This window comes from Diceros bicornis, chromosome 9 (genome assembly GCF_020826845.1).
Source record: "Diceros bicornis minor isolate mBicDic1 chromosome 9, mDicBic1.mat.cur, whole genome shotgun sequence".
Taxonomy (NCBI): Eukaryota; Metazoa; Chordata; class Mammalia; order Perissodactyla; family Rhinocerotidae; genus Diceros; species Diceros bicornis.
The window spans coordinates 82,900,574-82,972,662 of NC_080748.1; the positions used below are offsets into that span (position 1 = coordinate 82,900,574).

General features: G+C 38.3%; 1 protein-coding gene across 1 annotated transcript; it reads left to right on the forward strand.

The window, feature by feature from the left end:
* Positions 1–8,534: 8,534 nt before the first annotated feature.
* Positions 8,535–40,517, forward strand: TNFSF13B (TNF superfamily member 13b). The gene is made up of 6 exons (XM_058547711.1): positions 8,535–9,055; positions 9,157–9,244; positions 24,463–24,519; positions 35,750–35,862; positions 35,950–36,100; positions 38,756–40,517. The coding sequence occupies exons 1-6, from the start codon at positions 8,705–8,707 to the stop codon at positions 38,866–38,868; spliced, it is 873 nt and encodes a 290-aa protein (XP_058403694.1). The 5' UTR covers positions 8,535–8,704; the 3' UTR covers positions 38,869–40,517.
* Positions 40,518–72,089: the final 31,572 nt, after the last annotated feature.

The window sequence follows — 72,089 nt, forward strand, 5'->3', positions numbered from 1 at the left end:
TTATAACAGTGATGATTTATTATTTTTGTGATTCTGTGGGTTTTCCACGAGCTTCTTCTGCTGGTCCCACCTCAGATCACTCTTGTGGCTGCACACCTCTGGCAGCCATGTGGGGCTGGAAATTTCAAGATGGCCTCACTCACACATTTGGCAGTAGATGCTGGCTCTTGGCTGGAACACTCTGGTGCTTCTCTGTGTGTCTTCCCACCCCCAGTAGGCTATACTGACTTTTTTACATACTGGTCTCAGGGAAGCAATCCAAGAGAGCGAAAGCTAAAACTGCGTCATATCTAACGTAGTCTACTGGTCAAAGCAATTCACAAGGTCAGCTCAGATTCAGGGGTAAGAAAATAGAGAAATCTTTTGCTAGGAAGAGCTACAAAATCACGTTGCAAATGGGCTTCCACCAGATAGTTTGTTCTCACAGTCTGCACAAACTATCCGTCACAGGAGCCTGTAAAAACTACTTTTCTGAGTTGTTAATGTTGATTAAATTTTGTAAGTGTTCCTTATACCTTTGGGAAAAAACCTCTTTTTGATAGACATAAGTCATTATCTTCCTCTCTTTTCTGAATATCTTTGCACTAAATAATATACTGCTAAATAATATAACATCAATGTTCATAAAGCTGAAACCACAGGAAAAACTTCTGGAAATACACAGGAAAACATTAGCTGTAGGAGACTTTAATCCATTAGTCTGTGACAGATTGTGTGAACAAAAAAATAAAGACAATGCAGACAAATAATAAAATTAGTAACAATGTACCTTCTTTTCAAGTACCTGTGTTATATTCACACAAATGACAATATTATTAATCCACAAAGAAACTCTAATTAAGTGTTATAAATACAAATAGGAAGAGAAAATTATAATGCCATGCAATAAAGTAGAAATTAGTAAGATAAATGGAAAAAATGCCTGGAAATTAAAATAAATTAATAAATCTCTTGTAAAATGACTTGTGAGTCAAAGTAGAAATCCAAACCAAACTGTCAAATTTTTTAAAAAAATTAATACTAAATACATCATATATCAAATATGATTGAATTTTACAAGCAATGCTCATAAGAAATTTAATAACCTATATTTTTATATCAAATAAGAAAGGAAATGAATGCTTAAACATTCAACTGAAGAATTTAGAATAAAGAACAACAAGACAAACAAGTCAAATGCAGCAAATCATAAAGAGAATAAGTAAAACCATCTGCTGATTACTTAGACAACAACAACAAAACAGATAAATTTTAGCTATCTTGTCATGAAAGAAAGAAAGAAATCATCAGTAGACAATTTGAAAAAGACAAATACAAAAGAAATTGAAAACTAGATAAGAAACTATTTTGCATAAATTTATTAAATAAAATTTGAAATTGCTTGAAATGGATGATCTTACACAATAGAATTTAAGCTCCATGAAGCAAGAGTTTTCAATTTTTCTTTCCTTTTTTCTTTTGTATCCCTAGCACCTAGAACATTATTCAAGGAGTGAATGGTGAATATCCTTCACCTGGCAATTGCTTTCTCTGCTTCGTTATTTCATTTTTCTTATACACAAAAGAAATGTACGTATAGTCTCATTTCCCCTTATTATTAGTGCAAAAATTTGTTCATAACACCCTCTTAGTATCTTTTTAGGATCTGTAATAGCTCTAAAAATGTCCCGTTTTTCATTTCTATTACTGTAAATTTGTAGTTTCTTTTTTTTTTTGGTCTTCCTACAAATTATTTTATTTGCTATTTCTTTCTTTTTTTTTTTTTTTGTGAGGAATATCAGCCCTGAGCTAACATCCGTGCTAATCTTCCTCTTTTTGCTGAGGAAGGCCGGCTCTGAGCTAACATCTATTGCCAATCCTCCTCCTTTTTTTCCCCAAAGCCCCAGTAGATAGTTGTATGTCATAGCTGCACATCCTCCTAGTTGCTGCATGTGGGGAGCGGCCTCAGCATGGCCGGAGAAGCGGTGCGTTGGTGCGAGCCCGGGATCCGAACCCGGGCTGCCAGTAGCGGAGCGCACACACTTAACCGCTAAGCCACGGGGCCGGCCCCATGTTTGCCATTTCAAATAACCAAATTTTTTATCCTCTCTATTGTGTGGTTTCTTGTCATCTACTTTATTAATTTCTTCTCTTCTTTTTAAATTTTTTTCTTTAAGCTTAATTTACTTTTGCTTCTTCAATTTTTTAGGACTTTGTGAGCTGCATGCTCAGCTCACGGCTTTCCTTTCTTCTTTTCTGACATATGCAATCGAAGCTGTCGTTTTCCACGTAAAAATAGCTTTAGATGCATCTCACAAGTTTTGACATTCTTTATTTTCTGCCTATCTCACAAATTTTGCTATGTTCAGGAATTTCTTCAGGCCTTGCTTGGGTCTGAGTTTCCGCCTGAGACTAGGTGAGCACTTTCAAACTGCAGTTTCAGATCTTTCATAGATTAAGAAAGGTTTTTTGTTTTTTTTCTATTTTCCTGCATGTTTTAAAATCACAGTCTCTTTAATCTCCTCCACCACCACCGTATGTCTCCTATCTTTTGCATGTTAGGTCTCTACTCTGTGTTTTGAGGTTTTACTTCTACTTGAGCCTGCAAACCAGTACTTCAGAGCTCAGAAGTGACCATCCGTTTCTTCAATTCATCTGTTAAACTGTTAAATTGGAAAATTATGGGAATCCTTTTTAGTTCCTAAAAAAACTTTCTGCAGTTGAATCTTCTTAAGTCCTGTATTAATTTTTAAAATTCAAGTTGTCTGTCACCTCTGTTTTGTGTATGTGCAGGGGGATTTCTGTGTTCTCTGTCTTTCTGTGACTGCTTACACCTCCTAAACCTCTCAGCAGTTTTCTTTGATGGCTCAGCTGGTGCCGTCTCGTCCCAGCTGGCGGGAAATCAGGTCGTCGTCTCTAACTGCACAAGCCTGCTTTGTACCAGCAGAGAAACTTGCTGTCTACTGATGAGGCATTCAGAGGCTTCCATTTCCTCTCATCCTCTGTACTCTGCCAGCCTCGGAGATGGAGGACTAAGTACCCATCTCCATCCCTGGTGCACTCTCAGACGCCAAGGACACGGGGCACCTCGTGTCGGGCTCATGGTAACCACTGCCTGGCGTCCAGATTTCCTCTCTCCCATTCATTCCAAGATCCACTGAGCCTTGGGTCTCAGATACAATACTGTAAATCCTACTTTGGAGGAAAAAGCCTCACATCATTTTTCTCTGTCTGGGGCCAGGTAGAACCGACAGTCTCCCTAACCTGTGGCTGCCTCCAGTTCCATAGTAGTTTTGGCTCACAGAAGACGGGTAACTCAGATTTGGTAGGAAAGAGAAGAAAGATGCACTCACACTGCATTTTTCTCAGAATACTCTGGGCTTCCCCCGTGGTTTTTCTTTCGTTTGAGGGGATTTTCTCCTTACAGGAAGACCCACAATTCTGGTTTCATATTTTCCTTTCTGAAAGAGGTGACTGAATTTATTCTGGTTCCACATAGAAAAGACAGATCCATTAAACACGGCTCCACACAAGAGCACTTTTAAAGATGTTGTTTTCTTAAGTTTCCTAACACTACTAAATAATTGAAGTTATCAAAAAATAACTTTGTAGCAGAACCAGAAATAATACTCTTCTTAGTGAATGAATTCTTTTTTCTAGTGATGGATGCTGACCTGTTCTTTTTACATTGGAGTTTTAAAAATGGGGACATTTGGACAAATTCTGAAAGGACATTTGAAACTGTTCTGTGAAAAGATCTTTGGTTGTAGGAATATAAATATCCTCAAGCCAGCAGAATTAGTTTTGATGTCTTTGGGTGCATTAACGTCTAATCTTGTCTCAAATTGTCCTAAAGAATAGGGAAAAAGTATTACTCAATATAAGAAGTCCCTGGAGAGGGAACACGAAGAGTTGATTAATTCAGCAGCACAGTAGTGCCATGAGAGACCCAGTTTTCTTCCATGATCCTGCTCTCCTGTCCTCAGCCTCTCAGCCTGGGTATCACAGCATTTGGTGCAGTTCTAGGTTGTCATGTGTAGACATGTGATAGAGCAAGAAGAGTGTCTTTTTATTGTTTCTCTTTAAAGATGATGGACTCTTTCTCATGAGAGACCACCTTTCACATCTGATTGTTAGAAACTTCCCTATCTGCCCACTCTTGGCAATCAAGGGCGATGTGGATGGAGTCCCCAGGACTGAACTGCAGTGGTTAGGATATAGCGTGCGTTTGGTCAGCATCCCACGAAGATGGACATCTAACCAAAATCAGTTTCCAGATTTGGGGCAGGAAAGACTGTTAAGATGGTGAAGCAAAATTGGGCATACAGGTATGTCTGACTTTAGAGCCTGTGCTCTTTTTTTTTTTTTTTTGTGAGGAAGATCAGCCCTGAGCTAACATCCATGCTAATCCTCCTCTTTTTGCTAAGGAAGACCGGCTCTGAGCTAACATCTATTGCCAGTCCTCCTCCTTTTTTTCCCCCAAAACCCCAGTAGATAGTTGTATGTCGTAGTTGCACATCCTTCTAGTTGCTGTATGTGGGACACGGCCTCAGCATGGCCGGAGAAGCGGTGCGTCAGTGTGCGCCCGGGATCCGAACCCAGGCCGCCAGTAGCGGAGCTCGTGCACCTAATTGCTAAGGCAGCGGGCTGGCCCCAAGAGCCTGCACTCTTAACTCCCATCATTTTACCTCTCGCATTTAGTAAACAAAAAGTCAAATTAATCATTAAAAATGTTTGCAAACTGTGCTTTATTAATCTTAAAGGCAGAGAGTTTTGTAAGTAATATTTCCTGCATGTGTAGAATTACTTTATCATTTCTCCCAACGTTTTTGAGGTGGTCAAATCTGACCAGGTGTTATTTGAGTGTCCCTGGGTGTCAGTGTGTGTAAAATAGAAAAATTCATTCATGTACATGAAATAGGTAGGTGATCATATGGACTGACACATATCCATCTTAATACCAACGAAAATATTGTAAACATTATGAAGAATGACAAACTAAATTGCACTCATTGAAAATAGTATTGAAGTAAACAGAAATTTCTTAAAAACACACATTTAAACACTTTTCTTCAAGAGAATTAAATCTGAAAGCAGTTACAAAACAAATTGAGGACAGATTCACAAATGAAACTGAGTTCTTACAAAAGTGGATTTTTTTCCAACAGTGACAAAAATCAACCTCCAGTACATGCATACACAGTCTTCTTTTTAATATAACTATTAAGAAAGAGAAATCAGCATTGCCAGACACTGACATTATTTTTTGTGTAAGGAACGACCAGAGTTGTCTAATTTTAAACACATATTATTCCACAGTTAAGTTCTACACGGTGTTTAGCATTCAGCCTTCCAAATCAATTTTCACTATAACTGTAATAGCAACCGACTGCATATCTATTTCTGCCAGAAAACAACATGATTTTTTTTCTGAAATTTAATAGTTATTTGTATCAAACTATTTTCCATATTCTGAGCACGTTAGGAAGCCAGTTTCACCTAGATTTATTTTTAGGTACATCCGAATATTTAGAAGAGCTGTTGTCTCCATGCTTGAGTGGTCCAAATCCTTATGAAAGACTCATTTTCCTCAAAGAAAGGGGTATAGGAGAGATTTCCCAAACTTGCTAATTCTTCATGATACTATTAAGCCAGAAGTTGATAAGCTTTTTGAATATTTTGAGGTTGTCAGTATAAGAAGCAAGCAGTCATAGAGTAGGTGTTCGTTTTATGCTGTGGTTCAGTTCCTTGGATAAACTCATCACTGAAGTTCTTTTCAAATATACCCTCACGTGTTCCTATCTGCCCACCCCTGAGTGGCTGGGACAGGAATGTGACATCTCAATTTGTTTATTCAATTTGGTATAGCTATGTTACAGGAGAGTGTTTTACACTGAAGTTGAGAAAAAGAAGTGGGTAGAAAAGTAGCTACGTACTGACAGAGAGCGCTCTGTGGCTCAGGGAGGGTAGCTTCTCCTCCCTGGATAAACTTGTGTGGTGTGTGTTCAGTGGATGTGAACATGCTATTTGTTTAACAGAGTTTCAGTTAAATTATTGTCAAACCACTTCCTCTGCAGGAAACAGATCTTTGATTTACGGAGTAATGACTTCCTTTTGTTCCTCTAATAAGAAATTCAAGAGCACATGAATGCCACTTAGTTTTCGATCTGTCTTCAGACAAATTTAATTGTGTGATCGCCGTGGAGGACACGCAAATGGCAATGAGTGCCTGCCTCAGGTCTGGGTCGGGGGGAGGCTGGCCTGCTGCCTTTTGTGGAGGAAGCACCAGCCCTCTCTGTGCTCAGGGTTGCCCCCTGCTTGATCCAGGACGGGGTACTTGTTTTAAAATGGCCTGCACGTAGGCTGCTGGGTGGCTGTCTCTTGAGGTGGTTGGGCATGAAGGTTTCTGCCCAATAGAGCAACCAAGGCAGAGGTAATTGCTAAAACGGTCAAATTATTCCCTCTCTCTTCAGAAATGTCACAGCAGAGTAGGAGACAAGTGACCCGTCAGAAGTAGGAGAGTGTTGACCCACAGAAAGCAGCAGCGGCCACAGGTGTCCCGAGTGAAGGAAGAGTCGTTGGTTTCCAGCACCGCCTTGAATTCTTACTCTGTATGTGCATAGATAATATTAATATACACTCACATGATCTCAGTGAGTTTCAATTACTTTCAGTCAGAAGGGTTTAATACAATCCCTAAACTAATTCTTTTTTATTGGAATGTTATCTCTTATATGTCACCCTGATTGACCTGGAAACATAGGACTGTGACAAAAGACTTGTATTACGTGATGTCTGATTCAAAAGATTTTGCATACTCACTCACAGAAGAAGACTTCCACCTGAGAGATTAGAGAATAGCTAATTTGGGAGACCAAGGTAATCATTAAAAAATTTTTACTTTTTTTTTAAGTTTTTTAAAGGTCATTTAAAAGAGTCTTGGAACTTGCAGACACAAAGGAAAATAATAACAATCCCAATAGGTAAAAATGAATAAGTCTCGCGACATCATGCTTACTGAGACACTGAGGAAACGGGCACTCATCAGAGGGGACTTGGTGACACGTGGTAAAGGTAACCCTGTGCCTGCTCTCCAGCAGGTGCCTGCTGGGGAAACCCTTGCAGATGTTACAGGAGACATGTACAAAGATGTTTATTATGGCACTGTTAATAACAATGAAAAATACTTCGTGTAATGAATGAGTGAAACATTTCGTTCGTATAATGAATGAATGAAATATATTTCATGTTGTGAATGAAAAATGGAAGCATCTTAAATATAATTTGTTCTACTTTCCTGTACGCCTCTTTACAATTCTCAGGGACAGTTATCATCTCATTTAAGAGATGAGGAAACTGAGTCACAGAGAGTTTACATACTTTGCCCAAGGAGAGTAAGAGGTGGAGCCAGGATTCGCTCCCTGGAGGCCTTACCCTTACTTACCTCATTTCTGTAACTTTCTTTTGAAGATGGCATAGAAATGTGGGGTCAGATAGAGCTCCTGCTCTACAGTCTTTGCTCACGGGGGAGTCGTGCTTAGCCAGGCCTCGGCAAGTGCTCAGTAACATCACTGAAGTGTAAGCTCCTTGCTCAATATGTAGGTGCTGAGAGCCAAGCACCCAGAAACCGGGAAATGTCCAGGAGCCGTCCATCAAGACAAGGCAGCAACGCCACGTCCAACCATAGGGATTTGAAACTGAAGTGATTCTGGGTTGAGTCAGGTCGTTTTGCGTGCACTTCGATTGGGGCAGAGTCAACCTACTGTGGACTGGTAGATAAGCTGCTTTAGCAAAGAGCAGTAAGTGGCCGGACTGGGGCATTTGGAGCTGGAGATAAGGCCCATTAACCTCGAAACAGCATCACACTGAGCAGGGACTTCAAGCTCCAGAAGCGGGAACAGTAGAGGTGGGACCGCTCCTTGGGGCGGGGTGTCCTGTGGGGGACGGACTCCCTAGCAGTGAGTCCCAGAAGGAAATGATTAGCAAGTTTCCCTTGGAAATGCATTCCCCTGTAGAAGAACACACCCGTATCTAATTTAAATAGGTCTCCAAAGTTTAGCCACATGCTTTTAATTACATTGCTGAGATAACAATAAAGAGAAGAGTCCCCAGCGGACTTCCGTGCCTCCTTTAAGGACACTTCATTTTATTTCCTGCTTAAAGGCTGTTAATAAATCACTTTCCAGCTGAGTACAGTTCAATACTGAAGCACTTAGCTATCTGACCTCACATTCATTATTTTTATTACACCAGCAGGAACTTTCATGTTCTTTTCCCCTTTCCTACAAAGCCACGTGGCCCCAAGTAGACCCAGTTCTCTGAGAACGCCTCAGAGGGAGCTCCTTAAACACTGCACGGCTTAAAAGTGCCCTTAAGTGTGCTGACCCAAACCCGAGGTTCCGACAAATCAGTGGATTTAAGGGGCCCGTGTGTGTATGAGTGTTTTGAGATGTCATTAAAATTCTTACAAAAACTGAAAGTGAAATGAGGAAGACTGATTGAGCAATCGAATAGAAGGGCGAATGCCAGGAAGACCTAGCGTACAGTAGGGCAGAGATGCAGCGGGGCAGAGAGAAGAAAATTCAGGAGAACTCTCCTGAGGGCGAGAGCCACGCTGGGCGATGTAGTCAATGTAGGACATCAACAAACACAGATAACAGGAAATGATCCATTCCCTGTGGTCACTTATTCTAAAGGCCCGAACCTCCAAAGTTCAAGGAGTGAGATGGATGACTCCACACGAGGGGAGCAGTCACGCCTTTCTTCTTGCCTTAAGAGAAGAGAAGAAATGAAACTGAAGGACAGTGTCTCCATCCTCCCCCAGAAGGAAAGCCCCTCTGTCCGACTCTCCAAAGATGGAAAGCTGCTGGCCGTGACCCTGCTGCTGGCCCTGCTGTCCTGCTGCCTCACGGTGGTGTCTTTCTGCCGGGTGGTCGCCCTGCAAGCGGAGCTGGGGAGCCTCCGGGAGGAACTGCAGGCGTCCCACGCTGAGCGGCCGCCAGGCCCTCCCCGGGCGGGAGCAGCAGCCCCCCGGGCAGCTGTGCGGCAGGCTGCAGCTGCCACCTCCGCACTGAAAGTGAGTTTGCAGCAGCTGCAGCCCAGGCACGAGTCTCCCCGCACTGCTGCCTCCCCCACCGCAGAGGTCTGTGCCATAACTTGGGGTTTTTCTCTTCTTAGGGCATCTTTGCACCACCAGCTCTAGGAGAAAGCAACTCCAATCAAAGCAGCAGGAATAAGCGTGCCGTTTCGGACTCAGAAGAAACAGGTAGGTTTGGGGAACAGAAGCGTTTAGGAGTCGGGGATCTCAGCGTTCACAGGTGTGGAGGACCGCATCCGGTTTGGGGGCGCGCGAGCTGAGCATAACATAGAGAGTGCAATTTGCCGTCTGAACCACATGTGGCTTTGTGGCAAAGCCAGAGCACTTGCAGATTTAATAGGCTGCACAGCAGTTTTGTCCTCCAATGAGCAGATTTTGGGGGTGGAAATATTTGCCTGTGCCATACATTAAGCATAAAGGAGCAAAAAATGGGGCACATATTTTTCCTCCAATAGGTAGTTCACCCGTATGTCAGAAGCATTGTCCATCACTCCGATAAAAAGCATGACATGTTAGCACAGAATTAGATTCTGTCTACCTGGGTCGTAGACACCGGCTCAAGACAAGCATGGCCTGCCTGGTGTGCTGTGAAACCAAGGTCGTAGTGGGAGCAGGTGTGTGTTTGTGCTTTATTTTGCTTCTTGCTTTAAATACAGTGTATTTTATACACACACACTCTAATTTAAAAAATTTTCTTTTACATATGCTTTTCCAGGAGATCCATACATTTATAATCTTCTTGTAGTACTTCTTGAGTGATTTCCACCTTTCTTCATGTTCCACTTATTCCACAGAATCTTACAGATTCCTGAAACCTCGGATTTGGTGAGGCCTCCCAAAATGCTTGGTTCTAATTCCTTTGTTTCAAAGACGAACAAGAGCATTTGCATTGCATTTTCTAATATCACAATTTGACAAATCCTTGGTATCGTTTCCCTTTTATATTGAAAGAACGTTTCTGAGCACCTCGAATGTGCCAGGCAGGCTTGCGGTAGGACAGGTGTTGTCCCACCTGCCATTTCCTTCACCTTTACAGTGACCGGGAGGAAAGCAGAGCGCGTGTGATCATTACATACATCTGTACTGAAGAGAAGCACGTGAAGGACACAGACGAGGTGTGCTATTCGACACACACATTAGATACTCTGACTGTAAGCTTATTTTTCAGTAAATGCTTTCTTTATTCATGAAAAAAATTCTTCCTTATTTTATAAAACCATAATTTTTTGTATCTGGTTCTTCTATCTGTGTGCCAATTATCAGAAACAATTAGGTTTAAACGTTTTTAAACTAGGAAACACTCATATTTTTACTATACTTTAACACATCAATTATTTTCATATTTTGCATTTGATCGTCTACATTTTCTACATAATTGAAAAAATACAGCATATATACTATGGTATATTTTTGTGTTCACCTATTATACCATAAGCATTTTCCCTATTTCTAAGTAATTTCTCATGCATCTAAATTAGTTTATTTATTATCATACGATTATTTAACATGATCATTTCCATTTTTTTTTTTTTGGCTATAATGGAACATGCCAAAATTTTTGTGCAGATCTCTTGTTTCTGAGGAATGATATGTTCAATATAAATTCCATAGATGGAATGTCTGAGCTAAAGAGGATGAACATCTTCATCACTCTTGCTACCTGTTACCATATTGCTTCCCAAATGAGTTCTAAATGTGTGCAGTCAGAAAGAGAGTGTACAAGTTCTCCACATTCTTACAGCATTTTATCTTTGAAAATTTATTTTGGCTACTTTTGTAGTTGTAAAGCAGTATCTCAAATTTAATTTGTTGCTTGTTTACAAGTAAGAATTAACTTCTTTCCGCATATTTTGATACTTCTAATTTTATCTTCTGCTAATTTTTATTATATCTTCCCTCATTTGCCTGTCCTAATTTTTTATAATTTTGACTAAATTCTATATTACACATATTAACGTTTATCAGAATTTTGATGTAAATCTTTTCACAATATTTTGCTGCTTTTTTAAACTTGTACAGAGATTTTGCATCTGTGTATTTTAATGTGACAAACTTTTCCTTTTGACTTTCTCTAATACATCAAAGCTAAAAATATATTTGTTTGTAATCTCTTAAATAGTCGATTCTATTTTCCGCTACTTTGACTTTTTTATAATTTAGTGTTTTAGTTTGGTATTTAACTCATCAATCCTGCTGGCATTTATTTTGGAAGCTCATATCACACCAGCTTTAACTTCCCCTTTCTTCTTCTATTTTTTCCTTCCAAACTGCTGCTAAATATCTCTACCAAATTTACTAGATGATTCTTTTTAACTTGTTTGTGTTGGAAATTTTACTGTATTAAAAGTTCCTCATATATAGTTGAATCTATTTTGAAACTTTTTTTCATTGATTTATTATTCTGTTTATCTGTATTAAATAAAATATTTTAAGTAATTTTGTAATATAATGAGCTTCAATGTTCAGTAGGATCAGGATGCCTCAATCTTCTTCAACTTTCTCTGCTAGTAGTCCCCTGCCTCTAAATATTAGTTTTAAAAATAAACCTTAACTTTACCATTCCAAAGAGGATATAGGCTCATTACAGCATATTTAGGAAGTAAAGAACTGAGTAAGAAATCAATAATTTCCTAAGCCCACTTCCCTAAAGTATCCTCTATTAATATTTTTAAATTTCTTCCCATGTGGATATTTTTACATATTTGTGTTTTTATGGCGTCCAAAAATTGTATACTGATGAAACATATCCCCAACTTATTTGCTATTTTTAGAAAATTTGGAGAATAACAGAAAATTCTAAACAAGAAGTCAAAATTTGCCGAGTTTCCAAAGCCCAGATGTAATCACTACTGTCATTATCATGGTTTGCCTCAGATTTTTATCAACCTGTATTATAGTATACAGTCATGAGCCGCATAACTACATTTCGGTCAATGACAGACCACATACACTATGGTGGTCCCATAAGATTAGTACTGTATAGCCAAGGTATGTAGTAAGCTATACTCTCTAGGTTTGTGTAAATACATTCTATGATGTTCACACAGCGACGAAATCGCCTAACGACACATTTCTCAGAACGTATCCCCATCATTAAGCGACACATGACTGTATATATAGTATACATGTATAGTATATATATACAGTATATATGATATATAGTATATATGTATGTATAATGTATATATATAGTACATAGTACATATATATCTCTGTATATCTCTATATCTCTCTCTATGTATGCTCATAACATTCGTAGATCCGAGATGGAAGGTTTGAAGACGAGAATCTTAGAGACAGGTAATATCTGCTATTCTTTGTCAATGAAATTGGCTTGAATGTTGTTTCAGACACTATCCTTTTGTGCAGGGAAAATTTATTTTGTTTATCACTCCTCCAGAATTAATGTATATATACCCAGAAGATTGTCTGAAACTCAATGATTTTTTTTTTTCTGTATGGTAGGGTCATTTTTTTGGAATTGAGAAAATTTGATGCAGTTTGAATCTATGCAGCTTTATTTGGTTTTTGTTTCCATTCTAGTTGTTCTCATTTATTTTAGGTAATACTCAAAAACCTTAGGTTGTCCCTTGTACTTTCAAAGTGTTCATTTATGTTCTTATTTATTAATTTTCTATGTACATTTTAGAGCCACTGACATTTTTGTTGGAATTTTATACAAACTGTAACTCTGAAGAAGAAAAGGAATTTTCACACTATTCAATTTATATATTCAAGGATGTTTAATATCTCTCTATTAAATATCAAATTTTAAATTTCCCAGTAAGACTTAGTTTTTCTTATATAGGTTTCACTATTCTTTCATAATTAATTTAAAAACTTTTGTTGCTATTTTGTAATCTAGGCCTTTTCAAATAGCTTGTTAAACTGTTAAAAATGTACAGAGTTTTCAATAAATGATATAGCATTTGATCTCATGCTTACTTTTGAGCCACGTCAACACATTTAGTGGATTTATGCTTAACAGATGTATTATTTTAGATTTTTTTTTAGAATACTCTGCCTTCTACGTATGTTCTTCAACGTCAATGTGCCATCATTTTATAACTATGTCAAAAAAGTTCATAGCTAAATAACACACCAGAATGTTACCCAACTTATTTTTCTATAATTCCAACCCAAATTTCACCAGGCCCTTCAATTTTATTGTGTGTATATTCAATTTGTAGTTAAATTTCAGTGTGTTGGGCTGGACATCCCGATCTCCCCAGCACAGTATTTGGTATTTATTATATACCACCTAGGAAGGTTGTTGTCTTTTCATTTGTGTATGTTCTGTCTGGACAACCAAATGGTAGAGCCTTCTGTGGTCTGCGTCCTATTTCTTCTTGCACATGTTCCTCATGACACTTGCATACAGTAGCTATTCTATGAATATTTGTTGATCGATTTTGGGCTCAGTGTGAAGTAAAATAGAATGATCTGGCATCATTTTGGGAGAGATTTTCCCATATTTCTTCATTTGTCAGGTTTTGATCAGAGGCCATCTTATGAAATTTTTTAATTTGACATTTAAAACAACTAATTAACAAAACAATGAGTCTGACCAAAACCACAGTCTGGGGGGAGTTTGGGAACCCCTTGCCTCAGACCCTCTTGGTATACCTGGTAGGGGCACAATTTGGGCTCACTGAAAAGTCGTAGAGAAACTCCCATGCTCAGCAACCTCTTTAACTATACTTTCATAGATTTCTGGTTTTATTTAATGTTTTTTAAATTTTAATTGAAGTATTATTTACATACAGAAAAGGGCACATGTCTTAAGGATTCAGCTTGATGAATATTCACAAACTGAACAGCAGTAGATGAAGGCACAGACATCACCATCCACTCACACGCCCACCTGGTATTCCCTCCAGCCCTCCCAAGGGTAAACGCTGCTCTTACCTAATTTTAAAATTTGGTACTTTGGCTCCAGTTTTGTTTTTCTTAATTATGTTGTGTTTCAAATGAAAGTCTTATTAAGTTTCATGTGTTTCATAAGATAATTTCTGATAATAGTATAACAAACAGAAATGTGGGGAAATCCAGGATCAAAGAATGGCCAAATTGTTTCATATTAGCCAAAAATTCACTTTTAAGCCCATAAGTGTATTTGGAGATATTCCCAATCAAAAAAATAACTAAAGTGATATGGCTTTGAAAGTGTTATGTACTAGAATGTCTTTACAAATGGAATCATGATGACTCATGTTTTGAACCCTCAACTAACTATAATTCTATTCATTTTAAGAACCTAAAGATAAGCATCTTTAGAGTCCACCAAGAAAATGAAGTCTTTCAAATCAGTTCCTGCTGAATTAAGACAGTTTATTAATGAAATCTGGTGACCTTTGTCTTTTCTCTCTTGTTATTCAGTGGGGAATTTAGAGGTTATTAGAAATCCATGTGTTTTAGATTATAGAAAGACTAAAATAATTTTTTATTGATAATATTTATTATACTTGTCTCAATTGTAATAGTAAAATAGTGGTGAAAACATGAATAATTCAAAGAAATATAAAAATAAGACCAGAAAAAATTACCCATATTTTATCTACTAAGTATTTATTATAAGATTTTCACCAATATACTTAGTTATTTTCTCCATTATTTTTTTTAAAGATTTTATTTATTTATTTATTTATTTATTTATTTTCCCCCCAAAGCCCCAGTAGATAGTTGTATGTCATAGCTGCACATCCTTCTAGTTGCTGTATGTGGGACGCGGCCTCAGCATGGCTGGAGAAGCGGTGCGTCGGTGCGCGCCCGGGATCCGAACCCGGGCCGTCAGCAGCAGAGCACGTGCACTTAACCTCTAAGCCACAGGGCCGGCCCATATTTTCTGCATTATTAAATAAACTTTTTAGTTTGGAATTACTTGAAGCTTACAGAAAAGTTGCAAAGATAGTGCAGAGAGTTGCCATATACACCTCATCCAGTTCCCCCTATGTTACCATCTGACACTACCGTGGTAACTGTCACAACTAAGAAACCACCACTGAGACTTAACTAATCACTAAACTCCAGACTTTATTTGAATTTCACCAGATTTTCCACTGGTGTCCTTTTTATGTTCCAGGAACTATCCAGGACACCACATTGTATTTAATATTTTTTTATGTCAGAGTTTCAAATACAGTGTACATAAATTAACACCTAATATTGTAACTTAAGTATTTCTCTGGGGTAGACATTTTTAGTTGTTAAGAGTAAAAATATCAATACTATTTTTGAGTCTTCTTTCTTGAAATGCATAGTCATTCTCCTTTACAAGGAAAGATGGGATGTCTGAGGGTCTGAAACCTTCAGTCTTTGTCTCATTGACATTTCTGGCTCAGCTGTAACATATAAAGCTGTAAAATGAGTGTTGAAAGCATACAATGTAGAAGTCAACCATCCAAGTTATAGCAAAGTTAGGTTAACTGGAGCCTCTTACCCAGTCAGGGCGTGTACCTTCCTAGAAGAGAAACAGCTGGATGTTGTCATGGTGATCTTTGACCAGAATCTTCCCTGACTGTTATTTTTCTTTTCCCCTGCTTCCATAGCGAGAGACTCTTTAATCAGTGTTGCAAGAGCTGGCTTCTGTCCAATTTCAAAAAAGTATTTAAAATGAAAATAGTGACCTGACAACCAAATCTTTAAACCCTGTTCTTGTCAAATTTAAAGTTTTGGGAAATAGAAGAGCTAGGAAACGAGTCAATCACTGCAGCCAAAAGTGATACTGTGTCTCTTCCACTGATTCCACAAACCTGCCATGTTCCAAGCACTGTTCTAGGTGTTGGGTCTTGATCAAAAAACAAAGCAGATAAAAATTTCCTGCCCATGAGAGGTTACATTACGGTGAGGTGGAAAGACACAGAAAATAATAAACATGATTAATGAGTAAATTATTATACTAGAAAATGGTAAATATATTGAAAATGTAAAAAGCTCAGGGCAGAGTTAAGAGAATGAGCAGTGTGAAAGGTGAGGGAGGGGGAAGAGGGTGTGTTTCTGTTTTAAATAGGGAGGCCAGAGTAAGTCTTTCTACCTTCTCCTTGAAAGCTCAATAATTCTTTATTCTTTCAACTTAAAAAAATATTGCAGATATGGGTAGGTATTTTAAAAGTAAATTCAGAATGTTGAGGGATGTGTTCTCATTAATAGTTCTGTAGGAATGGATACTATTAGTTTTAATGTGTAATTATGCTTTTTGTAGGTCAATTGCTACTTAAAAGAGCTGCACTGGGCAGCTGCACTTTAGTTGTGGTAAGATTTTCTCTTAAAGGGTATTACCAATTCCGAAGAGTTAGAGACGAAACAGATTTTTAGCAAAATAGAGGAAACACCCAATGTGCAAAGCTCTGACGTAGTCACTCCAAAATATACAGAAAAAGAGAGAGAGAAACAAAGTTATTGGGTATGTTCCATGTGCAAGCTCTCGGTTAGGCCCTGTGGGTCTCTGATATCATTTACCCTCTCAATAACCCTATTAGGTTGGCATATTGTCTTCACTTTAGATGAAAGAATTGAAGCCCAGACATAGTCAATTCCTCAGCTCAGTAAGCGAAATATTTAGTTGGAGAAATTAAACAAAATTAAAGTAAATTTTAAGATAATAAAGTAACAATAAGAAAAGTAGCATGCTCTTTAGCCTTTACAAAGCACATGTAAATTATGACTTCAACAAATTCTCACAGCGACACTATGAAATAGATGTTGTTATTTTCATTATATAGATTAGAAAAAATATTTCAAAATTAAGTGTCAATCTCATGATTAAACAGCTAATTGGTTTGAGAACTGTTTTAATTCATTATCTAATCACTATAAATTCTGTTTTTTTGATTATGCAAACTGTATGTGCTTAATGTTCAAGTAAGACACCAGATTTGAGAAAAAATATTGGGTCTTAGAGAGGCCTAGACTGTTATTAATATTATTACCAATGAGAAGGACATCTAGTTATGGAATCACAGAATGTTAGCAGTGGAGATCACACACTGAAAGATTGTCTAGACCCTGGTGGAGAAGAGCTGAGCTGGGTTTTGAAGGTTGAATGGAATTGAGTAAGAGGAGAGTGGATCCCAGGGTGTGGGAAATAGGAGAAATATGAGAAGAGGCCTCCTTCTGGTGGGAGGAAGAGGCACAACACATGCCAGCACCTTACGTTATCCCTTTACACTTCTGGATTTTTGGATTTTTGCCAGTGTTGATTGGTTGATTGTTTTTACAAGGTCAGGCTTTCCTCTCCTCTCCTTTCTCCTCCTGTGGCTGGACTGTTTGAGACAGACAGAGGAAAGTGACAATAACTCTTCTGTCTGCCGCTCTAGAGCTTCTTCTGGGAAATGAAGAGCAAGAAATTTTAGAGAAACAATACACAACCATTTACTTTAAAAAATATTATAGCGTGCTACAGTTCTATGGATGAAGATTCAACAACTTATTATTGAGGATTATTTGTTATGGAAAATGTTTTCCATATAACCATGGACCCAAAGATTTATTGTTAGAGGGTCCAGATATCGTGGAAATAGATTTTTTTAATGGAACCTGTTTTCCATAAGCATTAATTTAATTTGATTTAACATGTATTATAAAATTGGATGTAAGGATGGGATTTTTAAGAATTATTTAGAAAAGTTGGATGTTGTTATGATGTCTATTTTCTTTTCTAAATTGTTCCACAGATTTTTTTTTTTTTTAGTCTGCTGTAAACCAGACACTGTGCAAATTCGTGAATGATGGTCCTTAATATCAAGTGACTCACAGTCTAGGGAGAGAGACAGTTATAAAAACAATTAATATGTAAAGTGAAATGTATTTCAATGTATGTACAAAGTGTAGTGGTATCAAATATTTAGCTAGAAGGATCAGGGAAAGAGTTTATATTTGATTTGAGCCCTGAAGGATGAATGGGGTTTCCCCAGATGGAAAGGTGAGGAATGTTTAGCCAGAGAGAATGGCAGATACACAGCCGTGGAAGTGTGAAGACGACCTCCTGGTCTGAGAAAGTGTGTTTAAGTACACCTGGGGGTGGGAGAGTAGAGTTCATGAGGCTGTGAAGGTAGACGTGGGTTTTGTGTGCAAGGGAAACTCATTGAAGGAGTTAAAGGACAAGATAAAATTTGGGTTTAGGAAGATAATTCTGGAGGAAATGCAAGTGATGGACTAGGAATTGTAGAAAGGAGAAGAGGCACAACTTGGTAAGCTAATGTAATTGTCAAGAACGTGAGGGTAAAGATCTGAACTTGGGCTACCATGTTCCTCATCTTACCATTTTTTATCATTCTCTCTCTCCCCTTCAGCCACACTTGCTGTGCCCCTCCAACATCAGCCTTTATGTATACTCATGACTATTAATTTTGTCTGGAATATTTCTATCCCCTTCTTCCTCTGACTTTAGTTCAAGTGTCACTGCTCAGAGAAGCTTTCCTGATTGGATAAAATGTCTGGGCACTGTCTCTCTCTCACAGTTGCAATTTTAATTCTGTTTTTGTGATATTAATTCATATCTCTCCCTCACTAGATTGTAAGCTTCATGGGGGTAGGAATGATGTCTCCTTTTTTTTGCTTTCCCTAGCACAATATATGACAGAAATTCAGTGCTCAATAAAATTGTTGAATGAGTTGAATGAGAGATGGAATCTAAATTGAACAAAAGTTAAAAATTTAAACCATTCGACCTTGATTATTAGTTGGATTTCAAGATTGAGGATGAAGGGATCAGGCAACTTTATAAAGTTTCCAGCTTGGGGAACTGAGATGATGGTTATACATCCACTAAGAGAGAAAATAGAGGAGTAAGAGGTGAATGTGTGTAAGGAAGATCAAGACATAGATTGCGGGCATGTGGAGTTTGAGTATCACCACGGCATCCAGATAGAAATGTGCAAGGGGAGATTGAAGATGTAGCAACCAGTTGTGCAATTCATTGGTAGCTTTCACCAGACTCTCAGGCGTATTTCTATTTTTGGTTTTACCTTCCTTGACTTCAGGCATGTTTGTATGTTGTGTCATGAAGCTAGTGTTTTTCACTGGTAAGTTAACTGATATCCAGTGCCTTCTGAGTATACATCATTAATAAAGCGAATTATTCTAAAATAATGTAAAGAAGTCATAGCAAAAGAAAAAACATATCCTGTGGAAATGACGACTCAACTATAAAATTAGCAATTTTAAATTAACATATTTGCTCAATTGTAAAATGAAACAACAGTAGATGAAGATGGTGTTTTTTGTTGTTGGGTTTCTTTTACTCTTAGTGTTTGTGAGGCTATGTAAACAGCTACCATTTTACATCTCCAACATTGCTTTGGGCATAGAACATAATTGTCTTATGAGTGGTACATGACAGTATCCAATTAATGCTTAAGGCTCTTTCTCTACACATCCACACACACACACGTAGAAAATCTTCAATTCAAATGTTTTGCTTAGTTATTTCTTATTTTATTTTATCAACACCTTTTCAAGCCCTCCCAAAGACCAGGACCCCTTTCTTACTTCCCCAAGACCATTTTAGTGCTACCATCTTTTTGAATTCCCTAGAATTGAAAACTGGTCTTTATTATTAGTTTTTAATTCTCCTTCAAACACATATAGTCGTTAGTCACAAACTGTAAAGTTTTTCTTCACTATTTATCTTGGATGCTCCATTTATATAATTGCATTTGAGACCAAATCATCCTTGTATTATATTGATTACCAGTCAATAGCTGAACCTTTGGTTTCATTCTCCCTTCATGGCATCTCATTCTACAAATAGACACATATATGATTTTTGTCAAGCACAATGTGTCAGGCAGGCCCCTCTCAAGATTAAGAATTCCTAATTTTTTCCTATTTTGTAGTTGGTCAAATATATACTTCTCAATCTAGCTCTCTAGAAATTCTTTTAAAACTCTCATTGGTTTTATAAATAACCATTCAAGGCAAACTGCTTATTGCTGATCAAATAAAACTTTATAATCCAGTTTTCAACCCCTGAATTCTTGTATTTCCATTTCAGTAGAAATGTTTATCCCAAAACCAGGCTTGCTTCAATCTCTTCATAAATCTATGTCCAGCATTAGGTCAATATTTAGATCTTTAAGAGATTTCTCCTAATTAAACTTTTCCAGCCAGTGATTTTTTATTCAAAACTAGTTCAAGAGAAATCAAACTACATTTGTCATGACTTCCATAAACCGAACGATAAGGTATATGAAATGAAGGAGAGGCACCACCTTCAAAGAGTCCTCATTCTTTAAGAACGTATAGTGCAACAAGTACAACGACAGATGAAAGAAGAGATAAAGGGAAATGCAGGACGGACATCTCATCCAGACTGAAGAGCTTGGAAGAAGCTTCTTGAATAGATGAGCGAGAAAAACTGGGATGCATTAGTAAGTAAAGGTCATATGGATAGGGCAAATGTGATGGAAAAAGAGTTATGTGTGATGTTTTTGGTAATATCCATGCATAATCTGCACTAATTGCATTATTTGTGGTAGTTTATGTTAGATTTAGCTTTTTTTGAAACAATTTATAATAAACCAGATTCCAATTTGAAAGGGTTTGGTCCCAACACAGAAAATAACACAACAGATATGAGCAATCCCATAAACTTTCAAATCCGTTCTCCTGATTAAATGGCATTTGACTATTACACTTAAAAAGGTGGCTTTCAAACTCAAAGTGTTTTCCATATGGAAAATATTTAAATTCCATTCTAATTGTGAAGTTGGTTGTATTTTATTATATCAAATATTGAGCAATAGCAAATTATTTTTGTTCTAAGAGTTTTTATTTTAGGCATTGTCTTTTGTAAACTATTTCTGTCATCAATATAATATTTTGTTTTTAGAAATATTTTCCACAAAGTTTAATATTTTGAGTCAATTTTCTTATGCTGTAAAACATACTTAACAAGATTAGTTATCTGTGTTTCACACATCATTTTAATATATAGTATATAGATTTAGAAATAGACGTCCCTCCATCAGATGCAGAAAGTTTTAATGTATGCTATTGCCTTGCTTAGTTAAAAAAATAAACCATTCTTGGGCCAGCCCCAGTGGCCTAATGGTTAAGTTCAGCACGCTGTGCTTTGGCAACTCAGGTTCGGTTCCTGGGCGTGGACCTACACCACTTGCTTGTCAGTGGACGTGCTGTGATGGTGGCTTCCATACAAAAAAAGAGGAAGATTGGCAGAGCATGTTAGCTCGGGGCGAAACTGTCTCAGCAAAAAAAAAAGGGATAAATTATTCTCAAACTCTTATGTAATTCCCTTCAATTGTCCTAGAGGGAAAGATGTGTGAAAGACTTTTGAAAACCAAACACAATCAATTAATATTACAATTGTTATCAATATTGTGTTTCTTACATTAGGCTATGCATTCTCAAAACTCCTGTGGTTGAAAAATCTGTGCTATTGGGAGATATCAAAAAAACCATATTTCTCTTTTTTGGCTCACTTTTTGTGAGCAATAATCTATAGTTCAAGATCGGATCTATGTTGAATTGGAAAGAGATCCCTAAAATACTGAACTGGAGATAAGTTGATAATAGATGTCAAATTTCCTGAAAAGGAATAGTTGAAATGAGGTAAAAGAGGTAGATAACACCGATAATGTTGACGAGGCCTATGCAGCATCTGATGAGGCCAGGATGGAACCTCCTGTTCTTATTTCCAACAAAACTCCTTGAAAAGCCCAGTGACTTTCTCTGGAATAAGGAAAATTCCTGAACAGCACTAACTTCAGTGCTGTTTTTCAAACACTGTGAATGAACTGTCATTTTAATATCCTATTTTCTTTTCTGGAGAGTATTTCTTGAAATAAATTTTTCTCTCCCTAGTGTATTTTCTTCTAAAAGTTAGATTCCTGCTACTACATGATGGAATAGACTATGGTTTTTCAACGTGTAGCTTGCGGCCAAGTTTTAGTTGGGCTGCAGAGGTTAAAATTCACGTACCTTCGGGCCAGCCCCGTGGCTTAGCGGTTAAGTGTGCGCCCTCCGCTACTGGTGGTCAGGGTTCGGATCCCGGGCGCCCCTGATGCACCGCTTCTCCGACCATGCTGAGGCCGCGTCCCACATACAGCAACTAGAAGGATGTGCAACTATGACATACAACTATCTACCGGGGCTTTGGGGAAGAAAAAAAGGAGGAGGATTGGCAATAGATGTTAGCTCAGAGCCGGTCTTCCTCAGCAAAAAGAGGAGGATTAGCACGGATGTTAGCTCAGGGCTGATCTCCCTCACCAAAAAAAAAAAAAAAAAATTTAGGTACCTTCATATCAGCTTGGTAGTGTCTAGTGTCGAGGTATCACTCAGGTAAACCTCTTTCTGTCTAGAATATGTAAGTCTTCTGGGTTTGAATGAGTTTGGGGTAGACAGCCAGGGAAAGGATTAATTTCAGTAGGAAGTTATGTATTCTGGGATTTCTTTGGTCTCTTTATCAGCTTCATTTGGTCTTCATGCTCCCATAGTGTCCTTTTATTATTTAATACTGTTAAGAACAAAAATGTTAGCACTACTATTAATAATAATATCCTAGATTGATTTTGCACTTATGTACCAGGTATAGTACTAAATGTTTCATAAGCATTATCTCATTTAATCTTTACGATATACGTGTACACATATGACAAAGGAGAGATGGGAAATTTGGAAATTTGACTTTGACTTTTATCAGCATCCTCTTCTTTTTCCGTGTGGAGGAGAGGTTAAAGCTTTACACGCTCTGATTGACCCTCGCATTCCCCGCAGAACTTGTCATGGTGCCTTGTGAGGAGTAATTCTTTAGGAAGTTTTTTCGGAAAAATGAGAACACGTTTAAAATAGGTTTAAAATGGCTACTCTAGATATTTTGCCCTTCAGACTTTGGCTGCTTTGTTACTCTTTTCTTTCAAGCTGCCCTTATTCACAGCTATTCTGCTGTTACAGTGCTTTCACATATTTTCCGTGACACGGGGTCTGCCACAGTAACTGCACTAATGAGTCACATGTTCCCTGTGGCACAGACATGGCTGCTGTTGTGTACAGATGAATAAAAGAATCACAAAGTAGACCAAAATGTTCTACTCCTATCGAAATGATCAGATTATCATGAAAATGTGTTAGAAAAGTCTCCTGGTTATAAAGGTTATAAAGGAGTTGCAGTTTTTAACATTTTATTTCCACATTTAAATACCAAGGGAAATTTTTAACAGATTTGCTCATGTGGTTGCTACCTTTAACAGTGTGCTTTTCAGGCCTTTTCATTTGCATGGCTTCAGAATATCATGTAATTATTACATCTGTTATTCCATGTTTTAAATATTAGAAATTTTTCAATTAATCAGCTGAAGCAGGAATTATCCACTGTGTCAAGCTCTTAAAATGTATACATTGAAAAGCATGTTTTTAAAGTATTACTTCAACTTGAATAAAATACTTGCTAGATAATAAAAAATCTGAACTAATGTTTCCTTAACTTAAAATAGGCACACTTAGGTTTACGTTTCCTATTTTGCATAGATATTTACTGCTTTGCATTCTTTTCCTGCAGATGGTGTACTTATTTTGCTTATTACTTGAAAGCGTGTCTCTGTATTTAACAGAATATTTATTCCCTTGAATATTCTCTGGAATATGCTGCAAGTAATATGTGATGTGAATGGATGCTTCCCAGAAGCTTTACTGACTATGCAGTCTCAGGGAAATCTTCCACTTTATTTTTAAAAGATATTCTATCTCTCTTTCTCTTTTTTGTCCAAAATATTTTACCAAATCCCTGATTTTGGCTCCAGAGTGAAATAGGCGTGGTTAAATTCTGGCTCTGTCACTTTCCACCTCTGGGGACTGAACAAATTGTTTATACTTTCCAAGACTTAGTTTCTAAAACGTAATTTTTAGGATTTTTGTGAAGTTGCCTGGATTTATGTCAGCTCAATAAAAGTTAGCAATTATTTTCAGTAATGTTAATAGAAGTGTTTTCAGTACTAGTGAGTCATTATTTAATGTTAGATTTTTTAAAACAGAAAATTGTTTTAGAATAATCTGATAGTTTAACTGGCTCATGTGTTTGATAGACCCAAAAAACAAATGACAATGACTAAACTTGCTTTCGATACAGGTGTAACATTTTAAAGCAAGTTAGGTTAAAACTGTAAAGATGATATACCGACATATTTCAACAGCATATAGAGTTTTTCTAAAACATGAATTTCAAGTACATGTTATATTTCCAGTGTAAGTTATATTATAATCTGTGGGGAAATTTCATAAAGTAATTTTAAGAACAATATGTAAGCTATGTAGAAAGTATAATTGATTCCATGTTACTGGAAAGATGGGTTTGTAGCCTTGTGTTCTCAGTCATCTTAGTTCCCTTGTTATTTCTACTCAAGTAACTAAAATGATATGTTTTTGCTTTTCAGTCACCCAAGACTGCTTGCAGCTTATTGCAGACAGTGACACGCCTACTATACGAAAAGGTAAAAATAGTCCCAGTAATTTTTCCACTTAGAATTCAGTCCAGTCCAATCACTTGTCAGTTTCAAATCAAAAGGCTGTATTCAAGCTTCATATCAAATCAACTCTCTGCCTCAAAACTTCTTATAATCAGATGTAAAATAATAAAATTGAATTTATTCAAAATGATTAGGCAATAAATATTTAGGCTAATGTAATAACCTAACAAACAGAATTGCCTTAGAGACACTAATACTTAGAAATTTTAAATATTTGACATAGATAAAACAAAATCAACACTAAACCAAATTCAATATTTTATTATTTAGAAATCATTTTCACTTCCAAAATGACTCAAGATCATCTTCACAAATATTAATTCTCCTATTATATTAGTTTGTAGAAATCACAATAGGACAAAGATAAAACTGAACATATCCTAAACATTTTATATTAATTTATTAATATTTATAACATCTTATATTAATTAATTTATTGATATTTATTAATATTATATTAAATAAATATAACATTTGTATGATAAATCCCCAGTATGAAATTATTGCTTTATATTTTACATATATTGGTTAAGAACATACAATGTTCTAGTACTGTGTGCGGACTGGGGCTTAGCAGGGGGATAAAATATGCATGGTTCCTCACTTTCATGGAATTTACCTTCTGATGAGGGGAAAACAGAAAAAAACCTCCCAACATGTAAAATGTAGAATGATAAAATTAAATGCTATGGAGAAAAATAAAGCAAGCGGGGGCAAGGGAATGTTTGGGTTTTGAACCACAAAAGGCAGTTCAGAAGTGTCAAGAGGTTAAGCTGGGGGCAGGGGTGGGGAAACAAGAAGGAGTCCAGATAATGAATTTGGATTGGTGTTTGTAATGATTTCTGGGATTGCTATCTCGCATCTGTATTTTTCTATGTGACTTTAATTATCCTAAATGTAACACAAATACTAAACTGTTTGAAATTCTATTGTTATTTATTGCTCTGCAATTTTCCAGTCGTATGTTTGCAACTTTTAATAGGCAGCAAACTGTTTCCTAAGAATTAAAATAAAGCCAGAAGAAGACCCTGAGGACCAAAGATAAAATTGAAAAAATTTAACTTGGAAAAGGTTTGTTTTACACATTTGGCCAAAAACGAAAATGCTCCAAATCACACAAAAAGATGCAGCTGCTACTCCACTGTGAATGTGAATTGCACAGAGTGTTATGATCTTTCTGGTGTGGTGGCTGCTCCTCATCGATCCAGGGATGCTTATCTGGGTGCTTCACTCTTTGGACCCATGGGTTGGCCTTGTGATGCCAGCAAGCCTTGAACAGTATGTAAATGCTAGTTTGCATGGACATTTTAGCAGTACTGCTTTACTGCATCCCATAAATTTTGGTATGTTGTGTTTCCATTTTCATTGGTCTCAAGATATTTTTTGATTTACCTTTTGACTTCTTTTTTTACCCATTGGTTGTTCAGAAGTGTGCTGTTTAATTTCCATGTATTTGTGAATTTTCCACTTATTCTCCTGTTATTGATTTCTAGTTTCATACCATTGTGATTGGAAAAGATCCTTGATATGATTTCAGTCTTAGATTTGTTAAGACTTATTTTGTGCCGTAACATTTCATCTATCCTGGAGAATTATCCTTGTGCACTTAAGAATGTATATTCTGCTACTATAGGATGGCATATTCTGTATATATCTGTTAAGTCCATTTGGTCTATAGTGTTCAAGTTTTCTGTTTCCTTATTGATTTTCTTTTGGATGATTTATCCATTGTTGAAAGTGAGGTATTGAATTCTCCTACTGTTATTGTATTGCTGTCTATTTTTCCCTTCAGATCTGTTAATATTCGCTTATATATTTAGGGGCTCCAATGTTGAGTGCATATGTATTTATATTTGCCGTATCCTCTCCATGAATTGATCCATTTATTATCATATAATTACCTTCTTTGTCCCTTGTGACAGTTTTTGACTTAAAGTCTATTTTGTCTGATATAAGAATAGCCACTTCTCTCTTTTGTTTACCACTTACATGGCATATTGTTTTCCAACCCTTTAATGTCAGCCTATGTGTGTCCTTAAAGCTAAAATGAGTCTCTTGTAGACAAGATATGGTTGGATTTTGTTTCTTTTTAATCCATTCAGCCACTCTATGCCTTTTGATTGTGGAATTTAATCCATTTACATTTAAAGTAATTATTGATAGTGAGGACTTATTATTTCCCTTTTGTTAATTATTTTCTGGCTGATTTGTGGTTCCTTTGTTTCTTCCTTCCTCTCTTGAATATCTTTCTTTGTGGCTTGATTATTTTTTGCAGTGATGTGCTTTGATTCCTTTCTTTTTAAATATTGTGTATCTACTACAGGTTTTCTATTTGGTTTGCCATGAGACTTACATAAAACAACTCAGTTATAATAGTCTATTTTAAGCTGATAACGACTTAACTTTGATCTCATACAAAAATGACATTTTTACTTCTCTCGCCATCACACTTTGTTATTGCTATGACAATTTACATCTTTTTATATTGCATATCTATTAATAAATTATTTTAGTTATAATTCTCTTATCTTTTAACTTTTATGCTAGAGTTGAAAGTGATTTACAACTCATTGGAGCTAGTCCTTTCAGATTGTTTACTGGAGATTTGTTTTCTTCCTTCATGTTCCCTATAAATTTGCCTTGTTGTCTGTGTGTTTGAAAAAGCAGCTACCCCTCCTAGTTCTCATAGACTGATTTTGACCGGGAGACAATTTCCCTGGCCAGCAGTGCTTGATATTAGCCACTCTAAGGCCAGGAGTGAGGCCCCCTTTGCTTCCTTCCTTCCCTCCTGGAGGAAAAGCATCAGTTCTCTGCTTTTCCACAATCATGCAAAAAAAAAAAAAAAATGTTGGCTATAAGGGGATGCTGTTTTCTTTTCTTTGTTTTTAACTGTATCATGGGACTAAGCTCCTATGGTTGTTCAGCACTCAAAATGAGGCGAGATAGAAACCAGCACCACAGAAAGCACTCTGAGAGGCCATGAGGCCAGACACACACTCCAATCTCACCATCCCTCCATGGGAGAATCATGGGCTGAGGCAATTTTCTTGAGGCTGAACTAAGCCTGATGTAAGGTACTGATGTAAGTAAATTGAAATCTCTCTTCTTACACATATAATGTGACTCCTCAGTTTGTTCTCCTGTAGAGTACTTCTGCTTCTTAGCTGGATTCTGACTTTCTCTTCAACTCCTTAATTATAATGTGTCTTGACATGAATCTCCTTGAGTTTATTCTTCTTGGAATTTTTTTAGCTTTTTGGATGTGTAGATTCATTCTTTTTTCAAAGTTGGGAAGAGTTTTGCCATTATTTCTTGAAATATTCTTTCTGTCCCTTTCTCTTCTCCTTCTGGGACTCTGATAATGCATGTGGTGTCCCACGGGTCCCTTCTGCTCTGTTCACTTCCTTTCCTTCTTTTTTCTTTCTGGTCCCCAGACTGGATAATTTCAATTGTCTTATCTTCAAGTTTTCTGGTTATGTCTTCTGCCTGCTCAACCTGCTGTGTAACTTCTCCAGTGAATTGTTTATTTCAGCTCTTACTTTTCAGCTCCACAAGTTCCATTTGGTTTCTTTTCTTTTCCTTTTTTCAAAAATAATTTCTATCTCTTTACTGATAGTGTCTATCTGTTCATATATAATTCGTCTGGTTTTCTTAAGTTCTTTGTGCATTGTTTCCTTTAACTCTTTAAGCATATTTAAAAGATATAAAGTCTTTGTCTAGTAATTCCAGTATCTGGGCTTCCTCAAGAATGGTTTCTGCCAATTTCTATTTTTTTTTCATGTGAATGGTCTATAGTTTTCTGTTTGTTTGTAGGCCTTGTGTTTTTCTCTGAAAATTGGACAATTTTAATATTACAATATGATAACTCTGGAAATAATATTTTCTCCCATCCCCAGCATTTGCTATTGTTGATTGGTGAGGGCTGCAGTTGTCTATTTGTTTATTAAATTTTCCAAAATATTTTTGCACTGTGTTGCTTGTTCTGTGTAGTCACTGAAGTCTTTTTTCTGTTATCTCTACAGTCAGCCTTATAGAGATTTTTTTTATCTCCAATCCTAATCCTGACAGATTTACTTAAATACCAGGAACCAAAAAAAACATAAAAATACTACCTTTTCCTAGCAGATTGGCTCTGAGCTGGAGTACTCCTTCATCATTTAGCCAGGATTCCAGCAACTCTGCCTTAGATTTCCCCTCCTGCTTGTGCAGAGACCAAAGATCAACTAGAGGTGTTAGTTTAGGGTTCTTCGGCTCTTTTCTGAGCATCTGACTCTGGACGTGTATGTTGCATTACAGATTCCTTGGTGTATTCCCCATTCCTTCAAATATCTTCCCCCTATGCTGCCTCCTTCTCAGGTTTTTTGTCATTCTGTTACCTGCTCCATCTGCTGTCCCTTGTTCCAGGTGGCTACAGGTATGTCTTTAAAGCTTTTGATTGACATCAGCCTGAGGAGCTGCTGCCATCTGAAGGGAACCTCCAAACAGATCAAAATGCATAGCCACAATGTTTTGAGAACAAAGTGAGTATTGCTTTCCCTGGCCCCAGAAAGGTGCCACCTGGAACTCAGGCCACCATCTCCATGGCTGCTGCCAACCTGAAGAATGGAGAATATAAGTGAATAAGCAAAAATACTATAATGCTTTCTTCCTGAAATTTAACAGCCTTTTTTTTCCCTTAAGCATTCCTTTGGTTTCAATAGGTTTTTTATTAGGTTTAATACATCCAAAAAGGTAGATTCTATAAGTTTTTGCCAGCTTAATTGTTGCTTTAGTGAAGGGACTTATTCTTTGAGCTTTCTACTTTGCCATTTTCCACTCTGACGTCTATAATTATATCAATGGACAATATCTATTGATTGTCTAGTCTGGTCTATGATAAAATTAGTATGATTCGTCTTTATTTTCTCTATCCTTCCTGTCCTCAACCATATATTTTTTGGATACTAATGTTATATTTGTTGATGTTTACCTATGTACTTTTAAAATGTTTGTATTACTTGATCTGTCAACTTTAATTTATATCCTTTGAGACCCAGCTGTTAACAAATGAGGCAATTGATGAAATTTACTATCCGTATTTTTCCTCCTGTACTTCTCTATATTTGTTAATTATATAATTTCTACATTTTCATGACATAAAACTGTTTTATTCTTCTGTGTCGAAGTGTTCCCTTCATGTGTTTTTGTCTTGGTTTTACAGATAAATATATTCAATACCCACTGCAAGTCTTTTTGCTGTGATTTCCTCGTTTATATCTTAGTTTGCTGAATTTCCTTCCCTACTAGTTTACTCAAAATGGGCACATGAGAACAGTGCTCACTAAATATTTGCATTGATAAAGCTGTTTCGTTGTAGTTTTTATACTTTAAGGATGGCTGGATATGAAATTGTTGGTTTACCCTTCCTTTATTTGAGTATCTTGTGGGAATTTCTCCACTGTCTTCTGGCTATATGCACTTTGGAGAAAACTAAGGTCAAAGAAATTTTTCTTCTCATAAGTAGTTTCACTTTCTTGTCTGATTACACAAAGAATTATTTATTAACCTTAAAAATTCAATACTTATTTTACTATATATCTCAGGGTTAACTATTGTGGTAGATAGAATAATATCCCCCCCAAGATGTCCACCCCCTTATTCCTGGAACTTGTGAGTAACCTTATGTGGCAAAAGGGACTTTGCAGATGTGATGAAGATAAGGAACTGGAGGAGATTATCCTGAATTATCTGGATGTGCCCAGTGTAATCGTGAAGTTTCTTGTAAGAGGGGGTTAGCAGGGACAGAGTCAGAGAAGGCAATGTGGTGATGGAAGCAGAGTTCAGAATGACGTGCTTGCTTCCTGGGAAGATGAAAGAGGCCATGAGCCGAGGAAAACAGGCAGACTGTAGAAGCTGGAAAGGTGAGGGATGGATTTTCTAGCTTCCAGAAAGAACAGACTTGCCAATATCTTGATTTTTGCCCACTGAGACTTCTGATGTTTAGAATTCAAAGATGATAAATGTGTGTTGTTTTAAGCCGCTAGGTTTGTGGTAATTTGTTGTGACAGCAGCAATAAGAAACTACTGAAACTATTCTGAATCAACTTTCCCTGGCACTTGGTGTGTCTTTCAGTCTGTAGTAGCTCTAAGCGGTTGTTCTGTTCTGCTTTGCTTTTTGTTGCTGTTTATTTTGTCTTCCAGGATTCTGATTATGTATATGCCGGTAATTTTTTACCTGTCTTCTATATTCTATAGTTCTACATTTTTTTCTCAAATTCTTAACTCTTTCTTTATTTCCATCTCATTTTGTTTTGTGCAAAACCTATTTTCCCTTCTGAAACTTCTACTTTTATTTTTGCTTAAATGAGTTTTGATTTTTTCCTCCTACTTTCCCAAGTTCTGTTAGCTGACATTGAAATTTCCTGGGCTGTCTGTATGTAGGAGGGTTCTGTGTGTATATGGGGTTCTTCTCCTGGGCTGTCCATCTGTAGGAGGTTCTGTGTGTATCTGGGGTTTTTGACCTTTAGCAAGGCGATTTTTGCTGGCTTCTTGTGAAGTTTGCCACTGCCAGGCCCCCTCAGCATTTTGTCGCTTCTTCTCTTCCGTTCTACACTCAGCCTCAGTGTGGCCTCCGTGGTTCTGGCAGCCCTGGCAGTTACTTTGAAGAACATGCATCTGTCTGTCTCTTTCATATGACTTACAGGAGGTAAAAAAGGAGAGGTGTAGTTTCCAGAGTCACGTTGCTGGTGGAAGTCTCTCGTTTATTTTTACTTTTCAATGTAATTATTTCATAGAGGCAATGATGAGATTTACCTTTAATCTCACAATAGCATTTGACACTGGGTGACTCTCTTCTTCTTGAAACACATGCTCCCCTTAGTTTGTTTCTCTAACCGTGTTCCTACCTGTTTGGCCACTCCTTTTTAAACTTCTTTGCAAATTATTCTTAAATGTATCTCCTCAATATTGATGTACTTCAGAGTCTCATTCTCTTCATTCTTTATGTCTCTGGTGTTCTTAAATACTCCTATCTTGTCATTTAATCTATGTGCTGATGGCTTAAATATAGCCAAAATCACTTCCCTGAGCTCCAAGCCTATATAGACCTCTGTCTATTTACTTCTCTACCTGAATATCTTGGTGGCATCTCAACCTGAACTCTAGAACTTTTCCCCAAGTCTCTTCTTCCTCCAGGTTCCCTGTTTTGGTAAGTGAGTGACTATGTCTTAAGTTGTTTGGTCTAGAATTCTGGGTGTCATTCTTGACTGTTCCCTCTAATTCTATATTCTAATCTCAAAACTCTATCAATTATTCCTCATAAATATAATTTGAATTAATCTATTGCTCTTCACTCCCATGTGACAATCCTAGTACAAACCACCATCATCCCTACCTTGGCTGGTTTCTTTGCCTCTGGTTTTTCACCTTTTCTTACCTGGTGGCCAGGTGGTGATATTTCTGAAACCCAGATGTAGTCATTTCCCTCCGCTGTTCACAGCTCTGCAGGGCTGTCCCATTGCCCTTCAGATCACTCAACCTGCATGGCCCTGCCTGGCTGGCTTCTGTTTCCTGTTGATTTTCCTAACCCTACCTCATCACAGAATCAAGCATCTGATTACTGTGGATTTCAATACCAAACCACATTTGTTTTGACAAAAAAAGTCACTGTTTCTTGAATAGGCTTACCTAATCTACCTTTAAAAAGGTGTTATCAATATCTTCTTCCTTAAAACTACTTAAAGCACCTTTAAGATAATAAAATAGAAAATCAAGAGAAGTGACCAAATGTGATAGCTATGATTGACAGCTGCTCTCTCTAGCATTTATTGTCAGTTATTGAGGGAGGTAACACTAGAAGTATAAATATTTGGAAGGAAATTTTCTATTCATATAATAGAATAAAATCATATATTAGTGAAATATATCTAATTTTTCTATAAAACTTTGTCATCCTAAAACATATCTACAACTCTTTCATATATGTCAGAAGAGGGAAGATCTACTCTTTTAAGAGCAGACATTTTCAGAAATACATGTAAATTATTTTCACATATTAATACTGGCAGCATTATTTTTATTTAATTTCACATAGTAATATACATGTTAATTTTGTTAAGTTTTCAAAAACATTTAAATACATCAAGTATTTAAAGCTGAATGGAGTTCGGCAGTTCAAACTTTATATATCAAGGTACCTCTGTCTTTTAGCTGTTGACTAATAAAATAAGCATTAATGCTCCTGGAGTTTACTTCCAAATTCTTAAATATCTACTGTAAGGAGGGATGCGTGCTAATTTAGAAACGCATTCCACAGAATAGGCATTTCATGCATATTTTCTTGTTAACGGTTATCTGGAGTCTAATGAGCATGCTAAAAATTACATAAGATGTAGAAACGTTATAATATTCATGCTTAACTTTATAATTACTTTAGCTTTTAATTTATTGTTTAGCCTGTTTACTTAAAGGATTTAAAATTCATTCAGCAGGACATATTTATTGAGTGCATACTACGTGCTAGGCTCTTTTCTTAGCATGTGGGTTTCCACTATGACTAGAGCACACTCATAGCCTTGGACCTATGGAGTGTAAGTGTGTACGTGTATATAGGTGTGTGTGTGCAGTGGGGGAGAAATACAAACAGTACATGAAAACAAGTAAACATGTACTCTCTCTTTAATAAAAATATTTCCAGAAAGATATGATAAAATACCAAAAGAAAATATCAAGAGAAAATAAGAATATAAACCTAATGACTACTTGTTTTTCTTTCTATTATGACAATACAGCAGTGCAATTTGGTAAGAACTGGATCACCAATTTTATAGAGATAAGTATGGTGTAAAGAAATAGGAAATCAATTAAAGGTATTGCAAAAATATATTTTTTAATAAAACTATTTTTATATTTAAAAAATTTTTAGAATATAAACAAGCAGTTTCAGAATTATGTGTTTTACTTCAGTTCAAGTGTACCTACTACCTCTATGATGGTGGGTGTTTTGTTTCCCAGCGTTTTGGTAACTAGGTAGCAAAATGCTTTTAAAAAACAATTGAATGTTTGTGACTAATTGCATAGTAGACCGCCATTTTGAATTAAGTTCTGTTTAAAGTTGAATTAGTTAATTCAATAAATATTTGCTGCATGTCTGCTGTAGGCCAGTTATCATTTTAGGCCCTGGAGAAATAGCAGGGAACCAAACATAAACAATCCCTTAACTCAGAGAAATTAGAGTCTAAGATGTGTATTGTCTTGAAAGGAAAAAAATCCCTCTTTGGTCAGAACATCAAATAAGTTATCATTACCACCGTCACAGTAATTGCCTTCAGAGTCATCAGTTTGTGTTTTATAACAACAACAACCATGATATTAATTCTTCCTCATATTTTTGGCACTCTACTTTAAAAAACTCTTTGGGCACATGATATTTAAACAAAATTTAAAACTACGTTGTTATAATCTTTTCACTGAAATGATGTATAAAAACAGGCGATGTTAAGTTTGCCTCTGTTATTTGTAATTGAGATCTTTTATTCATGGACTGTTTTTACCCAGTATGGCACTGGAGGGTTTTCATTTAAGGGAAAACGTTTCTCAGAGACTTTCTTTGGGAAGAGCGAATTGGGGTGATCGGGCCTGCCCCTTCTGAGGGGCATTCACTCCCTGTGAGAGACAGGGGCAATTCCTGGGAGCCCATGAGAGGAGTGGGCACGAGCCTGTGCTGAAAATCTTGATGTCTCTTCACACACCCATCCGTCTCCTCCTGCCTTCCTCTCTCCTTCTCCCTCACAGAGTGCCTCCCTCTGTCCATGGTGATGTGGACTGGGAGGGGTGCCTTAAGGAATTGTTTCATTTCTACTTGAATTCATAGTGTAATTTGCTTTGTTTTATCACCTCGTGTTCTTAACTCCTCAGAAATATTCAGAAAATATGTGGTTCTTGTTTTATGTTCTTCCCTTGAGAATCCTATCTGGGAAAAGTTCAAACATGAAAGGTTCGCCTTGGGGGCACTATCTAAGAAGGCACATACACTTAATTGTATCTATGAATGTGAAAGCATTGTCAACGACCACATCCTAGGTGCCCCCTTCTGAAAATCCACACGGGAAAATTTCCTTTAAGCTCAATCTTGGACAGGTTGTTCTTTTCTTGAGCTTCTGTCTTACCATCTTGTAGACTCTGAATTTTATTATTTATTTCCCTTTTTGCTATGACCAAGGTGAAGCTTGGGGACACGTGTGGTCTAACATTACCAATTATATAGGAACGTTTTTATATGATTTTAGACTACCACAGTTTCGTTTTACTATTCTCTCCTTATATTGCCATTTCTCAAATCTTCTTCTCATTTATTTTATAGCATTTTATTTATACCCCCCACGTTTCCTAATCTAGCCTCAGGGTTCACCATTTTCTCCAATATTTACATGACATAAAGGTGAGCTTACGCTGTGAATTCTTGGGAAAGGAGTGTTTATACTGTCTTCCTGGCTGTTGGTGTCCAAAAGCACCGAGTTTCTGACTCCGAGATTTGGTCGCCTCTCACCTACTCATTTCTGCAGCCACTGTCTTCTCTCTGCCCTTCATCCAACTCTTGAGCACAGTGCCTTCCCTGTCACTTCCTAAGTGAAGTCTGAGGGACAGTGGAGGAGAATTAGCATATTGAACAGAAACCACTCCAACTTGAATATTACAGACCATCATCACAAGGTTCCTTGACCATCTCCTAGTAAAGATGGTGTCTTAGTGACTTTCCTGGCTCTCCCGAAGCTTTGTCTGTTGCCATGTTGGAGAGGGGGCTTCCTCCTCATGCCCTTTGCTAAACTCTCCACATACTAACTCCCTCCTCTTGGGAACCAAAGAAAAACTGGCAAATCTCTATTACTGTGTTGTTCAGAGACATCTGTCCATTCTTTGCCTCAAACTCTGCCATCCAGATGGGACTTTATTATGAAAATTGCTGAAATAGAGAAGAATAAAAATAAACCCAGACATTTCATATGAAGTTTTGCCCTCAAGTTCCTGTATCTGATAATTGCCCGGGTCAGTATGTGAATGATGGCTGAGAAACCAATGGAGTATTGTGATTCTTCGTCTTTTCCTCTTTGTTTAAACATGAAATTCTCCTCCAAGTTTCAGACTTAGTTTAGTCACTAAGTGGAGGTGAAAAATTGCTTTTCCCAGATTCTCTCCTAAACCGTTCTCTTCGTTGTAGGAGCTTACACGTTTGTTCCGTGGCTTCTCAGCTTTAAAAGAGGAAGAGCCCTGGAAGAAAGAGAAAATAAAATACTGGTCAAAGAAACCGGTTACTTTTTCATATATGGCCAGGTAGGTCCGACCCTAACTCTGCTCACGCTGTCCAGCGCCTCCCATTTTGTGCTCACTCCTGACACAGTTCTTTGGTTTGTTTCCCAGGTTTTATACACCGATAACACCTTTGCCATGGGACATCTAATACAGAGGAAAAAAGTCCATGTCTTTGGGGACGAGTTGAGTCTGGTGACTTTGTTCCGATGTATTCAAAATATGCCGGAAACACTACCCAATAATTCCTGTTATTCAGCTGGTAAATAATAGCTCTATATAAATAGATAGAAAGAGAGTCCTCATAAACTGCATGCTTTTTATTATCTTGAATGATAAGCTAGTCCGTTTTAATTGACACAGATGAAATCATTGCTAATAGTTTTATCATTTTTATATACATTCAGAAAGGGCAGTAACTTCATAGCAATCAACACCGATAACAATTCTAAGCTGTACTTTCTTTAATTTGTAATAACAACAATAATAATAGAATAATAAGAGAATGACTACCATGTGCCAAGCACCCTTGTCTTCACTTAACCTACGCTTGTTCATTTAATTCTCCCCGCTTAAGGGAGGTGGACTCTGAGACAGAGAGGCCGCCGCTTGTCCTGGGTCGAACAGCTACTAAGTTGCAGAACTTGGTTTAAAGCAGTGGTCTAATGCCAGAGTGTGAGCCTCCAAAACTCTTCTTTACGGGCTGCGGAAGAGACACCCTTGGCTGGTTTGCGGGCGAAGTCAAGTTGCACAATGGCCTCTCTCTCACTTTCATACAGGTGACATCTGGTGTAAATGGACACCAGACAGATGACGTTGGGATGTGAAAATGTAGGAGCAAGCCTGCGTTTCATCTCAGGGGCAGTGAAGACATGGAGAGAACAGCGAAGGGGCGGGCTTTGTTTATGTCAGGTCTACTTTGGCTGTAATTACCAGCACAACTTTCATTTTGTGTCAGAAACCCTGAGGGCTGTCTGCAGTTGCAGATGTTGCTATGAATGACAGTGTGAAACACGGGATTGGGGATTGGCTGTGCAATTTGAAGTATATTTCAAAGACGTTTACTAATAGATGCACAATAACTCAGGAAGAAAAATAGTTCATAATAACGGAGACGATTGTCATTCTGGATCTGTAGCCAAAAAGAGCTCTAATGGGGTGATGAGGAAGTTTGTTAAGTTGGAATTCCCTAATTTTCATAAAGAAATGTTTCCCTATGTCCAGTGGTGACTAGTTTTTGGTGTTGCAAACTTTTTATAAATGGCAAGGCTACTCCAATCCATTATGTATTTAAATTCATTAGTACGTATAGCTTTCCAATAGACTCTTTTTCAAATATTCTAATCATCAACACCTTTAAGATATTTCTCAGTGATACTAGCTTAGTATTATATACGAGAACCGTTCTCTAGGAAATTTCAAGTTTGCAATTTTATTCTGTTCCAGGGCAATTTTGTTTAAAATCATTAAAAACTACACATTACTGTATAAGTGCATATAGCACTTCCATAATAACCTGAAAAAAATTAAAATGGTCCATTTGAGAAGCCCAACATAATACCAAGGAACCTCTTTTATACATACAGCTGAATCTTACACATTATTTCGTTGACAAATTGAGTATGTTTATTGAAGAAAAAGTTAGAGCTGATTGCTATAATCTGTAAGAATTGAAATAACCAATAACTCAGTGTTGGAATTTTAAATAGAATTCACTTTAAAAACTAGTCGGTTCACGTGACTTTATTTTGAGAGTTAATAATAACACTCTGTGTTATTTGTCAAAATATTAGATTATCTATCTCTATGAAAATGACTAATGTATTCAACAAATAAATTCCAATTCTTTTTTACTATTTAATGTAGTCATCAAATGCTTTGCCAATCCTAGGAAGTATACACATTACCCTTAACAATACCTAAAACTATGTTTTGTTTTGTTTTTTTTGTCTGTCTTGGTCCATTACAAAAAAACAAGATCCTTGGAGACAGAATCTTTTGTCATTCTGATCACTGTCTCTGCTCTTTGCGTGTATAGAAAGGTGTCTGGTACATCGTGAGTGTTCAGTAAATAAACATGGACGGGCTGTCGCCCGAGGAAATCCGGCTGCATTGAGCGTAATGGTAGAATAGATGTTAACAGAGATGTGTTCGTGTAAATACATTTTCACCATATGTTAACGAAACGATGGAACTACTTTTTAAATCGTTAGCTGGGGGTACTGACAATTCAGATACTATTTTCTTTGTTGGTTTCTTTGTTTCTTCTCCTCTCCCCTTTTCTCCTCTTTCTTTTCCTTCATATTTTTCTTTTAAGGTGGGGTCAGGAATTACCCGATATACTGAGTGTAGTTCCTGCGTTGTGTTTTGTAGTCCTGAATCACAAAATACATCATTGTAAATTAGGCACAGGTAGATTTATTGGTCAGTTTTGAGAAGCTAATTACATTGTGGCTTTTGATTATGGAGACAAATATGGTCATTTAAGGAAACAAAAAATATAGAAGGCTAGAAAAAGTAATCCAGATAACTCCTAATCCCATTGTCTGGACTCTGTCAACAGATGTGCTTTGTTAATAAATGGTCTTTTGTTTTTACTTTTTAATAATTTACACATTTTATGGGCACGTTTAAAAGTATATTTAGGACTATACAGTATATACATAAGTGTGTGTGTGTGTGTCAATAAAATGAAGCTAAACCACTTCTAACTATATAATATTCTGTCAAGGGATGTGCTGTGCCTTTTAGGCTGGGCTAGTAGGACAGTAACTGGTTTTGAAGTCCACCGGTGTAATTTGAAGTACAAATGCCTATGTTACCATTTTTTTCCTAAACAAAATAATTTTATTTAATGCTTTTTTTTCCTTTCCCATTGTACAACCACTTAAAATTCTTGTAAATCATTCTTTTCCAGGCATTGCAAAGCTGGAAGAAGGAGATGAACTCCAACTTGCAATACCACGTGAAGATGCTAAAATTTCCCGGGATGGAGATGGCACGTTTTTTGGCGCACTGAAACTTCTGTGACCTGCTTACACTTTGTTTGTGGCTATTTTCCTTCCTTTCTCTGAACCTGTAAGGAGAAAACACTTAACTGGAAACACCGAAAGGAAAACAAAAGTGGTTACCATAGCCTTTTCTGTGAGCTATTTGTTTTGGTTTGCTGAAACTAGACCAAAACAGGAAATTTAACAGACAACCACAGCCAAAGGGTGTCATGTGAATTACAAGAAATAGAGCCCATTTTAGGAAAGATAGAATTAGAAAGACTTTTCATCGTAATGCCATGTCGAACAACTTAGTCATAGCTTCTTGTCTTGGAGGAAGCACAGGATTCAAAGGGACAGTAATAATTTCTTCAAAAATGGTGTTCCATTATATACAATGGAACAAGTGCCCACGTCTGTAGGACATTAAGACGTTTTTAGGAGATCTCAGGATTCATCCTCTATTTTTATGTTAAATATGTCCCTCTCCTTTTTCAGTTAACATTGTGGAAAGCAAAAAGAAAAAATATTATAAAAATCTTGTATTCTATACACGAAAAAGTAATTAAAAGTTTAAATTTAAATACCATATTAAACAATTGGACTCGAAATAGAATATACTATTTAAGTCCTTTTGGTTTATTTCAAGTTCGCAATTTTTATCTCTAATATTATATATTGCCTGATGGAACACTCCCAGACATTTTTCACAAGAGGGAAATAATTTCTCTCACATGTCTGCGCTTATGTGTATTTTTTATAGCTGATTTCAGTTACTTCAGAAAGTTTTAATGTAGGGTAATTCCAATTCATGCATATAAGCATTAATTGAAAAGATAACTATAATTGTTCTTATATAAAAATAAAATCTCCAATAGAAGTTAATGAATACGTTTATAATAATGTAATATAATTTCCCTTTATTTCCTATCCTTCTGTTTTAAACTGCTGCTACTGTAGTTCACATATCCCAGCCTTTAAAAAATACTCATGTTAACAGCTTTACAGAAGTTGAGGTTTAAAGTTCTTGGCATCCGGAAGTATGTTATATGCCATGTGCTTGTTATAAAGATTACAGTATGCCAGAAGACACCCTCCTCGTTTTCATTTCATAAAGAATCATATTTAAGAATGCTGTAATACTTATCTTTTATAACATCAATTTCCCTTGTTTTGCTTGTCTTTTTGTAAATGTCATCAGTTTAAAGAGTTTACTTCGCTAAACAGTTTACTTCCTCAGTTTAAACAGTAGATGGAAGACTAGACCCCAGTCTACATTAATTTTCCCCCATCTACATTAGAATATTTTTAAAGATTAAACTTGTCAAAACAAAGAAAATGATTTGTATTTTGTGTGTAAAATTAAACTTTGTTTAAAATTCTGGTTTCTATAATTTTGGCTTTTAGGTTAAATAAAATATATTCTGCAATTGATTTTGTTTTACAATATGATAGTTAAAAAAGAAGTGACAGCTGGAGTAGGAGTTTCAGTACTAGAAGGAGGTGAGTGATTTTCCTAGCGTTGCTGCTACCTGGATTGCCGAATAACATTTTCCAGGGCCTTTGGCCTCATTCTTTGATCAAGTTTCTCTAACACCACTCATCTTTGGATTTCTCTCCATATAACTAAATGTCATTTTAAAAATTGGGTGCATAATTGTAACATATTATAAAGTAATATGCATTAGGATATGGCAATAAAATATTTGAAATCATGAATATTTTACATATTTCAAAAAGGATTTGTTCACATTGATACTATATATATAAAGATATAAATTAAATATTTCTTAAAGCATAAGGTGAACAAAAAGATAAGACTACATGACACTAGGCTTGCACACGAAGCTGCTGTAATCTGCAGCTTGCACCATTATGCTTTTTAAATGACTTAGCATATTTTGTCAGCAGGTGTAGAAGTCAAACACATAAAATATGCTTAAATCTTATTTTACTTTCAGGTTAAGCCAGCGTTAAAATGTGAATCCTATCTTCCTCGTGTGTGAAATTGTGAGGAAAAGTAGGCTTTGGTTAAGTAAGAATTTATTTAGATATCCAGATAGAATTAAGATTGGGGCAACACAGGGGTTGGGGGATCTCCTCTGCAGTGTTAGCTGCCCGAGTGCCCTCTCCTCCATCCTTCCCCCAATTTATTTTAGGGAAAAAAGATGTTATACTGGGATTTTCTACAACAGAACATTTCTAAGGTTTGAGTGTATGGGCCCCATCCAGATAGTCTTATGCCTTAAATTTCAAATCAAGGGTGTGATAAATAACTACTTGAGGGTTTTAAATTGTTCGCTTGTGTGGGAGCTGAGCGCGTTAGCAGAACATCCAGGGTGAAATACTGTGTAGCTCCAGCCGGCACCTGGACAAACCAACTCCGCTCTCTGAGCCACTGGGCAAGGAGAAGGTCTTCCCGGCACGGTTTGTTATGGGCGCAGCAATTCACTGATAGAAGAATTTAATAAGTCCTTTTGTGATTTGAATTATGAATCAGAAAATATTACTCTAAAGACCTCCTTGCCCTAGAAGAGAAGCTCTAAACCGGAGAACAGCACACCCATGCAGCCAACAGATGTATTTGGTTTGCCTCCTATGTTGCTTTATGATTTTTGAGTTGTTTTCTAATATAAAAATCTAGAATCATTACATAAACAGGACACTTAAGCTTCTTTCAGAAATATGGATGTTTTATTTTAAAACATTGAAGGGTAATATATAATATACATGCAATAAAATGCAAACCTCAAGCGTACAGCTTAGTGATGCGTTTTTACAAAATGGGCATCCTCCTGTAGCCACCTCCCAAATCTAAATATGGAACATCGCCAGCACCCCAAAAGTCTTTCACACTGCTCTCCATCTTTAAAGGTAATTGCCATTATGACTTCCATCATCAAGGAAGAATTTTGCCTTTTTGAACTTAATACAAATGGCGTCATATAGAATGTAATCTTTTGTACACATCATCTGCCTTCACCTGCTCACCATTTGTCTATGAAATTCTTCCACACTGCTGCATATAACAGTGGTTCATTCCCGTTCACCGCTGAATAGAATTTCATTTTATGAATGTATCACAATATATTTGTCCATTTTACTACTGAGGGCCTTTGAAATATTTCCAGTTTGGGGCTGCCATGAGTTATGTTTCTGTAAATATTCTCTGAAAATATTTCAGGGAACTTATATACATATTTCTGTTGGATCTATACCTAGAAGTGGAATTGTTGGGACACAGAATATGCATATGTTCAGCTTTAGTTAATACTGCCAAAAATACTTCTGAATTGTAAACAATTTATAGAAAATCCAACAGAACTGGGCTATTCAAGGCAACAACTGACTGGTTTAACTTTCGTCTCCTCACTGCAGCCAGGCAACCACCTTCTGCTTTGCTGCAGACCCCACTCTACTCGCAGCAGCCATGTTGTCTGTCTGACCCTGGGCTAGGATCCTGGGGATTATAAAATATAGTTTGCTCCTGATTATTTGTGTGCACATTAATTTTTATAACGTAATTTCGTAAATCTGTTTAAATTTGATTAACTTTTAAAAATTAATCATGATTAAAAGGGGTGTCCCTGACCTCTAGTCTTGCTTATGTCAGAGCAGCTTCTCTTTTCGGGTTCCTCTTCTCCTGTGGGCAAGGCACAGGGCTGAAGGGCTGGCAGGGGGTGATCAGCAACTCCAAAGATTGAGCCATCCCTGCTCAGCCGTGCCTAGACCATCAAGAAGCGAATGCAGTTTTCTTTTAAGCTCGGTTTGAGGTTGTCTTTGCTTTCTTCACCTTCACTATTGCCATTGTCCAAGTTGGCTAAGTCTTTCATTATTTAAAAAATAATGAAGCGAAATTCTGTTTAAGATCACTTTAAAAATAAAGACAAAATGAAACTATAGAAGTATATTAACTAAGGCAGTATGAGGATAGATTTGTTGCTTATTTAGATTTATTTTACAATCTTACAGTAGTATGGTTCTTAGCAACACTTAGAATGATGCATTTAGAATATACAAGACTTTTTCTGCACACTTAATTTTGGCCATGTGAAAAGATTTTAGGCATTTGTTTTATCTTGTTTTTCGGCCCTGCTGCAATCACACACTGTATTTAAAACTAATTGCAGAGATGGGAACTAACGGACTGAGATGGAGTGGGCAGCTCTGCGTGATGAAGAAATGTTTGCTATGGTGTTATGATACTGAACTGCCAATTTTGAGCACCCAATGGCTAATAAATTTGTCATTTTAGAGGACTAAACAAACGAGATCAACGATACGAAAACAAGATGTACCTGTTACAGCGCCCCCAGTTGATTCGTTCCTCTGTCTCACTTTTTCCATCTATATAAAGGCAATAATTTTTCTTCACAAATGAATGGATAAACTCACAAAATCCATTTTAGACTATTCAGAGGAAAACGTTGATTATATCATTATCTTTAGGCTTGTATTTATAGTGGTAGAAGATATTTTATGAGAATTTTTTGTATAAAACTAAGTCTACTGGTTTTTTTGTATATAACTTTGATGAAAGCTAACAGCCAGCCAAACAGTCTTCTTCTTAGGAGTTGAGTAGGAAGTGGTGAAATTCCATGAGGACCAGGGCATGTAGTGATCAGGACCTTGGTCACTGTGCAATCTCGCCGTCAGTGGTCTCGTACCACATCTAACACCTGACTCCGCTCTGCTTATCAGAAGCCAAAAAAGAGGATTCAGCCTGTTAACCATCAGCGTCTGAAATGAGACAATGGTGATGAAAGAAGGAATAACGGGAAGGATTGAGTACAGGAGAATGGAGGAAATTATTCACCATTGAGGTCGCAGCTTCACTTAGCTTTAAACGTTCTTGAACTTTTGACTTTTCATTCTGAAATAATTTCAGGCATTTAAAAACATAGGAAAAAAACAGTACAAGGAAATCTCTTATACTCTCACTTATATTCCCCAAATGTTAACATCTTACAGTACGAGGATCAAAATCAGGATGGTATCTTTGATACAACACTGTCTTAGGTGGGAATAATAATCGCCCTTCTCCTTGATATCCACTGTAGCCCAATACACGTGCACACACACAATTAGAAGTGAGGATCCATAGATGGAGCTGGCTTGTTGGGCATGCGACCTGTGCAGTAGTGCAGGGTCCCACACTCCAGAAGTCCTGTTCTTTGTTCAATGTTCTGCTGTTGCCATCTTGAACTTCATAATAATTTCTGAACCAGGGGCCCTGCATTTCCATTTTGCACTGGGCCCGAAAACTTATGAAGTGGTTCTGCTTGAAAACACTGCAGAGAAGGAGTAGAGGATGGCAGTTAAGAGCACGTCTCTAGGGACCCACTCCTGGCCCTCAAATCCTAATTCTGTTCTTACCTAGCTTCATCACGTGAGGTCTGGGGGTCACAGTACTGTGACACTTGGGGAGTTGTTGGGAGAAATAAATAAACATGTGAAAACATCTACAACAGTGCCTGGCACATTATAGTGCTAAACGTTTTTGCTCAAAAGACCCGCGTACCCGTATCCTCACACACCCATAAGAAGAGGGATTTGAACTAGAATTCAGAAGAAGGAGAGAGAGGTTTTATTTTAGCAAAAGATCTGAAAGCTAAATTGGCAGGAGATTGAGGAAATCTGTCATTTTGTTTTAAGATATCTTGAATAGACTAGAGAAAAGAAAGCAAAAGAAAGAGAAAGCAGCATTCTGGGACTGGGAACACCACTCTGGCTCTTCTTCAGGTCCCAGAAGGATGCCTCCCTCTCCCCAGTAGTGCAAATGAAAAAGAAGACCAACAGCTCCAACTATGTCCTGCCCTGGGGGTTAAGTACTTCCAAGATTTAGGAAAAGCTGGGGCAAGAACTGCAGGGGAGCAGAAAGTTGCCCTAAATTTAACCTGATAGGAGTGAAACAGAGCCAGGAATCAGGAGATCAGATTTCAGGAATAAGATGGAATTTGATGAGAAAGTGTCCATGGGAAAGATTCCTTCTGGGGCCAAGAGATGTCCATATGGGACCAGCCTGCAGGTGTGTGCTGGGGACAAGTAGAGCAGATGGGAGCTCTGCCCACATCCTTCAGGACGGCCCTGACACAGCCTCCCTCTAAATGCTGAGAAACGATACATCCTCCCAAGGGGTCTCGTCAGGCAGGGAACACACAGTTGGGGTCCCTGGTCACCCACTGGGATTAGGAGCCACACTCAGTATGGACAGGACGGTGTGGGTGGAGATTCACAAGGGAATGAAACACAGCCACATTTTTATTTGCATTTCAGATAAGTTTATCACACAGACACGACAAGTTTGCTCCCTTGGCTATTAAGACAAATTGATTAATCTTTTTCTTGACTGTAAACCTCAGAGTCAACAGAGTTGCCAGATTAGAGTCCAAAAATCACAGTAAAAAAGGAACAAGACGTTTCTAAACAGCGTCCCACCTGCTGAGAAATCCCCTCTACCTCCTTGAAACATGGTCACCCAGCCTGAGTAAACCCCTCCAGAGAAGACGGCCTGCGTTAGTGTTGAAATCCCTGTCTCCTGTAGGGAACTAGGATGCGGTCTGTGCATCCAGAGATCTGCCTCACCACATTCCAGGAGAGGAAATGCAGCAGTAGTGTAATTTCCCTTTAACTCACATGAGCCAAGCGGCTGCATCACCAGGAGGGATGATGTCCAGCCACTTGTGAGAGCCTGGGAAGCTACAGCAATTTGCATTTATGAAATTTATACCTAATTGGAATTCTAGCTGCTGTTTGAGTGTTAACTCGGGGAGTGGGTCGTCCACATCTGTCTCAAGTAAGGTGGATCACCGCCTTTGCGCACGTGGTGAGAGACCGTGCATTTCCCAACACGCCACCTGATAGTGAAAAATATGGAAGCTGTCAAGTAATGAAATGTAAAGAAACTAGAAATTTCTATACAAGAGGGGAAAATTAAAAAGATCCCCCCACAAAAAAAGAAGTCAAAAGCGATGAGAGGAAGAGGAAGGAATGAAGGAAGCACAGGGAGGCAGGAGTGAGAAGAAAAGAAGGAAGGAAGGAAGGAGGGAAGGAAGGCAGGAAGGAAGAAAGGCAGGAAGGAAGGAAGGAAGGCAGGAAGGAAGGAAGGCAGGAAGGAAGGAAGGAAGGCAGGAAGGAAGGAAGGCAGGAAGGAAGGAAGGCAGGAAGGCAGGCAGGAAGGAAGAGAAAAAGAAATTCCACACACCCCTCGCCCAGTTGCCCTATTGTCAACATCGTACGCGACTTACATTGCATTGTCACAACCAAGAAACGAACACTGGTACGTTACTATTAAGTGAGCTCCACAGTTTATTAAAATTTTATTGGTTTTCCCACTACCGCCCTTTTTCTTTCCGGGATCCAGTCCGGGGCACCTCATTGCTTTTAGTTGTCACGTCTGCTTCCCTCCTCTGGTCTGTGACAGTTTCTCAGACTTGCCTTGTCTTCACGGCCCTGGCAGTTTTGAAGTGTATTGGGCAGGTGTTTCGCAGGATGCTCCTCAGTTTGGGTTTGTCTGATACTTTTCTCATGGTTGGAATGGAGTGGTGCATTTTGAGGAACACCAAAGAGGTGAAGTTCACATCAAATCAGAGATACATGCTAGCTTGACCGGGGAGCGCTGGCCAGGCTCCCAAGAGGTCACTTGTAAATTCATACGTGTCTCTAGTCATGAAATGACGTAACTGCACACTACGTTCATTTGGAAAGAACCCCACAAAGTGTTCAGCTCTGGCAAGGCAGCAGTGTCCTGCCCTCGCCTGGTTGAGATGTTGTACTTGAGCATAACCACTAGAGGGAGGCGCTAGAACAACTAAGTGAACGGTCAGCTTTATTCTCAAATGCAGTTAGATAGGGAAACACTACAAATGATGAAACCAACTGGAAGAACGTTAAAAGACCAACCAGGCCCTTTTAGTGTTTCCTGAAGCCATATTCAACTCCTAATGAAAGTTTGCAATATCACAATTTCTACTCTGTTCCTAAGTGATGGAAATGGATTTCTGTTGCGTTGTACTAAATGGTTTGCAAACCTGGGAACTTTGGCAAGTTTAGAGTCCCCAAAAGTCGGGGGCAAAGGGAGGCAATGATGGCAGGGAGAGACTGGAGAGGGGGAGGTTGGAGGACAGGCTCCATCCTAAGTTGGTCCAGGCTTTATAGAAATCTCTTCCTATCTCTGACTTTTTACCAGAAAGCGGTTAGTGATATATTCTGACATCTATATAGAATGCATACTGTCTACCTCCGTTCAGTTTTTAAACTATTTATATATGTCATGCACTAAGCCTGTTTGTGCACATATCTAATTTTTAATTTTTAAAAAGTTAATAGTCAATTTTTAGACAGTTTTAGGTTTCCAGAAAATTGAGCAAAAAGTACAGTAAGTTGTCATATACCCAATCATCACCACCCCAATTCCTCCCATTACTAACATAGTGTGTTAGTGTGGTAAATTTGCTGCAATTAATGAACCAATATGGTCACACGATTATTAACTAAAATCCACAGTCTGCACCAGGGTTCACTCTTGGTGTTGCATATTCTGTGAGTTTTGACAAATGCATAGTGTCACATAGCCACCATTACAGTATCATACAGAATCCTTTCACTGCCCTAAAAATTGCCTGTGCTCCATCTATTCATGTCTTCCATTCCCTCTACCCCTGCCTTGAACCCCTGGCAACCACTGATCTTTCTACTGTCTACATAGTCTTGCCTTTTCCAGAATGTCATCTAGTTGGCATCATACAGTACTTACCCTTTTCAGATTGACTTCTTTCACTTGTAATATGACTTAAGGTTCCTCCACGTCTTTTTGTAATTTGACTGCTTGTTTCTTTTTACTGCCGAATAATATTCCATTGCATGAATGGCCCACAGTTCGTGTATCTGTTTACCTATGGAAGGACATCTGAGTTGTTTCCAATTTGTGACAATTGTGAATAAAGCTGCTATAGACATTTGTGTACAGCATTTTGCGTGGACATGCGTTTTCAATTCATTTGGGTAAATACCAAAATCATGATTGCCAGAACATATGGTAAGACTAGGCTTAGCTCTGTAGGAAATTGCCAAACTGTCTTCCACAGTGGCTGTGCCATTCTGCACTCCCACCAGCAATGAGCGAGAGTTCCTGTCGCTCCACGTCCTCACCAGTATTTGGTGTTGTCAGTGTTTCAGACTTTAGCTGTTCTAACAGGTAAGTAGAGTTCTCTCATTGTTTTAATTTGCATTTCCCTCACGACACATGATGTTGAGCATCTTTCACATGCTTATTTGCCACCTGTATATCTTCTTTGGTGAGTTGTCTGTTCAGATCTTTTGACCACTTTTTTTTGTTTTTGTTTTTTTGGCTGAGGAAGAGTCACCCTGAGCTAACATCTGTTGCCAATCTTTCTCTTTTGTCTTTTTTTTATGTGGGCTACAACCTCAGCATGGCTGCTAATAAACAAGTGGTGTAGGTCCGCGCCTGGGATCTGAACCCAGGCTGCCAAAGCAGAGCGTGCCGAACTTAACAACTAGGCCACCGGGGCTGTCCCTTTTGTCCACTTTTTAAATGGTTTGCTTTCTTATTGTTGAGTTTTAAAAGTTCTTTGTATATTTTTGATACAAGTCTTTTATCAGATGTGTGTTTTGCAAAGATTTTTTTCTAATGTGTAATTTCTGTTTTTATTCTCTTAAATTTAATTTAATTTTTGCAACAACTCTGTGATGCAGGTGCTGTTATTAATTCTATTTGATAGATGAGGAAATGGGGTCACGGAGAAGTTAGGTATCTCATCCACGGTCACACAGACCACAGTGCAGTGGATCTGGAACGTGAGCCCTGATGAGTGCAGAGTCTGTTAAGCTTCCTGCTCCATCACTCTTGTGCTCAGGGCTCACGGCTTTGCCCTGCAGGCCGTTTGTGCTCAATTGAGGTCAATAATGATGATGAGACTCTCATATTGGTCCATTTTCCAACGTCGTTGGTTACTGTAGATGCTAATGCTTACTTAGAAATGCAGTGAGCTAGCAACAGTTTAAAATAGACTTTTAAATGCTGTAAATTTAAATCCAGCCTCAAAAAGGTTACATTCAGACCAACAGTGGGGGATTTTTCAATGTCAGAGAATAATGGAATGGTTTCTTGCAAGACCACACAAAAAGCCACTGTAACTGACACAAGGGAGTTTTAGAGTTTTCCTTGGTGGAAATGAAAGTGAAGCTTCGGGAGTAAGGGCACGGGGTCAACTATCCTTATTTTTAGTCACTTTGTCCTGGAAATTTTCCAGGAAGAGAGCTGTAATATTCATTTAATCCAAAGATATACACAGAAGAAAAGGTGGATGAGTAACACTGTGGGTGCATTATCAACTACACCAATTTTTCTAGAAAAAAAGGAAAAGAGAAAAGACTTGGAAAATTAGGCGGGGAGGGCTAGTGGAGGGACACACGAGAGTTACCTTTCTTACATTCTAAGTGCTTTCTTTAAAAAACATTAGTTGTTTTGCCCTGTGTACCTCCAGAGAGCACAATTAGGCTCAATCTGAAGCCAATTTTTCTTTCAAACAGGAAATTTTTTCTGGGAAGTCGAGCTGCCCCAGCGTGGACTGGGCTACCTTAACATCAGTCAAAGGGTCCTGGTGCCATCAGCATTCCCCACACTCTTTGGGCCACAGAGCTACAGCTACAGATTTTCCCAGTATCGGTACCGGCCTCGAGGAGAGGATCGAGGTCCCAGGAGGGAGGAGATGATGCGGGAGCTGCCACCAGGATGGCACCAGGTGCCAAGAGCCGGTAGGCTGAGTACAGACGTGCTTGTGAAGAGAGAGACATCTGTGAGTGAGGCTGGAGTATGAAGTCACTTTGCAGCCATTGAGTCCCGGGTGGGAGTTGGGAGAAACAGATGTAAGGCGTATTATTTCAAGCAGTTTGATGACAAAAGGCTAGTTTTTTAAGCAATTCAACGATGAAAGGGAAACAAGGGCAGTAGCTGGGGGGCATCCTGGGGCCTGCACAGAGGCTGAAGTCCCGGATCCGGAGAAGAGAGGAGCACTGGAGGTGGTGGGAGGGTGGGCACCCAGTGTAAACTGACTGATCAGATAGCTTCAGATATCGCTTCTTCTGAGACAGGCTGGACTAATCTAAAGACAGAGGATGCCGTGGGCAAGGGGAGAAAAGAAAAAGGAACATTATGCCTGAGAGACCTTACTTTCTCTGTAAGGTGGGAGATGAGTTCACTGACTGCACAGAGTGCCGGTTCAGGGCTAAAGGCTCTCGTCCTCTTAGGCACCCTCCTCACAGAAGTTGTGCTCAGATCTCTGTTCCGCTGTCTAGGAACCAGCCGCCCCTCGCGCCACCTGATATATGTCGCTGGCAGTGGGTCTCCCGTCTCCTCGCCTTCCCTCTCCCTCTCCACCCTCCTCCTGCAACACGGGGGGGGGGGGGGAGGATTTGGATTCCTTTGTGTTTCAATTATCTTCTCCCATGAAATCAATGTGAAAATCCAGAGTCCCAGGGGCCTTCTTTGTTAAAGGACTTCACCATTCTATTTTCAAACAGTTTAGTAAAGGCGACACTAAGATGGCTTTCCATAAGTGATTTAATGGACTGTTTTCTGCACTGCCCACAGGGAGCTGCAGAAATCGCGGGATGGCAGGTTGGTCCTTCCTCCATCAGTCCCAACCCCCCACCCCACCCCCAGCACACTCGTCCTCCTGTCTGTGAGCGGGCATCCGAGTCGGGGGGACGCTCATTGTCTTCCCTTTGAACAACCACAAAACGTTTTCTTTAAATTGAACACTTGCGAGTCCTATTGAAGTTCTTGAGGTGAAGCTCCATTCAAGCTTAAATGATCATTACCTTCACATTGTTTCCTGAACCGAACTGCTTCAATTCACGGTACAGAATGCGTCTACATTCCTCTTTCTTTTCATTTCTAATTAGCTTTTGAGTTGAATAATGAATTAAGTTTAATAGACCCTGAGCCTGAGGCAGCCTCACTGAATTTCACTTAGCTTTGTTTGAACTGGACTAGCCATGCATTACTAGCAGTAAACGGATTTCTCTGTATTGCAAATTGTATTAATAATATTCTATAAAATAGAGAATTTCAATGATTGTTAGTAATATCTAGAAATATTATAATTTTAATGATTCATATTTATCTTGGAGTTCCAAATCATCAATTTTCTTTTAAATTAATGCACCAGACCAAAACACTGTGACAGTCCAGGGCATATTTGAGATTTCAAGGACCACGCAAAGTTTACTCTTTAACTAAGAAAAGCCTTTGGTAAATCTTCACCCACGCATGTTTCTTTGAACTTACATGCTATGAATTAAGAAGTGTGGAGAAGCATATATGTATCTGAAATGGCATTTGGAGTGGAATCATTCTATTTTCTTTGACTAATTAAAAATTGAATACCAGTATGCCTGTTTGTCTAGGAGTTCATTTTACTTGCCATGAAGATTTTGCATCTCTCTCCATTTGGAGTTGCATACGCCTTCTGAAATGACGCAGAACTTTATTTTTACGTATTTGATGGATCTTATAACACTGCCTTGAAAAGTAGCATAGCATCAACACAGGAGCATGACACCTGAAGTCCAAGAGAACTGGTTTAAATTCCAACTGTGTTAATCTGAGAAATGCATTTGTGAGTGAGTCCTTGACTTCCAAGAGTCTCAGTTCTTGGTCTGAAAACAGGGAGAGTAATCTGTACAGAGCTGATGTGGGAATCAGAGATAACTTTATAAAACATGCAGTTCAGTTCTTGCCCGTGGCGTGTGGCAATCATCTACAGCCCAAGTGTGCCTCTGTCACTAGGCTAATGCTGATCAGGACAAGGGCTGTCTCTGCTTACTCACTTTCTGTTACCATCGCTAGCACAATGGTTTGCTCATAAAAAGTGTCAGTTTAAGTTTCTTGATTGAGGAAATTAATTATTAAAGGAATGAAGCCCCTCATAATTTCCAACTTAAGATAATCTGGAAAGCTGTGCAATTTCCAGATTTCTTGCCCTACATCACTTTCTTTCTCTATATTATGCCCGTTTGTAAAGAGATGGAGGCGCTTTCATTATATGTTATCTAAGGTCTTATCGAGAGAAGGAAAATATTTTTCACATCTCAAGTAAATAGAGAGAATTAAAATGCCTGCAAAGCATTTGTTAAGTATTTTGTGTTGTTTCTTATATACATAATTCCTACTGTGTCTACATAGCAGTTCAATAGCACTGGATGTCAATAAGCTAGTAAAAAAATGACTCCCATAAGTCACAATTCAGATAACAAAGTTTTGATGTAAAGGTGATATTATTTGCATTCTCTAGGGACAAATAATCTTTGTGAGAGATTGTGACTTCTATTTAAAAACATATTATTTATTTTCTAATATTGTGACCATACAAATTTAATAATGACAATTATTTCTCTCTTCTCTGTTATTGGATTTAAAAGTCATAGAAAAAGGCTAACTGGTAAAGTAATGTAACTGTCCACATGTCTTAATTAAGAAGCTTAGCATATATGCACTTGGCTTATTTTTCCCTCTTCAGTGTGTGTATCATCTCCTTTGAAAATTTCTGATAAGGAAGGGAATTGACTGTTAGAATGAGAGTCAGAGAACTTTTGCTTCAGAAGTCTCTATTACACCTCTGCTAAAATGGACTAAGTCTTTATCAGACAAAGCCCCAGAAGGAAAAAACTATAAAACCTAGAAACGTACAAAAGCAACTGCCTGGAAGCTGTGGAGGGTGGAGAGAGGCAGACAGAACGTTGTAGGCGGTGCACATTTGCTTGGAGAAGGGGCATAGACGTATATAAGGAAACTTCTTTGGGAGCTGTGGACATGTGGACAAATCCAGAATCCTTCTGCTCTAGGAAATCAGAAAAGAGCTGGTTAAAACGTGACTGTTGAGGAGAGCAGAGAATCTTGAACGGAGAGGGTCTAAGAATGGATGTCTAAAATTTACCTCCCCATGTCTCTGACCGAAATACGCATACCAAGAACAGACTCAAAGCACAAGTCAAGGACAAAATATCTGACTGAGACTTGAACCTCTGCCCAAGAAATTGAGTTTGCAGCTCAAACTAGCTAATAGGATTTTATACAGTGACTGAAATTCAGCAACCTGTATACATAAAATTATACATCCTATTGTATGTAAATATCTTCTTAATAAAAAAGAAACAATAGGGGGAAATGAGGGTCAGAAAAACCTAATTTAACTATAATTCAGAATTTCGTCTATTTCATAGGCTCAGCTATTTTCAACTCATTTAATTTTTTTTTTTTAAACAAGCAGCTTCAAAAGAAAAATGCCTTACCAATTTATCTTTTCAGATTTTCTTTTCAGGTTGTTGGTGGATTCAAAATGTGTGGAATCATTTTTATTTCTCTATATACATTTATTTTTTCATTTATTTATTATGAGCATATTTTTTTCTAGAAAACATTTAGGCTTTATTTACCCTCTTAGATTTTGGTTTCATTACCTTTAGTGTCTTGTATTGGCATATCCAATCATTTGTCTCGTTATTTAATGAATTAAACTTCTTCTGAGACAGAAATACATCCATTGGAAACTGACAAAAGTCAGCTTGGTGATTCACAATTGTCATATCCTTTCTGTTAGGAATCAGTAGTTTCTAACAATTGGAGGTCCCCTCCTCTCCCTCAGAAAACTTTGGACCAGAAGGTGTGCTACAAAGAGGCAGAGCATTATACTCTGCCATATAGTCAGACAATCAGTGCTCTGTTCTTTTAAGTACATCAATAAGTAGTTTGCACGAAATGTTTACTCAGGGGCAAATTCAACAATTCTCTGAAAGTAGGATAAACCCAATTTTTTGAAGTCCTTGGTCATAGGATCAACCAGAGATTTAGAGCTTTGGCACCGTTTTGGAAGGTTAAGCTACTCACTCACCATCACTATACATGATCATGGAAGAGTTGAGATGTCTGGAACTGTTTTTAGCAACCATATAGCGTGAACATGGCTCATTTCTCCAATGAAATATTATTTGTAGCATCCCTCATGCTAATTAATAATCCTCGAGTGTGGATATAGACGGTGTTATTGGAAGGGCTTGTCATACCCCTCTGGAGTCTGGATTCCTGACCAGATCTTTCAATGGCCCACCTCAGAGTCTGTTTCATGATTCTTCCATCGTTGACTCACAGCCCTTGTTCAGTTATGAACTAAAGGCATCTAGCACACACACGTGTGTGACTCTGTCTATACTGAAGTATGTAAAGGAAATTGCAGATCATTAAATAGCATTATCAAGTGAAATTGTGTGAGAACAGCTGTCTTAAAGCACTTCAGACTTTACAGAGAGCTGGCAGCTGGGTTCCAGAGCCACTGAGGAAGAGAAGACCAGGTGGCTGCAGGAAACACTGTGGGGGCGAAGGGGTAATATTGAAGGCAGGCTCCCAGAGGGAGGAGACGAGCATCCCGAGCTGACCAGCTGGTGCTGAAGACGCAGGATGGCGCAAGCAGTGGTGATGCTGTGAGAACAAGCAGAAGCGGAAGGTGTGAGGGCCAATAAAACATACAAAGGAGAGGCTTAATTCTGCCTGTTACCAATAAGGGAAGAGGCGTCTCCCCTCCCTTTTCTTAGAGCATTTTCTTTAGAAAACTTGTAAATTCTTTCTCTGTCTCTTTAAAATGTATGTAAATCTTTTTAAAAGCTAAACTTGCCAGTTTGACAACCCTGGAAAGTCTTTCTCAAGGGCCAGGAGCCATCTCTGTGAGATGTAACATCAAGGAAGACAGCAACTCTGTCTCCTAGCATAAAGATAGGAGTTTATTTTTCCTCTGTGTAAAGCCAATTAACTAACAGCGATGGTCACCCCGATTCCCCTGTGGCTTTAGGATGCACTATGCGGGACAAATGGTGCTGTCAAGTCCTGTTGCTTGAGGACTAGTTAGCGTGTGTCCTGAGAAGCTGTATGTAGCGGCTTGCATCTGCTTGGCTGCATAAGGGGGTGAGGTTTCTTTCTGTCTTTGTCTTCTCTTAGCGAATTACCTGTTACGTGCGTCACACTGTGGTTTAATGCTTACTCAACAATAAACCTATTTTGTTTCTCTGCTGACTTTGTGGCGAGGATTTCTGGGTTGGAAGAAGATTTTGTTTTAAATTATATTCCCCTACTAAAGGCTAAAGCTTGGGGAGATTCTTTATGATTTGTTATTTTTACTGCAGTATGATGATGACAAGATGTGCTCTTCAAACATTTTGTGTTTGTTTATAGAAATATGATTTATTTTCTAGCAGGTGAGCATATTGACCCTCTCACCTCTGGTCGAACTTAGTTGTCCCTTCCAGTAACTGCTGATATCTCTGATCAATTTAATTGTTCTCCAGGCTGAGCCCTGGGGCCTGAGTCCATCCTATGTGCTCATAGGTGATTTGATCAATATTGTTTAGCCAAGTGTGAACTAGGCCCCAGGGTAAGTTAGTCAAAATAATAATGTTAGGGATAATAATTAACACACATATATCCTTTGAATAGTGATACTTTTAGTGCATCATGGGAGTTTTGTGACTCTTCCCGCCTTTGAATATTTTCAGATCTTTATCAATACCTTCAATTTCTTTTTTCATAATTTTTCTTATTGATTTAGCTCTATTTTTAATAGATTTTGTCCTCCCCTCCCAAAGAACTCATCCCAATATTAATGACCTCAGAGATAATCACTGTCAAGACTTCCCAATTCTCAGTGTGTGGGCATCTGGAGTTTTTCACATTTTTGCTAGTGCAAAGACAGCAAAGCATTAATAAAGAAATACAAATTTTAAAAAAGTAAATTAGGAAGGAATAAAGTGGAAATCCTCCCCCCAAAATTCTTCATAGCACCTAGATATTTTAAGAAATAATTTTAAGGAGCACTGTACTTAAAAGACAAACACATCATTGGAAGAATATTCATTTTCAATTAGGCTTTTATGTTGAACATCTTACTTTGGTTCCATCGCAGTAAGCCAAATTGCTTTGGCTAAATTGCTTTCAGCCTAATCATATGCTATTTCTTAACACAGTTCTTTGTGTAGCTGCTACCAGTTAATTGGAGTGATCTTAAGGGTTCTTTTTCATTAGCCAGATTGTCTTGAGGGATAAATCAATCATTTGCTTGGAGTGTGTAAGAAAAAAATCAGGATTGAATAACAGTTTCCAAGTTGCAGAACATTCCTAATATTCTGTTCCTTGTTTTAAAAGTGTAAGCCTTTAGCAGCTCCTAAACAAACAATGAACCATTTAATACAGACACTATTAACAGTGAAAGGTTACTGACCAGTAATAGTGAAAGGTTACTGACTAGAAATCTAACTTCCCGCATTAGAAAATTACATCAAGGCTACCTTCTTCTGAGAAGAGGGAAGGGGTGCAGTAAAAAGGAAGCGATGATTTATATGAGCTAATGGTGAGCTGTAATGACCTATGAAAATTCTCTCTCATTTAATTTAAATATTCGAGGAAATACGTTTTTCCATTAAGCATCAGTCTTAAGGTGCACTGACTAATACTCTCGTGGCTTAAAAAAATTACCATACTTTTCCAGGGGGCTTCATGTATAACAGGGAACAGTTGAAAGCATGTGAGAATCTGGCTTCACTCCCAGCCTGGTCCTTCACTGTGGGCACAAACGGCTGCTTTATTTCTCCGTCGTGTGGCCACTAGATGGGGTGCAATGCCACTGCCTGCTTCTCCACTTCCCCGGCAGCTAAGAATAGAAAGGTTTTCTTCTCAGGAATGGCGACAACCCTAAGCTCACAGGCTCTCACAGTTTATGCGTTGTCTTTTTCAAATGAGAAACTGATCATTTAATTGCCGCTGAGTCGGACTTCCTGTTTTACCAGTTCTGGGTTTTTGGACAGCACTTCGCCCTGTGCCTGCCCCTCCTTCTCCCTGGTGCCTTCATTCCTTCTAGTTCCTTCTGAGAAACAGCGGGAAACGACTACAATGCTGAGGTAACCAGTGATGGCAGAGCAGCAGGTGACATGTGAATGCTGGCCACTTTGGAAACTGAGACTAGGAGGGCATATAATATTAATATCCTAATACCTAAAGGCCAAAGAAAGGCGACCTGAGCCTTAAAATCTCTAAAGCAAAGATCAGTTTTGATATCTTATACTTGCTGCCAAGGAGAGAAAAAGAAAATTGGAAGCCTACAGGAAAGAACTTACATATTTTGGGTTGACATTGTGGAAGCAGAAACGGATGCTGTGCCTTGCTTCTGAGATGACAAAGAACTTCAAGTGTCACAACGGTCAGAAAAAAATACTGTGTACCTTGGAATAAACCAAAAATAACAGAACACGCTTATGGGTTCTGGTACCCCAAATAATAAAATCTTGACTATTTTGCCTAAATCTGGACTTAACGAAAAATTTTATTCCTGATTTTTCGTATGCCGGTGTCTGAATGTACATCATAGTCTTTGTGAATATCATAACTGCTGGAGAATTGCTGTTTTTCCGGCACGAGCAGACTCATATAAACTTACTAAGCTTGGTAATTTGCAATTGTTAAAAACATTGGTTGCATTTTATGTTTGATGAGTCAGTCTTTCTGAAGTCTCCCTCTGCTATAAGTCTTTGTGAATAAAACATTTTCTCTCTGTTTCTAAGTGATTCTGCCTCTGAGTCTTCCTTCGACAACATTTTCAACACAAACACTGTGTCCAAAGCTGTTTTATAAAGAAGAAATCTTGCTTTGAGAAATAAGAGTGGGGTCTTGATGCAATCCACAGGTTAGGCAGTTTTCCCATTGGCCTATTTAAGCGACATCTCCTCAGTCTTTTCATTATTACTCCCCATCCAAAAGGAGGAACCAGAGCCTATAATTCTGTAATATTCTCAGTGTGGCACGTTTTGCCAGTCCACCTCCAATATCTGTTCTCACCTTCTTTCAGAGTAACACAAGTTTTCACTGGGTTAACTGCTTCTCAGAACAAAGATGACATCACTCAGCACCCCACACAACAGTGCTGTGGCCATTTGACTTGGCTCTGGGCAACGGAATGTAAACAGAAATGTTGTGGGCAGCTTGGGGGAAATTTCCTTAACAGATAGCTTACTTATGCTCTTTGCTGCTTTCTTCTTTATCCATTACCACTTCCTGCTAGCTGGAATATAGTCATTATGGCTGGTGCTGGAGCAATAGTTTTGGTCTGTGAGGTGAATTTAGGAAAGATAAGCATGCCCAGCAGAGAAACAAGAGCTTGCCAACCTGAGGATGCTATGGAGCAGTGAACCAGCTGTGGACACAACACCCCCGGATTGTAGAAAAAATAATCAATTTCCATCTTGCTTAAGTTACTGTTATTTTGGATCTTTTACGGGCTGAATTGTGTCTTCCCCCAAAATTCATATCTCGAAGTTCTAACCCCCCAGTACCTCAGAATGTGACCTTATTTGGAGACGGGGTCTTTACTGATCTAATCAAGTCAAAATGAGATCATCAGCGTGGGCCCTAATCCAGTATGGTTGGTGTCCTCACACAAATGGGAAATTTAGAGACAGACACATACACAGGGAGAACGCCATGTGAAAAAAACAGACAGGAAGAAGATGGCTGTCTACAAACCCAGGAGAGAGAAATGGGACAGATTCTCTCTCACAGCCCTCAGAGGGAACCAACCCTGTGGACACCTCAATCTCAGACTTCCAGCCTCAGGAACTGTGAGATAATACATGTCTGCTGTTTAAATCACCCATCCTGTGGCGCTTGATTACTGCAGCCCCAGCAAACTGATACGGGGTCTGAGTATCAAGGAGGATTTTGTCAGGAAAACAGAAATCACTCTAAATGTTTCAAGTTGAAAGGATTTAATACAGAGAATTAAAGCTTTGGAAACGGTAAGAAAAGCCTAGGAGAGTGGATATAAAGGAAAGCGGCCCCTAGCTTCAAGGAGTCGAGAATGGCGGGAAATGGAAGGACACGGGACTGACCATCGCAGCCACCTGCAGGACTGAGTGGGATTTGCAGGATCGTGCTCGGGTGGCAGCTTCCTGTCCGTGGCTGTGAGCTCACACACCTGCCTGCCGCTGGTCTTCCTGACTCCGCTTCCCGAGTGAGCGCCTCTCAGCCGTAGAATCTAAGTTACCATCCTGCTGTAAGCCCAGAAATGTAGTTTTCAGACTCCCAGCCCCTGAATACAGTGGGGAACATAGACACGGGAAGGAATATTCCTGGGATGGGAGCAGAAAATCCAGCACAGTCTTTCTTACAACTAAAATTATCAAACTTAGGTCACATGTTATACCCACTCAAACATCGGGTGTTCCTTCCTCGCCATGTCCCTCTAGCAGTAGTTATGAAGTATAACTATTAAGTCAATTTCAAAATTATGCTGCAAGTTCTCCTCAAAGGGCAGGCTTTATAATCAACCAGATTTGGGATTGAATCCCAGATCTCCATTTCCTGGCTGCATAAGTTGGGAACTCGACCGAGGCTTCCCATGCCTCGAGGGTTCCCACATCTGTAAAATAGGGAACCTCGAGGCTTCCCACATCTATAAAATAGGGTTAATAACGATTTATACCTTAAATAATTGTGAGGATTAAATGAAATAAAATATGTAAAATGCCTTTCAGCTTGGCCCATTATGAGTGTTCAGTAAATGTTACATATTTTTATTATCGTGCTTATTTGCTTCATCATTTTGATCAGAAATTAGTTATTTATATGTAAGTGAGACTGTTGAGAGCTCCTATGGTCAGTGGTCTTATGTTTTCTATCTTATACTAGCGAGCAGCACAGAATCTAACACTTAGTCAGTTCTCATTAAATATTGTTGCTGAGGTTATTCTTATCAAATGATATCTATAATTCTAAAGGTTTTCAAGCAGTCAGATTAATTCAACCAACAATTCATTCAATAATTTTAAGGTTAAACCTACAGACCTTCTAACACTCGCTTGAACAGCTAAATTCTGCTATTTGTATATTCCTACATGCAGAGATTTACAGTAGAAAGTGGTGAGGCTTTCTAAAAGGGATTAAGTGTTGGGGGGGTACATCAAGTAACAGGAGTGTTTCAATCTACCCAGAAAAGATAACGGCATTCTTATAGATTACACCCTCACATGATATGTTAAAGAGTTTAACATTCATCTTGGAGGCAATGGGAATTAGATGATTGATTTATTTTTGAATGGAAAGTGGTATCATAAGTTTTACTTGTAAGATGAGGCTGGCAGTGCTGCAGAAGTTGTTTGTCAGGGTGGGAGAGGAAACGAGGAAATTTGGTTAAGAGGGCCTGAACTCTGGCAGTCATGGAGAGGAAGGGGAAGAGTAGATGGGCCGAGAAGATCCTTAGGAGGCAGAGCACATACACATGACAGGCCTTGGTCAGGCGCTGGCTCAGAAACAAATAACTAAGGGAGGTGTGTCAACTGCACAGTGAGAAGAGCCTTGGTGTGCAGCCATGGCATTCCTCCTCCAGCCTGTAATGGATAAAAAGTCCCAAGTCTGAGTTCTGGGCTTCTCTGGCCCAGGCAGGCTACACTGACCATGGAACTCCCTGCAGGCTGCCGAAAGGCCCTGGGGAGGCGAAAGGGTGCTGTGTCCACCTGGACCCTTGGTGGTGTTTGTATTCTCTGCATGGCTCTGCATGAGTTCCATAGTAAGCTCAAGTGGAAACAACCTTACTTCGCCTCCCTGCTGTCACGTTCATCCTCCTTTGAGCCCTGCTAGCTCTGTGGTTCGGACACAAGTGATACCACGTCCTAACAAGATTGACTATGATAAGAAAAACACTTTCCAACACATTTCAGCAATCAAGAGGTCTTTGTTGCCCTTGGTGAGAGCAGTTTCAATCCTGCCAGCGCATCAGGCTGATTGCAGTGGATGGAGAAATGCGGGGAAGATAAGGACATGGAGACATAGAGATCACTTTATTCACTTCATTCAGTAAGCTTGTCTGTGAAAGGAAGGAAAGAGATAAGGCAGAAGCAGCAGGAAAACACGTCTCTTCATTTTGTCAATGTTTGTGTTCAATTAGGTAGAGGGCACTTTATTTTAGTGGTTTGCTATAAAATAAGCCATTGATTACATGACTTAGTATGACATGCCAGTAAAAATGTCTTCCATTCATTATTTTTTAAGTCACCAAATAACTCCCTGGCCACCAATAGTAGTAAATCTGTACACACGAACAATAACAAAACATTTTTTTAGGGTACAGCCTCACATGAGGCAAGCCTTTTTAAGCAAGTGAACAGTTACACGCTTTGCTCTAAAGGAGATGTTTCAAAATATACCTTCTACCTTATCTATTATGGACCAAAAAAATCCCCCAAAGCAAAAAACCTTGTCATACTTTGTAGCAACAAATCCTGAAAAATGCCTTAGTGGAAACTGGGAAACACAACATTGGAATCTAAACCCTTCAGTAGTTCAGATTCACTGTACCTTTTTTTCTCTTTAGTAGACTTTTTTTAGAACAGTTCTAGGTGTACAGAAAAATGAAAGGATAGTACAAGAGTTCTCACATGTTCTGTACCATGCGTCATGATTAATGAACCAGTCCTGGCACATTATTATGGACTGTATTCCATAGTTTATTTATATTCTTAGTTTTTACCTAATGTCCTTTTTCTGCTCCAGGATCCCATCCAGGATCCCATATTATATGTAGTTGTCATGTCTCCTTAGGCTCCTCTTGGCTATAACAGTTTCTCAGATGTTCCTTATATGCGATGACCTTGGTTGTTTTGAGGAGTGTTACTCAGGTATTTTGTAGAATGCCTCTCTTTTGGGATTGGTCTGTTTTTTTTTTTTTCCATGATAAGACTGCAGTTATGGAATATCGGGAGAAAGACCATAGAGATAAAGTTCCATTTTTATCACATCATATTGAAAGTACATCTTATCAACATGATTTATGACTGTCAATGTTGGTCTTGATCACCTGCCTGAAGTAGGGTTTGTCAGATTTCTGCACTGCAAAATTAGTCCGTTTTTTACCCCCTTCCGTACTGTATACTTCAGAAGTTGATCACTATGTTCAGTCCACACCTAAGGAGTGGGAAGTTATCCCTTAAAGGGTAAAGTATCTACATAAATTATTAGAAATTCTTCTGCACAGGAGATGTGTTTCTTCTCCCATGTTTATTAGCTTATATAGTTATTTATTTATATCGCATGGACATTTTCTTTAGACTTTGGTTATAAGCGGATGCTACTCTATTTTGTTGCTCAGATTGTTCCATCTTCGGCTACTGGGGGCTCTTTTATCCCTTTGACATGTACCCATCACTGTGGCATTTCCTTATTTTCTGCTCTTGTGGGATTTTTTTTAATAGGTGGGAAAATTGTCTGGCTATCTACAATTGCACTTGGGGCCTTTAATATTCTTACATATTTTTTGTCCATTGAACATCTCTTGCACCAAGAGTGTGTTTCTGTCTGTCTCACATCTCCCATAGTTTCTGCCTTATGAAGGAGTTGATATGTTATTTAGTGCATGGGTATTCAGACCTCTTATATCTTAATACAAAATACTTAAAATGATTAAATGGTATTTAATTTGCTTCATGTGAGGTTTTTGATTCAAATTCTACTTTGTCTGCTGTGGGGATCGCCACCCCTACATTCTCATTGTTTCCATTGGCCTTGAGTATCTTCCATATCCTCTAGCTATAGCCTTGCTAAGTCACTTTGTTTTGGGTATGGCTCTTGTGTGTGGCCTGTAGCTGGCTTTTGTTTTGTGAACCAAATTTAAAATATCAATATGACTAATATGATTGGTCTCAGCTCTGTCATGTAATTTTTATTAAATTTGTTGTGCTCTCTCCATTATGTAGTTTTGCTGAAGGCATAATATTTGTGTGGTTCTATTGATTCCTCTTAGTGATCCATAGAGTCTCTTGGAGGATGTGTAAAGTGATTCAGATTTAAGTGACTGCCGTTACCTCGGTTACCCAAAAGTTCCCCACCAATATTTCCTTTTAACATTTATCTTTCTTTTCGTGCTCTCAAAAAAGCTATAAAAAGGCAAAACAGCTATGGGATGTCTGAAATGGCCACTTTGATTTGTCATGTCCTTTTTGAAAAAGAATGAATAATGCCTTCAATAAAGAAATTAAGATGTTTCTGACATTTTCAAAAAGCCAATCATATTTACACCACAGCAGTCCATTTTCCCAATATTAATATGTAAATTTAATGAAATATACAATTAAAGTTCCAACAGAATTTTACCCAATTTGGAACTGGATGAAATTATCTTAAAATTCATATGAAAATGCAAATCTTTGGGAATAGCTAAGAAAACTCTTTTAAAACCTACTTAGCAGATGTCAGCTAATACTACAAAGCCAGCGGAATCAAACTCAATATGGTGTTGGCATAGGGATAGATAAATAGATCAGTTTAATCAAATAGTATACCTAATAATTTTAACCAAATAGAATCCAGAAATACAGCCCAGCCAGTATTCGTGAGATAAACCATTAGACCAAAGTGGTATTTTAGTTCAGTGGGAAAAGGAGGGCTTATTTAACAGGTGGTGCTGGCATAGCTGCTCATCCATATGAAAGAGAATATTGAAGGTCAGAGGAGCTGGGTCCCACCAGTGGCCCCACGTGTCTGTCTGTGTGGCCAGAAGGGAGTGATGGGGGTATGGCTGGAAGTGAGGTGGCTTTTAGACTGTGGAAGTCTTTACACGTCACATAAGGAGTGAAATTAAACCTTGTAGGAAAAGTGGGGAACTGTTGTTTCTATTTAGCAGACAGAAGACAATCATACATATGTTTTAGGAAAAAGTTGGCAGAAATGTGAAGAATTTGTTGGAGGGGAGAAAATGAGAGTGTGGAAGGTGGCCAGGACAAGAGGGTTTGGGGGGGCAAGAACTGGGTGAAGAGCTCTGATGACTAGGGAGCGAACCCGAGTCAAACTTGGCCCACTTTATCATTCTGCCTGGAGAGTCACTGTCTTCCCCCGCCGCACCCATTTCAGAGATATTCCTGGTCTCACGGTCTTTTCTCTCCCTTTGTACAGTGATAGTGATCCAAAGAGTGCAGAGCTTGTGTGTAGCCACCAACAGTTTCTCTAACACCATAGTCTTGCTCTTTTTCAGTTCCTGGAACCAGCTTTCATTGCACTGAACTCCCACCCTCTCTGTTGTAAGCAGATGACAACCGTCAGCTCTCCAGTAAGGTACTCACTCAAGGGAAACCGAGGACCTTGTGGTTCAAAACCCAACTCGGAGTGTTCCCAAGTATAAGGGAACATGCATAACCAAAATACTGCTTTCTGTCAATTAGTCATGGAACCAGCTGGCGGGGCTGTGTTTCTATCTGCAACTTGTATTCAGCTGTTGGCTGTCTGAAGCAACAGGTGAAATCCCAGTGGGGACACAGCAGACCCACACCTGTTTGACGGGGATGACTGAAGTGTAAATCTTTTTAAAAACAAACCCTAGATTAGGTTTAAAGTCCATTTAAACTACACACTGCAAAAGGTCTTTGTAAAAACACAGCACACAAACAAAGAAAAGCAATAGTAAAAATACATGTCTTCATGTCTTCACATTACATGAGGATTTCTGTTTTATGTTTTTCAAACTGTACCATGATTACAGGCTTGGAAGATGTGGGAGGCAGTGCCTTTCCTTTCTTCTTAGGCTTTCTAGCATCACTGTTTCTATTATTGTATTATTATTATTATATTATTCTTGCAATATTTAGTAAATACTTTGTGCCAGGTATTCTAATAAGAGTATTTATTCCCATTTTATTCTTCATTCTCAAATCATTTTATTCTCAAAACAACCTTTACTTTATCAGAAAGATCAAGTAATTTTTCCAAAGTGACACAACTAGAAAGTGAAAAAATTGTCAATTTACTCAAGTGTAAACCACTCCAAAGAACATGCTCTCTCACACTGTATTTCCTACCGATTAGGCCAAAGCAGCTAGTTTGAACAGAGAAAAGTCAGAGTCATTCTTGTCACGCACTTTGTCTTTAATGCAAATTGATTTTGTGCCTGTAATCTTAATTTAATTGGACAAATCAGTCAGTTACTCTGATGGGAACACTGAATCTGAAGAGATTGAATCTGGTTTTCAGCATTTTCCTTTGTACCCTTACTGACCAGGCTTAGAACCCAAGAGTCATCAGATGATTTTTTAGGACAAGTTACTTAAATTTTCTAAACCTCGGTTTACTCATCTATAAAATGGGTTGTTTTGAACATTAAATAAGAATAGATACAAACATATCTAGAGAAGAATATCCACTAAATAAGTGGCAATCTCCTTACTCTCCATCGTACTTCCCCCCTCAGATCCAAAGTGTTCTAAAAGTTTATCCTTTTAGAACAATACTAAAAGCTTATACTTTACATTTTAAATAATGCTCTTGTGGTGAGGATGGCATTTAACCCAAAAAATAAATATCTAATAGTGCAATTTTAGTACTATGGTAAACAAAGGAAGAAAACGATAAGTTATAAGATATTTTTGGAACATTCTCAGATCTCAGCAAATTGGAATCTATTTCTTTAAAAAGTTCTGTGAAGAGATGTTTGGCTAGTATTCATAGATAAAGTTAGGCATGGTAAAGGAGAGAAGAAACATTTGGAAGTGAAAGAACAGGACCAGCACACAGAGAGGTTAAGACAAAATTTTTTTAAATGAAAACATACAAAAATTGGTAAAAAAATTGGTGAAGAAATAATGAGAAAAAAACATTCAATAAAGCATTTTGATAGAAAGCTTTGAATATTGTTAGTGTTCAATATTGTCATTTTAGTCTCGTGAGGTCATAGTGTTAATAATACTTTTTAAATCCATTTGGTTTGATATAAATCCAGTAGTCACTATGGATTATCTCAGGCGGGGAAGCAAAGGCTGCAGTGAAAATAAAGGATGACCTTCAACACTAAGGCACAGAGGCCAGGTGCCTTCCCTGTCAAAAGACAACAGAACAAGAAGAGATCCAGAGACGCAGCATTCGGGTTCTACTTTTCTTGAAAGTGACAGATGAGCATTACAATTGTCTGCAGAGGGAAATCGCACAACTCTTCCTCTGGAGAATTTGGTATGGTTCTGCCAAAAAACAATGCATTATCTGTGATCACAGTTCCTCCTCTTGTCCTTTGGGGATATAATTCTGTATTTAAAGAGTCCAAATTTCATTCTGCTGTGTTTCAAAGCATCTGGAATTCTATAATTACCAGAGGAGAAAGAACGTCGTTGTGCTTCGGCAATTTGTTAGATGGAAAAGAGAACTCAGTCTTTGTCAAGTGCACCTCTTTCTTAGATAATCCTCTGAGAGCCATTATATTTAAAGTCAAAACAGAGCCACAGATGCATTTAACCTCTTGCTGGTGACTTTAAGAGGTCTCTCTGCTGAAGGCATTTACGTCCATAGTAATATACGCAAATGTTCAAAACTACCCAATGTCGAAGAAGACAAATTGTTGGAAGGATCTGACATATTTTGAACTTCGATGTACAGGAAATAGGGTAGTAAAAATGTCCTGTCGTTGGGTCTAGTTAATTGAAGAATCACTGAGTTGAAGCCTGAACAAAAAGAAAGACAGGAAGATGAATTTAGCTTTCCCCTTCATCAATATAATATTGACAGAGGAACTAACAATATAGCTCCTGGATGAGAAAGTGTAAGTAAAGCTGACAGATACACTGGGGAGGTCCGCTCACTTGCTTTGCTCTAATCGGCTTACCTTGGGGGCACATCAACTTTTCTTTAAAATAGTAAATGGAAAGTTGAAATGCAATAGTTTATTCTAAAAGCTTCACCTCTCACTCCAACGACAGTAATTTTTGAGCACATGCAAGATATATGTCAGCCTCACAGTATTCAAAATGGAAAAGACATGGGCCCTCTTTTCAAGGAATCCTCAGGCACTCTGCGGGCGCCGCATCCCATCTCCACAGAATGGAACTTGGTAGGCATCTGTTAAATTTCAATCTAGCTCCTCATTGTGAGTGATCAGCAGCCAGGGAGTGATTCCTGCAGTACTGATGGACTCCACCACGAGCTTATATTAGATCTTGTTCTTCTGCTACAGATGAAACCAGAGAAGGGGTCATGTAGAAGGGAATATCCTCCAAGGAGGGTGTGATGACCCCTAGTGCGGGCAACCAACTGCTCATTGTTAGGATTTAACACATCTCCTGAGCAACAGGCAGTAGGATGCTCCTAAGAAGGTCACCAAACACTTTCTTCAGCCATTTGAGGAGTGGTCACAGCTTAGGGCTCTTGGCAGTGAGGAACTCCACTGTGCCTTTTTATTTTGTAAGGATGCTGCATTAGCCGTAAGAGCTGCCACTGTATATTCGTATGTCCAGTCTCCAGCTGAGGGAAGGTGGTGTTTTTGCTCCTCCGACCAACCAAATAATTTTTAAGAAACTCTCATTGATGAGAAGGTGATTCTAAAGTCATAGGAGACAAATCCATGTAACGCTTTGCTCCACATGCTTTTTGTTTTTATTGTGGTAAGAAGAGATAACATGAGATCTATTCTCTTCACAAATTTTTAAGTGTACAGTACAGTATTAGCTACAAGCCTATGTTGTACAGCAGATCTCTAGAACTTTTTCATCTTGCATAATTGAAATTTCATATCCACTGAAAGAAACTCATTTCCCCCCTCCCCAGGCTCTGGAAACCACCATTCTACTTTCCACTTATAAGAGGTATCTAAAGTAGTCAAACTCACGAAAGCTGCAGATATTTTTGAAAATATTCAGACATGAAAAGGGATATACAGTCTACGTCTCTACAGGCTATTGAGTTAACTGATCACATGGATCACATTGAATCCACATGAGTGGATTCAAATATGAGTCAAATGTACTCTCTTGACTTGCTGTTTTTGGTGTTGCATGTATAAAACCACAATCCTCTGCTTTGCTATCCAGACCACAACCCTTGAAGGCTCATGCTTAAAGTCTTGTATAGGATTGTGAAACAAATTTTAATTGACAGCCTGTTATATGTCAGCCCTGTTTTAGTTTTGGGAGATGCAGTGAGGAACAAGACAAAAATCTCTGCTCAGGGAGCTTACATTTCAGTGGGGAAGATAGACAATAAGCAAATTGAATAAATAAAGTACACAGTATATGTAACAGTAAATACATGCTCAGGAGAAAATATATGAGAGGAGGAGCAGAGGAAATGTTAGAGTTTGAGTAGAAGTGAGCATTGACATTTCAGATAGCATGGACACAGAAAGCCTCACTGAGAGAGTGACTTTTGAGTTAAAAACAAAGGAAATGAGGGAGCGGTCATGTGGCTAACGGGAGGGGGAGCAGAAAGGGAGCAGTCAGTGGAAAAGTGCTGGGTGGGGGGTGCCCGGGGTGTTGGGGACTGGGCACCAGGAGTGGAGAGAATGAGGAGGAGAGAACAGGAGGTGAGGGCACACAAGCAATGGCGAGCCTGTGAATGCAGGGCCTTATGGGAGAGGGAAAGGATTTTGGCTTTTACTCTGAGATGGGAATCTCTTACAGTGTTGTGCACAGAGGACTGACAAGATATGACTTCCGTTTTAGTAGGTTTACACTTATGGCTTTGTTGAGAATATACCATAGAGATGCTGAGGCAGAAGCAGGAGGAAAGTTAGGACAGTAATGAAACCCAAGGTTAATGGCAGGCTTGACCAGGGAATCGGCCATGAGGATAACAAGAAAAGGCAACACGACTTACTGCTGGAAAGATTGTAGGGTGTGAGAGGAGGGGAAGACTCAAGAATGAAGGCTTGTAGGATAGAGTTGCCATTGCCTGAGATTGGGAAGATTTAGGGGGTGAGATTGCGTCAATGGAAATATGGAAATTTGTTTTTGAACATAAGTTTTTGATGCCAGTATGATTCTAAATGAAGGGATCAGTAGATGAGTGGACATATAGTTTCTGGAGTTTGGGGGAAAGTTTGAACTTAGATATAAATTTGGGACACATCAACAAACAAGTAGTATTTAAAGCTCTGAAATTGGATGATACCAATAGAGAATTAGTAAGATTTTGTTTTCAAGCCTCATGAGAACAGATAAAGAGGCAGGGATTGGAGCCGAGGCTCGGCCAACCTGGAATGTTCAGAGCGGGCCTGTGGTGCTTACTGGAATGTCAGAGGAATTCCAGGCCCGGCCTTGGGAGCAGCTTCTCCCCTAGCCTCACAACGGATCACCTGGCTTGGTTAAAGGCTGACCTTGGGTCTGAATGTTACGTAAGTGTAGAATATGAGTCTTCGTTGTGTGCACGGGAGAAGGATTGAGGTAGCAGAAGTGTTCACTCATTAGTAATTCTGCTGATGCAAATATTTTATCACAAATTAAATAAATATATTTGTATATTAAAATATTTTCCCCACTGTTGAGCATTTTATTTTGTCCTTAATTGCTTTATTCACTAAAACTAAATTACCAACTAGATAGTAAAGTGGTTTTTTTTAACAGAGATAGAGTCTTTTTTGCATGATTCATAAGAATGTTAGACAGCTAGTAAGCATTCAACAAATACATTCTTGTTAAGAAATAGTAATTTTATCATCATGATTTTTTTCTTTTACTAGAAATGATCATGGTCCTGATTTTAGACTATTGTTACAGGATTCGAGTAGAAATGAGACTACCGGAGGCATATTCAAGATTTCGATTTTCAAAAGAGCATCTTGGTGATTATTTATTGACCCTGCCATAAAGGTACACTTGTCAACTGTATTAGGGTTTACTTATTTGTAGAAAACAAAAAAGAAGAAGAAAAAGAAAAAGAAAGAAGCCCAATTGCCTTCCTAGAATCTCCATAATGATACTATCTTTTAACTATATTTTGACTCCTACCTCCTGTATTTAGAGAGTGTAATGCTAAAAATACCACTGGGACAGCTGGGCTGTGTATCACAGAAGCTACAGCTGTTCTGGGGTAAACTTTTCATTGGTGTCATCCAAGTACCAGTTGTTAATTACCATAGCAAAGGTTTTCTTTTTCTCTTAAAAAACTGAAAAGAAAGCCACAGAATTAGGTCTTTCGCACAGCATGGAATACTTTTAAAACCCAGTACGATACTGTAATATCATGAAGTACATAAATGATGCGTCTGAATAGAGTACTACCAGAAGAATTGACATTGGAGAGCCAAAATCATGTAGCAGAATTACATAAACTTCTCGTGGTAGATACAAAATCAGTAAGACAGGACAAAAATCTTAAGTAGACTTATAAATTGCATTTACCAGAGAGTAAAATACATATGGCAAACACAAATGCTGATGATCCTAATCCAGCCTTACTGAATCGAACTGACCCTAACCGACTGCATTCAAACAACACTCATTGAGCACCTATTGAGGTCCAAGTGTTTTGCTAGACACTTTCACATCCATGATCTCATTTAATCCTTGCAAAAATCTTTGGGATGTGTATTATTTTCCACATTTTCTAAGAGTGGGGACATACGCACACACAGGGCAAAGTACTTGCCCCAAATCACCCATTAGTTCTCGCAGATTCACAACCTAAAATTAAGAGTTACAATTTAAAAATGGAATTATGAGAAAGGCAAACTAAAGACAAAACAAGGGAAGGAAGTTTACATGGAGTGATCCACAAATCCGTCCACACTAGGGAGGAGACTCCCAGGGCATGCCCTCCCAACAGTAGGTCAGAAATGTCACCTACACACCAGAGAGACAGCACATTATAATGAAAAGATGGTGATTTTAGAGTCACAAGCAGACTGACACTACACAATTTTTACCTCTAAATGGAGGTGACAATAACATCCCGTGTGGCACGTTATTAGGCAACTGTTTTTATAGCTATAAAAATATATACTTAGAAGGCATTTCAACAACAGCAAAAATTTAAGAATAATAACACTCTCTGTAGAGTGTCCATATATTTGCTCTGAATTAATACCTGCTAATGCTGTTTTGCTGGGATGTTAATGTATTCAGCTAAGGCAGAGGTGTGATGTAAAATAACACAATGAAGAGGATGTTCACTGAACACTCCTTCACTTCTTTTGTGTTGTCCATGACTTTAATGGATTTGGTGTTAATTATGACAAATGTGAAGAAAAATAAAAATAAAAATTACAAAAATGGGTCTTAAAGTGAAAAAGGAAGTTCGCTCTTCATGCGTAATAGACGGTTAACCTATAATTAAGGCTGGGTAGATGACACCTCCCTCATTGTCATCCTCCACATACAGGAACAAGTGTGACATGATGACTTTGAGTCCTCCTCCTTGACCCGAGCCTCTGCTCTGTGCCTATCAGCTATGGAACCCAAAGTCTCTGTGGTCAAGTTTCACATTCTGTTAAAAAGAAGATGATATGGTTTGTCCCAACTATTTCTCAGGTGTACTGCAAAAATCACATGAGGGAGTACGCGTGTGGAGCAGAACTCTGAGCTCTGAGGGGTGGTGTGATAAGCAGGGGTTCTGCCCCCTGGCTGCACATTCGACTCACCTGTGGGGGATTCTAACGTTCCTGAAGCCCGGGCCATACTGCAGACCAATTCAGTCAGAAACTGTGGGAATGGGACCCAGGCATTAATGCATTAGTATTTTTTAAAAGCAGCCAAAAGGATTCTTCTGTGTAGCCGAGGTTGAGAACCACCGGCCTGGGGGATGTTCAGAACACCCCTAATGCACAGTGTGCCATCTTCCTCATTCGGAGAGGCCTCCACAGTCACTGACGGCAGACTATGGAGCCCGAAAGATGGCCGTTTAGACCTATCGGTACTCACACCCAATGCCATAGCCCTCCCTTTAAGAGATTGGCACAGATTAGAAAATATATGGACTAATTGACCACTTGAGACCTAAAAGAAATGAGATACAAAAGAGGTATAGCATGATATTTTGGAAACAAACACACATTGCACAATTTTTTCCCAAGAGCCAGTTCAAAATTGAAATTTTTTCCCAAGATCCAGTTCAAAATTCAAATTAAAGTAATGAAATGTTTCTGAGAAATAGCCATTTATTCAATATGTATGCACATATCAAATTTCAATTTTTTTTTAACAATTTTTGTTTTAAAATAATCCCAAATTTAGAGAGTGGAGATGGTTACAACATTAAGGTATAATTTAGAATCAGATGTGGACTTACTGACTGTAACTGTGCTCTTACTAAGGTAAGTAAATTATTCTTTGGATGGATATGGCAGGCTGTCTTTATGGCATTAAAATTTTAAAATTTTATTTCCTGGAAAAAAAGTATTTATTCCCTCAATCCTTGAGGGCCCACATAACCCAAGAAGGTTTTGAAAATGTACTTGAAAGAGACCAATT

Bases quoted from the DNA above. Each gene is read 5' to 3' on its own strand.
- TNFSF13B (XM_058547711.1), top strand. From the start codon at position 8,705: ATGGATGACTCCACACGAGGGGAGCAGTCACGCCTTTCTTCTTGCCTT. The intron at 9,056-9,156 runs GTGAGTTTGCAG...TTCTCTTCTTAG, and splicing joins CTGCCACCTCCGCACTGAAA to GGCATCTTTGCACCACCAGC. The intron at 24,520-35,749 runs GTAAAAATAGTC...TCTTCGTTGTAG, and splicing joins CACGCCTACTATACGAAAAG to GAGCTTACACGTTTGTTCCG.